This window comes from Photinus pyralis, unplaced genomic scaffold (genome assembly GCF_008802855.1).
Source record: "Photinus pyralis isolate 1611_PpyrPB1 unplaced genomic scaffold, Ppyr1.3 Ppyr1.4_LG2, whole genome shotgun sequence".
NCBI classification, from domain to species: domain Eukaryota; kingdom Metazoa; phylum Arthropoda; class Insecta; order Coleoptera; family Lampyridae; genus Photinus; species Photinus pyralis.
Window position 1 is genome coordinate 43,328,587 of NW_022170403.1, and position 72,089 is coordinate 43,400,675.

Genomic DNA, 72,089 nt, shown 5'->3' on the forward strand with positions numbered 1-72,089 from the left:
CAGACGTAGCGGTAAAGTACAACCCAAAAGAGGGTTGCTTTATCCTATCCGTGCCCGTATCTTGCAATTGTTTACCTTACATCGCCGCCGTATAAATTACTTTGCGGTTTTGATAAAGTGCAATCACAAACACGCTTGCAAATTTTAAGCCGCACTCTAAGGATGTGCATTACTGGAGGACATAATTGCCTTTAGCTGTGTCTGTAATTAATTTTCACTTATAGATTATAAATAAAAGTTTTAATTGCCAGCACATGAACATTTACATAGGTAAAAATTAAAAAAAAGTAGTTCATGGTCGAGAAATTTTGTGTATACATTTTTATTAGTGTCTTTTCCACTTTCCTATATAAGGCTAATTGTCCCTTTAAAAGAAACACCCTGTTTTATTATGTAGTATAATATAAGTAGTATATAAAGAATTAAATTGAACTAAGAAGTTATTCTAATTTCTGAACAAATGAAATTGGGGCGTTGTAAACAGGTACACCATCCTGTTGAAACCAACAATTTCCAACTATTGTTTTTTTGTGTGCCGTTGTATGCCTACTTTTTTACAGACTACATACAAAAATTAGACTGATGATGATTTTTTCGAAACGAAACGTTATATTGAAAATCTCAAAACGCTGTCTTGCAAGGCCCACAAAGTAGTAATGAGAAAGTGATTTTTTGTATCTGTTCCAATAACATAAACCAAATCGGCAAATTTCGGTTTTTCTGGTATATCTTTGGAAATAACCGGAATTTTCTGGGTTTTTTTAAAGTATAGTAACAGCCCTTTAACTGCGCATCTTTTCTCTAATTTGACCATCGTCGTATCTTCTATGGTCGTAAAAAACAGCTTCATTCATCCAACCGTAATACCTAGTTATATCTGTAGAAAATTTGTAAAAAACCAACTAAGAATTGTCTATTGTCTAATTGTGCTATTATCGACGTTTTCATTAGGTGTATAACTTTTCTCGAAAAACAACCTTTTAGAAATGGTACCGCAAGAAGTGCCCGCAGCGCCTTAAGTAATATGACTTGAGGCGGCAGACGGTCGATTTTAGCATACTCGGATAGGGCAAATTAGAACTCCGTTGGTTAAAATTTTGATCATTCTCGATCAGTGGATTTCGAGCTAGCTCCCATACTATTAGGCTCGAAGGGAACGTGGCAACCGTGCTCGCTTTCCCCAATACGTTTCTTGATATTGCCAGGCATACTTTTGTTCATGTTTGCTATGAAGCGGTATATGTGTAACCTTTTCTATGTTTGACAAAATACAAATTCAAAACCAAATTTTTGAAAACGGCTAAGCAGCTACCTGTTACAGTCTGCACAAAAATTCAATTCAAGAAAATAAAATAAGTTACTCGTGCTTTGGCAAGAAAATGTGTTTTCAAAGCACCATCAAGTCGGCAAAAGATTAGTCATCGGCGATAAGGAATGAAAGCAGGTATAACTCATTCTTTCTATGAAATATATGTTGATTCGAGATTTTTCTAGAAATTGCTATATAAGCAAATTGAATTGTGTTTAGTTTAGGTCTTAACATCGACATTGAAGTAATAAATTACTTGTTATAAATGCGTCTGCAAGTAAGTAATAAATATTGAATTGTCTTGTCGGGCGTTCATCACATGAAAATGTTATGAACTAGCAACTGAACTAAAATCACCATTCTTGAAATTCATTAAACTTTGAATAAGGAATAAAAAAAGGTTAGCCGTTACGTGTATAGCTTGTCATATTTTATTAAATCACAATGTAATTGCATATTTTACCTTACATGCTAGATATAATGGAAATGTTTCAATTTTCCTTTAGTAACCTTGCCTGTTCTTTTACTTCTTGTAGATAAATTTAAGATATAATGTCGGCCACTGTATGCATGCGATTATGAAGTTATTAATAAAAATATTTTGTACATAATATACAAATATAAATAGTACGAATAGGGTTACATCACGCACTTAAGTCACGTATTTTTTTGTTGTATCCATAAATATTGTACGTCGTCGTAAAGTGGCGCTCATAACGGCGCTTTATTGCGACTGCTAAAAATTTCAATGTCCTGATGCCTGTTGTTATCCGAAATCTGATTTCAGGTCGTGCGGTGTGGTTTATTGCATCCCATCCAACACCTGGACGGAGTGGAGGCAGGTGTGTATTCAATATTGCACCCCTAAATTTGGTAAGCAAACCCCCCTTATACATCTGTCACAGTTGCATGTAAATCAAAACTGGCCACTTACAAATATGAAGTGTGACAATTAAAAGAGATCTTTCACAATTACCCTAATTTCATCCCTTTCAGTTCCGGCGAAAACCGCACGCTTCATTATTTATTTCATATAGGTACCCGCCTTTCAATTTATAGCTTCGTTTTCCTCTCAGCGAATTCGGAACGGTCTGCCCGATAAAATCGAGCTTAACAATGAAATTTGTAATTTTTTGTATATACCTACGTTGAAAATAGCTCAAATGAAATTAAACTTGTATTTCTGCTAAACATCAAATGCAATTAACTATTAGGGAATTAGTTATAAGTACGTACTTATAATCCATATAATTGGATTATATTTCGGATATAACATTTCATCTCCCCTTAAACATTTACGGTGATGCTACAACGGCTTGTCATAACTATTTATTAATAACAAGAGAGTTGTAATGGAAACTAATATGCGCTCTATATATTAATTAGTTTTCGAGCACTAAATCCCCGTTCGTTCGCACACACAAATCCTCTTTAATAATTGAATGCGACATTTTAAAGAAATGCGTGTTTACTGCTTTTTTCGTACTTTTTATTGGGACGAAAGTAGACCGCGCTAAACACTAAAAGGCTTTCACGACCGAAGTCAGTAATATAAAAATGAACGTTTTCGACTAAACCTGACGTTTCTATTTTATTTTTAAATCGAATTCCAAAATTACCGTGATTTACAATTTAAATTTAACGGCTTAAATAAATGATGTGTGGTCGTTACCACAAAATTTCATGCTATAATTATGGGTTTGTTTGTTTTCAAAAAGGCGTGAATTTATTTTATTAAGGCGAGCTTGTGAAAATTTGTGGTCGTTCAACATGTTAAGGCATCGATTAAAGTAGGTAAACATTAATTCGGCGTTAATCATTATTTTTACGTCCACGTTTCATATAAACCTAATTGAATGTGACGCTTAACGTCACGGGTTCATTAGAGGGATCTCATTTTAAAATCAATTTTAATTATGGAATCAAAATCATGTTTTTTTAATGCTACTGACATTATGGTACTACAATGTCTCTTTTAATTTTACTTTGATATCTGAGTATCCAAATTTTCAGGCGTTCGGATTTTCGAATATACTAAAGTAGATACCGGTTTGTTGAATTAGTGATGCAATTTACTGAATTTTTTATAAAGGGTGTCCCAAAATGCACACAAGGAGTAATTTTAGTAGAAAACGCAAGTTTTTTAATTAATAATGGCGATTTTTTATCGACCCCCCTATAAAGCTTGCATCGCTTTACTCTGCCGCTTAATAACATATCGGGCATTTGCCTCCATGGCTTATCTGGCACATACGAATCCTTTTGATGAAATTTTCCATAACCTTTTGATATAAATGCGACCGAATTTCATTGAATGAGCATCGCGCTCAAATTCTTTTTTCAATGCATGGGTCGTTGTGTACTTATTGACATAAACCTTAAACTTCCAAAACCCCCAAAGCAAAAAGTACAGGGATGTTAAATCACATGACTGTGGCGGCCAATTCTGATAGTCAAAAGGGGAAAATACCAAAAACTGGACTATCATATCGCAATCGCAAAAACTATTAACCGTTATTACTTGACCAGCCGGCCCGTTTTCGAAAATGAATGGAGTGATAATGCCTCCAGCCCATAAACCGCATTAAACAGTGACACGCTGTGGATTCATTTTTCTTTCAACAATGGCTCGTGGATTCTCTGAACGCTGGTAAAATTTTGACGATTTACGAAGTCATCAAGTTGAAAATGCCTTTCATCGCTAAATATGAGCATCTACTTGTTGATGTTCCATAATCCAATTAACGAACTCTTTTGCTGACTATAGGGAAATGTATCAAATGACGGAGATTTTCATTTAGATTTGGAAAGTGCAATAAAACATGGGGTGGTGCGTTTTAAATAAGAAAGTTGCAATCCACTTTCGCTAAAACCAGAAATGAAACGACCATGATAATATTTTAGCATTAGAAATGCTTATGTTTTGTATGGGTATGAATTTACCAGGTTTGCCGAGTAGAAAAGAAGACAAGTGGTGTCGCGTCTAGTGTTGATTGTACCGTACTCGAATGCAATCGGTAGATTCAGGAAAAGTAGCGGATACTGTCGATACGGTACTTACTTAACAGTGCGCAGGGGTTTTGTTAATTCGAATTTAAAATTCTCGCACATCGACCGTCATAGTATCACAAGCATGTTACGCCGCTTATTATTCAGAAAGTTTACGTTTGCGACACGAGCGAGCTTGCGAGCGAGTGGATCAAAATTATTCCGTGTGAATAAGGGTTATTTATGGATTTATAGGTTATACGGTTATCATTTCCAATGTCTCCGATGGTTGCAAGGATTGCGAAATCTGTGAATTTTTTTTTGAAAAACGACCTATGTTGATATGCGAATTTTCAGATTTGAATTATCAACGATTGCTTGAATAGTTTTAGGTAACGGTTTGCGTGAAACAGCCTGTCTACGTTTCCGAAACGTAAAACTCGAAGGGTGTAAAAGATTTATTACAATGCAAAGAGAAGCAAATTTAATCTCGTATTAATGATCTATTCCATGACCGCACATGTTGCAAATGTGGGAGAGTAACGCATATTACATAAAACGGGAATACGTTCGCAATGAAATCTGTTTTAGCAGCACACAATCGTATCTACTAACTGACCACCGTAATATACGATTATCACTTCTGCCCAGTAATAATTAACTTTGACTTCGAGCCGATCTACTTTGGAGTTTACATAATTTGATATCAGATCGATGGATTTCGTAGTGAATTTTCTGCAATTCCAAACAGAGTGATTCTATTTTTCAGTTTGAATGATGTGTTAACTAAATCATCATTTATACCCAATTCCTTTCGTACTTTTGTCATCAATAAAAAGGGTTGCCGGAGTTGTTGACATTTACATGCACATCAATTGACAGATAGAATTGAATAGTATCACATTGCATATACATTCCAAATTGCTAGGTACAGTATATTAAGCTTCGATGGATTTGCTTTAGCTGTGATTAAAGCTTAGTTATTATTTTGCCGAATGAGAATGACTAAATGAGTAGGTATTCGTGTTTGGGAATAAGTCTATAGAGAAACCAATTTACATAGTGAAAATGTCAAACTGAGCTTTCTTCACGTACCAATGTGTGCAGTTGTACTTTTTATCCAATCCGTGTAAAAACGGAACACTTGACAATTTTGATATTGATTTTTTTCTTCTATAATTAAAATATCAATAAATGTAGAGATCTTGATTCGCAATTGTTGCAAGCCTCGATTGCTCAAAAAAAAATAATGCCCTTTTTATCCTTATAGATCCAGGGCGATGGAAAGGTTTCCACTCATGCACCCTTTCTTAAATAATAATGAAAGTTATTTCCTGGGATTCTTCAAATAGGAAATGGTAACGTTTCGACAAATTGAATCTGTCTAATTTCGTTAAATCACCTGCTGAAAAGATAGTCAAATAAATGCCAAAAACGAATGAAAATGTTTATTTCGTTTACGTTTAAATCTATAAAACGTTTGCTTGCGTAGCACAACAGCTGCGCTCTTTAACTTCTCTCTTAATTCCTACATCTAAAAATACACACAATAAAAAACCAGTAGGAATAAACATAAAACAGATTTTATAATGCTTACCTTTTAACATCCCTGTCGATATTTATAGAATCGGCAGAATTGATTTTTATGATTGTTGTATTCCGATGCTCCAACCCTGATTGACGGAGGGCGACAGATTTATCAATTTTCGGTTTAACATAATTTAATCAGACGGAGAGAAAAATTCTGCCATTTTCCGATAAACTTTGGCTGTTGGTCTGTCAGTAAGTTAAGCATGTCGCTGTTCTAATCCTTAGAATTCCTTATTCCATAGCGTGAGATTATCGCTATTTTCTCCACGCTAACAGACAAATAAAAAATTTAAAATTGACAAACCAATCTAGTGTTATTAATCAAAACCAAGCTAACAAGTGCTGTATGACAAAATGAAACCTCAACAGTTCATCCATCAAACAAATTTTAATAGCACACTGTCAAATGAAAAATTTCATGCAATGCAAAAAATTAAGTGTTACGACGGGGGTTGCAATTTAAAAATTTATCGCCCCTGATGTATCACCATTTTCAACCATCTAAACTGTAATTTTGATGACCCGCTCTCAAAATATTCAGTGTTTGTTCTTCACTCGTTTGAAACTTTATAGCTCCATCTCAAAACCATGACAAGAAACACAAACATAAAATAAAATATATACAATTTATTATTGAGAAAATAAATATTAGGGCATATTATTGCTATTTTGTATTTTTCAGCTGACGGCATCGTTCAGCATTTAATTGATTCATGCTGGGTCATTCAACCCATCATTTTTTCATTTGGTTGGAGTCTATACATCTGCCTTTGTAGTATACGATTAGCCTCCGTATCAAACGTTAGCATTGCTATTTCGCAATATTTTACGTGCAGCGCAATTCACTAACCCCTACTAACCCTTTTTTTGCCGTATTATAACCTGTTAGATTTGCAGAACGCGCCCTTCTGAGCTCAAGAGGTTGCGACCCGAAGTTCAAAGGTAAACTTCGTTATTTTCGTCGATTCCCTGATTTAACGTTTGATTACAAATTGGTTTTCGATACAATCGAATTGTAATTATTACATTTGCTTGGTATTCACTTATATACTATATGAAAAGAAGAAAGAAACCATATAGTTCCCCACTCCGATTATGAGGCAATTAATTCTTCTTTATGGAAGAGCAGGGGTAGACTTTCTACTCCTGAATCTCGCCCTAGGCAGTGTCTTTTTCGTGGCTAGCAAAAACAAAACCAATAAAGACCGTTATTATTATGTAGTTTGATATCACTCAATAGGAATTAAATTCTGCCAGAAATAAAACAAAGGAATAAGGGAACGACATCTCCTTATCAGAAGTACGACAAATTTGACTTAATTTCCGAGAGGAGGAAGTTGCAAATTTAGTATTACGAGCTAGCTCGCTGCGTTAATTTTTAAACATAGATGTAAGCAAAAAATTTTACTGTGGCTAGCACAGATACCACGCGCACACCTGCGTATGCGCGATTCTGCCCTTTTTGGTCCAAGAATATGTGTACAAAATTTGGTTCCAATCGGATTAGCCGTTTAGCCGAAAATCAGCCCGACAGGCAGACAGACCGACCGACAAACCGACATATCGATCAACATCATCGAGAGTTTGGTTCGGATTCCTAGTGCTTTAAAACATGTATTTCCGTTAGAAAAGTGGGGGGGGGATCATTTTTTACCCCGAATATAATACCGGAAATGAGAGTACATACAGATCGACAGACAGAGATTTAGTTTGACTCGGCTTCTCGGTACCCAATGCAATACCTCTCTTACAAATATGAAAGAAATACTGGGAGATGACCATAATAACATAAGAAAACTAATGGGATTCATTAAAAATACAGGATTTAAAAAAAATTACAAAAAAGTAAGCGAAATAGCGTAAGACCGAAGCAGTAGAGGCCAAAACCCTGAAAATATAAAAGGATTCAATGGTATGTATACGTGTGTCTCTTTTTATGGCGTTATACCTTTCCAATGTTAATTTTGTATTTAAGTACAATTTAATTTCGAATTAATAAATCTGGCGTTAGACAATTGACCGTACCAATTTTATATTGAAGCATTAATCAAGCAAAATAACACGAAAGTATCGAAGTGTTTTAAATTTATAGTGATATTGTTGTAAACGAATCGCGATTAACTTTCAGAAAAATTTGTGAACACGTACAGTAACTTACTTCGTATGTAACATACGAAGATATTGATATTATTAAAACTCAAATTGGGTTTATGTGCTATTTTGTGTTCAAGACAACCGCATAAATGTAACAGACAAACTATAAAAAATACATAAACCAAACGGATTTCTGCCGCCATCCGATAATTTTGCGACCTTCTTGGAGTTATGGTTTGGCATTGATACTTGCGGAGAAACAATAGTCTGAGGAGCTTGTACTGAAGGAGACTTGAGATTCCTCCGATAATGTGTTGGTCATCAAGACCGTTTTCTTTCCGGTTAGTGGAAACAAAGGATCGTGCATATCAAACCAGAATTTCGCCAAGGTTTAGAAATATTTGTTAGTAAAAATGCGTGGGTGTGTACGTATAAAATAAAAATGGCCAATAACATGTATAAAGAATTTATTTTGTGTTGCCTTCAGGATGGGCGTTATTTTTTTCTTAAAATAAGTTTCAGTAGTAAAAATAAAAGTTTATGTGCCATAAGGTCGACCGAACGATATTTGCATTAGGGATGAATTCTTGAATGGAAAGTACATCAAATTTATTGACATTTTATTGAATATTTCGAGTTTAGGTTGCGTACGTATTTTTCATTTTATCAAATTGCTTTCTTCTTAACGTTATTTGCAATCTGTATTGAAGCAAGCGCGTACTGTATCGTATATAGGTAACCCATTTTTTTGACCGTTCTTTGTTATCCAACCCGCTTCTTTGAAAGTCGAATATCGAAATTTATAAAATATTGGTTTCCTTTTGCTTTGTTGGAAAATAAGCTTAATGCCTGCTCTCGTAATTTCACCCTTCTGCACGTCTATATAATGCGTTGAAAGCGTACTTATTAAAGAATATTTTAACGAAATTTAGTTCATTTTAACTAAGAGGAAATATTGACTTTTTAGTAAACAAAAATAAAGTTGGTTGTTATTATTGTTATGGTAGGATGTTTTCTAAATAAGCTGCCAAAGTTTGTCTCTTTATTACAATGGCTCGATTTCGGTGCTTGTCTCTTGTAAGTAGAAAGAATTTCTGATACCGTGATTCGCATACACGTTAATGAACTTTATTACTGTTTAATATTTCCAGAAACTCCTCAGTAAGCACTTGCTCCAAAATGGTAATGATAATTACGCCTCCAAAAATGGGACCGATTGAACTGAGTTTATTGTTGAAAATATCCACAGTTTTAGTTACAATTTCGCCACTCAAATAGTGCATAAAGTACTATTTCATTGAGCGTTTCAAGACACACGTGCTTCCTTAGTCAAATGAAGTCTTTATTCATTTAGGTCTTTTTTTAGTCTTTTCTCAACATTGACAGTTTCTCGAATTTTTTTGGAGAGAAACTAAATCGCGTAAATCGGTAAGTTTTGAATTCAAGCATAGGCTCTCCAAAATGATGGAGTTCCAGGACATTATTGCCTATTAGTAGCTTAAAAAATTATGTGACAGTGGAAGAGGTCTTAGTCTATGCTCCAATTCAAAACGGGATTTAGTTTGTGTAAAAAAATTAAAACACTGTCAAATTTTGAGAAAAAAAGCCCCTGAATCCAAGGCATTGGAGTACATTGTAAGTTTCTTCCCTAAATTATCGTACACCAAAATTACCTTCGTTAGCCGCCAAATAAGTCAATTAAGGAGTGTCAGAATTTTACCTCTGCTAAGTACGAAAGAGAAGAGCTTTCTTAGATGTCGTACAGAAAACATTGACATTGGTTTTCGAACGAAAAATTTACAATGTATCCTCTACAAAATGTAGGTGAAAACTCTCTTTTAAGGAATTTCCACTCTTGGGTTATGGCTGACGAACGATTGATCCAATCTGGATGACATCAAAACACCTTTTATTTTTTTGAAATTTTAGTCACAGATGCTTCTAGTATAGGCAATCATAAGGAACAGATGAAATCAGATGTGCGCATGCGTAGACTGTGCAAATCCATTTTTAGAGCGAAAACCTTTTTATTTTTTTAGTTAAAACAGATCCCTTTATTTTTCATCCGTTTTTAGTGCTAGATATTAAACAAAAACGATTTTGAATGCAACTATTCGGAGAGGACGACGCTTCTGCTACAAAATCAGGCTTTCAGGAATATTAGAGTGATTTTCTCTCTCAGACTCAAATAATGGAAACAAATAGGTTTCATAAATTGTATTAAAGGATCTCTACAAACAATGTTGGTCCAGCGGTCACTGTTTCATAAAAAAGGGACCAGTAAAAGTAAAACATCTTTGAGAAATCCAAACCCCAACATTTATGGAATCATTTTAGGTACATGGGGGTGCACAGCATACCATGCTTTGGCAATCAACATTCCCTAACAAATGAAAGCAACTAGAAGGTCTTTCATTATCTAACGCATGTTTATAAATTTAGCTTTGTGGAAATTTATCAAAGGTGTGCCATTACCATTTCTTGTGTTTCGATAAGATACGCGTCGCGCCCTTAAACTCGTCGCGCGTGCTTTAAAGACTTGATTATACACTTCTTTCTTAATATACTATTATTTAACGGTGCAAGTGACACTGACGTTTTGACTTATTAATCCGCGCTTTAAGTTTGTCAGTGTTTTTCTAATTTATGCTGTACATTCTTCCTTACTTTTTAGTTTAATTATTTTTATGTGTTCATTGAAACACTTTACTAAATACCTCATTAATTTGTGCCCAAGCTTATACGGAAAATGTAAGAGTTGTATGAAATAATAAATAAGTACATCATGTGGAATTTTAGTTTATGACTGAATATAAAGTTTACAACGCTAGATTAAGTAAATGAGCTACTGTCATCTCGTTAAGTACTCGTAGCCACCATGTGCTATCATAACAAGCAAATTGAATTACAGAATGCCAATTTCATTACACCACCATTCGTAGAACGCAATAAAAATTTTATAGCACTTATCGTAGTGGAATTTTTGCATTGCAGCGTTAGGGGGGTGGCACTCGCTTCATTAAATATGCATTTCCTCAAATAAATTAACCCCCCCAATCTACGTTAATAACTAGTTAAAATTAAACGAATAGGCGTTTATTCGCTTTAAAAAATCTGCATTGCGACGATTCGGAGCTCTTTGTGTTTTGTCATCAGTTTTCATCTTTCCCATTTCCATATTTGCACATGTGAGGTACAGGGTTGAACGTTTATTTGCCATTTTCTTTTGATGTTTACAATAAGCTGAATATGCTAAATATAGTAAATCACTGTAGCTTCATCAGATTAACCTACCATTGTGGTGTGGTCATATATAAATAAAATTTAATATATTTTTGTAATGGAATCCCTTTGTTGGCCTAACTAGTACATTGCGAACTTGCAAAAAGCGGATATATACATCTACCTCAGTATTTGACTGTTCAAAAATTTCAAAGGTATTCAACGCAACCGCGTGTGTAAACTGCAGATGCATCTCGTTTCTCTAGGTTGAATTAATGCCGACGATGAGAGCGAGCCACCCTGTAGTTGAAAATTTACGTGCTGTAAACATAATTTAGGTGTAGCCTTAGAAGTTTCAGGTGGGACATCCTGTACATTGTTTTAATTTATTTGTTAAGAACCTGAGGGAATTTATGTCAAATGGACACAGAATTTGAGGAATTTATTTCATAGTTTTTGTATTAGAATTTGAGTAAGTAGTTTAAGGGTTCTTATTGTATTTAATGAGTGTCAGAAATTTAGGTAACACATAAATAAGGAACTATTTAATTTGAAATTAGTTAGCCGGGCGTGAAAAAATAACACCGGCATGATAATTAGCTCTTCAATTATAATTTTCCCCAGCACAGATACAGAGGGATGATTCATTTCTGACCTCCATTATTTGCTTAACTCCCAGCAGATAGTGGAGGTGGACGAGCTCAAAATCCTCAAATTCCAAACAGATTTTAAAATTTTGACGAACATTCAAAATGAATGTTGGGCAAGAATCGTTGTTAATGAAAGGTCCGAATTAGCACACAACTGGCGTGAAATTACACATACTTTTTATTCTACAATGACAAGAAATAATTCCATGAAAAACCATAAAAAATAAACTAGACTTAAGATTACTTACAATTTCGTCCCTCAAAATTGAATATCATCCAAAAAGGAGGCACAGAACACTAATCAAACTTTAACTGTCTTCTTCGGGTCTGTCGTATTTAAGCAGAACTCCCCCCTAATTTTGAAAAACTTTAACTATCCAATAGAACTGGTCAGCAATAATTCCTGGCCAATAAACGGTCCTTAGAAATCTCAGAGTTCCAGAGTTCTGAATGTTTCTCTTATCTCTATTAAGCGTTTAGCAGGCGCCTTATAATAAAAATTCAAAAATCTTGGAGAACATCTTGTATGTGTTTTTAGGCCTGATTACTAGAGTCAAATATTCAGAAAATTTGGTTCTAGACGGCGCCGGCGTCACCAGAAAGGCAATTTTGTTCCGCAAGTGGTTTATTAGATTGTCTAGCGGAATCTCTTTAATGAGAATGAATATTGAAAGGCTATTTGTGAAAGGTGGCGTACAGTCCTCCGTTGAAATTAAGGAAAATACTAGATTATATTTGACATTAAAGTAAGGCTTTCGAACCAGTGAAAGCTCGGTGTAAAAAACTTTCATTTCTCAGGCACGGTAAGATAAATCATAAAATGTTCCAAATTAAAGATATGATTTCGAGTGATAAAAGTACACATTAAACGTTGCAAGAGAAATTTAGGTTTTCCTCTTTAACTTGGAATACGTAAATTGCTGGCAAGATAATCACAGTCGAGAAGATCTGCAAGATCGACTCCTTTTAACATCCTTAGAGATATAAAAATAAGTTAATATCAGTCACTTTACGATTTTATTTTACTTCCTTTAAAACTGAAAACACCGAAAGGAAATTGGGCAAATTTAAGAAAATGTTATTTATCCAATGTAGGAAAGTTAATAAAACGGTACAGTGTAAGTAAAAAGGCGATTTTAATATAGGGAAGCTTGGCTTTTTAAAAAGAGATTGTGAGCGCACTCTTTCGGGGGGTAAAATTAATTGGAATAAAAGCAGATGCTGTTGTCATAGAAGTTCTGATATATACTTGCATGCAGAAACTTTGCAATGTATTTTATCCATCATTAAGAGGTTCCTCCATGTAGGTTTATCTTTCTTCCGGTTCCTAACCGGTAATGAACGTTCCTGTATCGGATCTTACGAGGAGAACTCTAAATTACAATTCCTGCGGCTACTTCATTTAAACGTGTATTAAGATAAGTAAGCTACGAGCATTCGATCGGTTTGCGAGGATACCTTTTCACTTTTGTAGTGGACACAATACTAACACCCATAGCGTATTGTATTCCCTATTTTAACTTTCGATGCAGATGGATTACATGTAGGGAAAGGTCAAGTTCTTTTCTATGGCTCTTCACTTTTCATTTTCAAGCGCGATCATGCACTTATACAGTGCCTTCACAGTGAAAGGAACAAATTCATCTATAATTCTGGTTCTTATGTTCTGGAAGAAACGCTCGGACACATCGATTAGTATTTTCACTTTTACGTTTTTCCATTAAAAATGCTATACCGGGTGATCGAAAAGAACTGCAGACAATTTAAATTTGGCGCTTTAAATTTTTAGTGTTTTTTACTTAAGGAATTGGCAAACATGTTTAGAAGTTGGTTTATTTATGCATTAATTGCCATCCATTGGCGTAGTTTTTTATGTGAATTTTATTTTCTAATCTTCGTACTGTGATCCAGGCGTTTCAAAGCAAACATCTCTTTTTAAAAAGGTCTTCGCACGTGCATCATTTCGTAAAGGTACGTACATTAAGAGAACATACTTTATCATGTAACCTTACTTTTTAGGCATAAAGGTTTTAAAGGGATGTCTTTTGATGCACAATTGAAAGGCGTACACGACGTACATGTTTAAAAGATGCTCATATTCGACTCAGTTGTGCTTACTGCAATTCAACGATAAATGTGCTACTTACCATGATGTCGAAGGTGTAAAAAAAACGTAGCCCCAAGAAATCGTTTTCGAAAATTCTCTAATGAAGTTGGTGGGTATAACATTGTCAATGATAACATCCCTATTTGTTATTTTTACAGACTTATCGCATAATATGTGGCACAAAATTTAACACATTGATATCGGAATGTTTTCACCCAGTGTTGATGACGTTAATTTATGAGAAAACGTGGATACGTCTTATTGTATATAGGCAAATGAAATGAACCTTACGGTGATGGTTTAATGAGCATGACTACTGCTCGGGCAACGTTGGAATAGATATTTGAATACATGAACCCGAGCATTCAACTGAGCTTGATAAATTAATTTTTTTTTAATTAATTAATTGTGATTATTGTTTAGTGATCCATTAAATTGATCCACCACTGCTTTTAAATAAATGACATTTGGTATGTTACCAACTTTATAAATATTTTGTTTTGTGGGAAATTCAAACTGTCCGCACTACTTTCCGATCACCCGGTATACAGAGTTCTCAAGTAGGAGGTATGACGTCGATACTAATTGGTGGCAGTTTACACTCCACTCTACATTCTTAATACTCTACGTATAATTTACCACTGCCTAAAGTGGACAGTTTTTCAAATATCCCCACTCCTCATACCCGCACGGTGGAAGTCGGAGGCAACACATGAAACGCTTGGCGGGGAATTTTTCTCATACAATCCGCCATCTTCTGAGTAATTGACCTACATTTATATGAGATTCATTTACATTATTCAAACTAGGGAAGTTTCACTTCTGTTGTGTGTAGTTCTTACGCACAGTTTTTTTGTGTGTGTTGAGCAATATCATCAAATTCTTCATTTTGTTGATCATCGTCCAAGTTGTCTTCAAGAATTTGATTTTTGATATTGTCGTCTAATATTTGTAGTCCTCTAAATGAGCATCCAACCAAATGGTTCACTTTTATTGACAAATCCCACAATTCTATTTTTTATACATACTTTATTGCATTACCTGATGGTTACAAATGCATCATTCTTCAACAGTGCTTCCTTGAACATGTCTCGGTCGTCAGTGTTTGGAGCAGAAAAACCGTACCTATGCCTTCATTACTATATAATATCGCCTCCGAATCCTTTGGGCTCCTAATATTATTGTGCCCTCGATTGTGCCTTATGGATAGTTCGCCACTGATCCGCCGTATGGGGTAAATAAAGCTCGCATCCAAGTATTCGGTCCCGGAATACTCTATTTTTGGGAGAACGAGTTCTACTGCACGAATTTAGTATGGTGAATATCCCTTGGTCGAATATACTGAGGACCGCTATATTCTGAAGGCCTGGTAAAATATATCTCGTGTGCAAGATCCGTAATAATATCGACTTCGAATATGTTCCATACTTATAATTTGTGTGAATGTGTGTGACCTGAAAAAAGATTTTCCGGAAAAAGGGTGTTCTTGTAAACTATTGACCGGTAGCAGCAAAAATTGCTTCTGGCCCGCGTCGGACACTATTATTTGTCTGCGAACGAGATGTGAAAATGGAATTCTAAATCCGATTTTGTTACTTTCTAAAACTGTCATTTCAAACTACGTACCTGCCTTTTTCTATAAACCAAACTCTAATTTCTGCCACATTTACGTGCTCACACGGTGCTTCGGTGCATTAAAACTTCGAACAAACGATTCGTTCTGACTGATTGCATATACTCCAGGTTGCAATAAGAACGTTTTAGATCTGTCACGAGAAGTTCTGCTCGGCCAATTTATTTTCAATAAATTACCCAAGAGACGGGATTCATATTTACGATTGTTCTTTCCTGTGTGTTTGAAAAAAAAATGTATATAAATTTCAAGCGGCGGTTTTAAATTTAGACGCACTTAAATTTTCCAGCTTCCTTCATCTCATATCGGACCATCTAACAATTTACCGCTGTTTGCAAGCAAACGCGGAAGCGCTGATTTACCGAAGTCGTGTTACGGCTCGAGTTTTCCAGGCTTTGCTTGCTTATTTCATTTCAGAAGCTGCATATCGAGCCCATCTACTAATTAACGAAGTTGCTAACTCTGATTTAATCAGCAGGTTGCGACACTTGCTCTTTTGTTGAAAGCTGTTCATGCCAGTTTGTCTAAATGCCCCTAATATTAGCGAGTAACAACCCGAAGACTGAGTTTGCACGGAACGTACCACCAAAATGTGTTAAAGTGTCAAATTATTCGTCTTCTAATATTGCATTTATCATTCCCAACTTAAGGATCGTGTTTCAAGTTTATAAGAAGATTAGGTTGAGAGAATTCAGGGAGATTTACAGCTACTTTATAAAGTCCGGGATCATAATGGAACATACGAAGGAAAGGTTTTAGCCACAAGTTAAATTAATCTTTCAGGCAATTGCAATAAGTGCCATCAGAGAATAAATTATGCAAAAATAGGAAATTTAGATCAGATTTCGATATTTCCAGAGCGTGAACAGATGAAATAGTTCACAACAACCCTGTTATTTCCCTACTTTCTGTATCAACATGATTTATGTTATAGTGGGCGTGGATTCATTTACATAATTCTAGGTTTTTTAATGTTAGATTAACCACCTGATTTGAAAACAGTGTATGATTTTCGTTTCATTGCCATTATCCTGAAAAATCCGCCCGTAATAAACCAATTCAATCAGAGTAATGGTTATGCGTTCAACATAATATCATTTACATAACTACGCCAGTTACTTGAAACAGTTAAGTTAAACTACTTCCAATCGGATTGAAGTATGCAAATGCAGTTCTCGAAATGCAACAAAGATATCGGCATCCCGTAAGATGAAGTACAATGGGGAGAACCGGGGCGAGAAACGAATACATTGTTACCACTTCAAGTCACATGGTTATCGCATCCAAACACTCCATACCGATAGAATTCATTCTTTCTTCGCAATTCCGCTATAAATAATTGAGTAGGTATTACAAAAGATATAGCGTTCTTGTCTAGCGTAGGTAATACGTTTACAAAAGGATAGTAGTTTTTTATACATCTTCCAGATTTGCAAATTCGTCGGCATTTACTTGAAAGGGAGCTTCTAAAAACAGAAGATCGAAAAATTTTAGTGGCTCGCATACGATTCCCGAGGGGCTTTGTAAATTCAAGAATAAAATGAAAAAGATCGTGAAATACAGGTGTATAAAGTTAGAGAAGCGTCTTAAAAATAAGCGTAAAATTATGCCAGCTTCCCGAATCTAAAAGAGCAAGTAAAGGAAGCGCCTAACTAAAAAAAACTTCCGTCTGCGTTCTCGAATGCAATTTCAGTTGACTGAATTTTAATGTATTTATACATGTTTCGCTGCAAATATCCGCCTGAGCTGAAATGTTAAAGTTTTTATTCGGGCTTTAAGATCCAAGTGGGAAGCAGTCAAGCTTTTCGAACTCAAAATTAAAAATCAAAGTAACAATGATAATCATTTCTGGAAATTCCGGCCTCCGCGTTTGATAGCTAATGCCCGGTTTCACAATCGATGATTAAGGTTAATCGTTGAACTATAAACAATGTAACTGAAATGGAAACCGGTATAGGCGACAAATGTGTACCGTTGAAGCCATGCGATAAAATATCTACACAAAAAATAATGGAACCACGAGACAATAATCAGAACAACCAAAAAAATACTTTATTTATTTATTTTTGGCCTTTATTTTTGGGCGGGATTTCAATCAAGGATGCTTCACCAACCCAACCCACTATACATTTACAAATATCCATGCCCGAACCCAGATTCGAACTAGGGACCCTGTACCGCAGTCGAGCTTCAACTCAACTGCGCCACACTGGCCCTTTGATATTTACCCACATTTGCCAGCTAGGACAATTATGCCGAAGCCCGATGCCAGCAGCCTCGAAATAGTATTTATAAGACATACGGCATGTCGTTGAAATCCCATTATTCCTATTCGCATTTAAATGATACCCAGTAATAAGTATTAGGGATTTAGGAAAATAAATAATAATAAATAATAATAAATAATAAATAATAAATAATAAATAATAAATAATAAATAATAAATAATAAATAATAAATAATAAATAAATGAATTAAGGATTCAGGAAAATATGGACATTTCTTACAGACCTTTAAAAGGCAATCACAACATTTGAAAGTATTTTTCTTCGAATCATTCCACAAAACGATCAACATTTAAATGCCTCATACATTTAAATGTTACTGTGTATCATGAAAACATTTATTGAAAACACATATTTCTTACGATATACAGTATATGGCATAAAAATTGGCATCTCATGACTATTGGTAGATCGTAAAAGTTTGTACTTGATCGGATACTGTCGCAAGCTTTTCCTTTTACCAGAGATTAACAGTTAATTTAAAGAGTGGAAGCCGATGCAGATCACGAGCATATTTTATTATTATCATTAAGCGGTGTAAGCCACAATCACATTTCACATACCTTCATATATAGACGGAAATGGCAATAAATGTTTTTATCGGCAGCGGACATGAGATGAGAAAGGAACGAAGAATTGAAACTGTGTTAGGTGATTTTCTCAGCGGTATAAACGGTTAACAGAATCAAACAGAGCAACATCACACTAGATAATCTCCTCTCTAATGAATACATAAACAAAATTTTAACAAAATAATATAAAGGCATAGCATTATCTGTACATTATAATCAGATAATGAGTAACAGTAGCTTGGAGCACGTCATACTTTCAATAAAGAGGTATCAAAATCAAGTGCAAACTGTAAATAATAATAAACTGGGACGTGAAATTTAAAGATTGATGGATAATACGAGAAAAAATATAATGGTTACTACCTGTAGTTGCCCATAACTTAGTAAGAAATATTTTCGTTCGTTTCATTTTGTATTTATTTTGGGACTGTGCACCTTTTGTACAATGAAGATGTTGTGTTCTTATTACGTTTCTCAGTTATAAAACTGTTTAAAATGGAATTTCAGATATTGATAATAAAAATGGAAGCCCATTTCATCATTCATCACTTTAAGTTGTCATTTTGTATTGCCTTGGACATATTTTGTGCTTTTGCAGATGGTCAGCTGTTCGACTTTTCAATTATAGAGTTCGCGCTGCCATAGATACCGTACCTACATCTAACATGTTTCAGATATCCAATGTTTCTGTGATACCTGGTGTTGTATAAGCGTGTGTTGAAAAACAAAATCTCGGGCGTGGACATACAGGGTGACAATTTGAAAACTTACCACCCCCCATATCTTAGTAAATAAACGAGATATTTAAAAAAATCAAAATCCGTTTCGGTAATTCGGAGGGGGAATCACAATGACATAGTTGGCGACGCACCCCCTCACACCCCCTGCGCCCTAGCCACCCCAACTTTTAAATCTTAAATAGGGACTCCCCATGTGTGATACGTCATTGGAAAGCTCTGAAAAAATGCTTTCCAACCATACCAAATAGCATTACATTTAGGTTAGTAATTATCGTGCAAATCGAAAAATAAACATGGAAAATCGTATTTAACTTGAACTTCCAAAGCCGACTCGACAGCAACTCATTTTTGATGGCCAGTTCTAATCTATAGTTCTAATCTATTCTCAAACTCTTGCCGAACCTTTTCAAATGTTGGTTTTGCAATATTTTGACATTCTTGAATTATTCTCGAAATTATTCTCTGTCTTGGTTCGCCTATGTTCGCCGGTTGCGTTTTAAATACGACAGATTTCAAATGCATCATATTAGTTTATTTTTTTATTTGCACGATAATTACTAACCTAAATGTAATACTATTTGGTATGGTTGGAAAGCATTTTTTCAGAGCTTTCGAACGACGTATCACACATGGGGGGTCGCTATTTAAGATTTAAAAGTTGGGGTGGCTGGGGCGCAGGGGGTTGGAGGGGGTGCGTCGCCAACTATGTCATTGTGATTCCCCCTCCGAATTACCGAAACGGATTTTGATTTTTTTAAATATCTCGTTTATTTACTAAGATATGAGGGGCGGTAAGTTTTCAAATTGTCACCCTGTATACAATAAGTCCGTTAAAATACATACAATCCATACAATGTAAAAACTTTACTAAAACTGGACAAGGATGTCCCGAATAGGGGCGGAGGGGGGTGTAATGTTTAACGATTATGGCATATCTGTGTTCCAAATTTGAGATTTATATGGGAAAGTGTTATAGTGCAAACGGCCGCCGGCGGTTCTTTTTGATAATTGAAACGACGTAACTTTTCTATTTCTGATAGTTTTTTTCATCATTTTTTAGCAGATTATACAAATTTGAGTTTCTAGGAATTTTTATCAAGAGAATTGTTTGGCGCTTTCGAGGATATTATAGTATAATATGTGGGGTAACTGAGGGACGGAGGGTAAATGCTACTAGCAATCCCTATTCCTGCTTTCAAACATGTCTCTCTCGCTGTCCTAATGAACGTGTATTCCACTTTCTTATCAAAATACAGAATTGTATATAATACTTTTAATTTAAAATTACATAACCATACTAAATTGCATTACGAAAAGCATTTTCACAATCCAACCAAGCAAAGTGTTTATGTTTCCAACTTCATAGGAGAGCTGCTAATTTGGTGCTAATGAATATACAAGTAAAAGTTTCTAATGTGAGCGCAATGAGAATGATATGGGTTCTTGTTAAATAAACTTTATTATAGTAGGTACCTTAGAACTTCAAACTCACTCACAAACACTTTACAAATTGAGCGCCTACCATAAATCCGATACCCACGCAGTTAAAGCTGGAATTGATTGCATGTAATAAAATACGACAAGATTATTACAACCCCCTTGTTAAGCCTAATTTCGCAGTGTACACCGTACGCAATTTATTTGCCTCTTAGCTATTATTATAGCTGAATAAAGTAGTCATGCGCCCTCTTGAACAACATCCTTATTAAGCTATTTTCTTTTACTCGCGCAGTCACACTGTAATCCTATTTCAATGATCCCGTAATTTGTCTAAATCGGGATCACTTTTTTGTTTGCTCTGAATTACATATACGGAGTTTTCTTCGGCAAATTGCCTCTAATTCGTCTTGTAGGAAGGAACGGAATTAGGACTTTTTAGGGGATAAATATGATTAAGATTTATGCGGTTTGGTGTTGCACAATGTACACGCCGACATTACGTTTGCCAAATTAATCTCTTTTCTTGCTTCCTACTTCGTCCTTAATTATTTTTAACGAACGTTTCGGTTAATTTTACGGAATTTGGAGTTCGCATAAACAAAAACATAGATCGCTTACATACAATGGTGACCTACATTACTAATAACAGAAGTTGTCGAAATTGGTACATTGTTTTAACAGAAGATATGATATTTCGAGATAAGACACTTCGTGTATTCAACTGTAAAGTAAAAGGTCCTCTTGCCGATTTCATCCGCTATCATACAGAAAAGAACATTTTTTACACAGATAGATAAATTACTTTTTCTGAAACTAGTTTAGAAACAACAACTTTCGTCTCTAAAAAGGGCGAAGAAAATGTATTTTGGCGAATTTCCCTAAAAACCCGCCATAAACAAGTACTCAATTTTTGGGTTCTATTGGCAACACGAGGAAGAGAGACCGCGATTGGAGCTCTAAGAAACTTTTGGGGGCCCAAAGTCGACTACCCCTCGAAGACACGCGCCTTGCAAGAGAGGTGGTTAATTTCGCCCCTAGGGAAAAAAACAAAATTCCGCCGCGCAAGAGTTGTGCGTGTTTACAAGATCTTTCCAACGCGACAATTGGACTAAAACTGTAGACAAAGATAGGAAAAAATCTCCAGGTTAGTATAACACGCTCGGGGACGATGCCCACATGTGGCCGACCCCACAGCATGTGGTCCTGTTCCTAAAGTTGTTAATTACAGGGCCCCAGTAGGTACGTCTGTATACAATCCTCATATTTCTTCTACGTTCTTCTACGGGCCCGCGTTTTCTGCTAGCCAGCCAGCCAGCCGGCCAAAGTGAGATTAAAAGCTACCGTTTTACAAATAAATTTGCAAAAATGCGCTGAAAATAGCACAAAATTGAGGTGGACAAAGAATTCCAGTTTTACATCAGGTAGCAGGCGTTTGAGTCCTATTTTGATCATTTTAACATTTCAAAATTCGTTATTTCGAATCGGTACTTCATGAACTTCTAAAAATTGTTTTCTTTTTAACTGGTTTATTAAGTAAAAGAAATATTTAAACAATGCACGAGGCTAGATTGAAAAGTGTGTTAAATTACAGCTAGTAGTCTTCTCCTGTAGTCTGTTCCAAATAATTTAGATCATTGTTTTGATGTCATTCATTATGTACCACCAAGGAATGTCTCAATTAGTTTGGTTTTTAGCAAGCATTTTAGTCATAGTGGTTGCAAGTATTGATAAAAATTCATAAAAAGTGAAGCGGAGCTTTTTTATTAGAATCAAAAAACTACGACAATCAAATGAAAAGGTGCCATCTATGGTGATTCATCTTAATTCTTCATTGCCAACTGTTGCAGTGGCTGCAGTATGATTCTTTTTTTGATGATTTTTTTGTATGATTCTGACAAAAAGCTAATTCAACATGTCTCCCGCATTAGCCTAATTTAAAAATTATTTCTTTTAAACCCTGTAATAATCAGCCCTATGTGATGTATCAACGTTGTATAAACGTTAAACAATTACGAGCGATGTGTTGCACAGATGAACATTCTAATTATCGTTTTTCATTTCACTAACTTAGTAACTTTCTTTTTTCATTTCACGTAAGCGCTGTTAGTGCAAACGGATGCCGTGAGTATGTAACGTAGTTCCTTGCTTTGTTTATAATTATTCTTTACCTATACATGGAATGAACTGCATTTACATTGCAACAAATAATCTGCGCTGCGATGTATCAGAAACGCCAAACGTGTGGTGCAGGTTATCCGCCAAGAATTATTTTGCGTTATTTACGAGCAGTATGGACTAATGAACGTTTCTACATAGTCTACAGTTTGAGGTTTTTGATACATCGCAGGGGTGATGAGTGATGGCTAATATAGATAAGTACATGCTTACACATTTTCATAAGAACAAATGTGCTACTTTGCTTCGCGCATGTATATCCACGTAACTAATGCCATCTCTATAAAGGACCATCTTGCACCTTTCCAGTTACATATACGTTTACAAGCTGGTGTTTCGGAGTGCAATAAAGAAAACACCCCATTTACATACGCATTCGAAGTCGATATATGTTTTTGTCTAACGACGCAAAAACAAGCAAGAAACAGCCGGCGGGGCTGATGCATTCTGATGATACAAGCATACATGGTGTATTGCTATACCACACATTGCCCTCTGGTTTGAAATGTGACAAAATTACTACGGATGTTTATTTTTACAACGCATAACTTTTCACATCATTTCTGCTATTGAATATTTCATTTTATTGCTTTGAAATTAGATACAAGGCACTCTCAGGGCTCAGTGACGTATTTCCATTATGAAAAATTCTGCAAGTTGCTAGAGTAAAACGATAACTTGTCACTATAACTTAATGAAACTAGTTATAACTGTCTCCAGTAAAAGCGCCGCGGATGTTCATTATTCACTTACACGTTTCGATTTAAAACGACTCCACTGAACTACTACAAGATGTTCTACACGAATCTTACGCTCTGTTACGCTTTTAACTTTGACTATCACTGCTTGGCATCTGTAATAATGACTACTGGGTTGTACTTTACTTAATTACATGTTCTATTAACAAAGATTTCCTTTCTCGTGGAATCGGGAATCGGTATCCTGGTCTATTGAGACTTTTATGCAGAAGACCTTGTTGACGGTCTGGACTTGACGCGGGACTTGCTATCAAATCAAATCAAATCTTGCGCATGGCCAAGTCTTCTGAAACTTCCATGAACATCCGTATTCGACAAATTTAATTGTTCTGATTTTAATCACTTTAAACACTCATTCGGCGGTCTTAGATCTTCGGTCCTTCGTTACCACTTACCAAAAGTGTTGAGCGGTACGCAATTTCTATCTTAACTCTCCTCGTATGATATTGCGAATATACGAGGGTAGTAACAACAGCATATAAAATCAATTTAAGTACCAAAAGGAGTACTGGTTTATTCAATCAATAAAAGCTCAAAATAAACTTGACTCCAAAATTGGATAGCGTATCCCACAAATACAAAATATTCCCCCAAATATTCAAAGTTATTAATTACCTGACTAAAAACTCTAAATTAAATGAGCAATTAAAATTCCCCAATTAACCAAACTCCCAATGAAGAACGATCAATTAGTAATTAATTTACTGTTCAACAACAAAAGATTCCCAGAAGCAAAATGCAATACGATCAATAATTGCTTCGATACTGAAAGCACAAGTACTCACAATCTTTACCTTGAATAAACTCGGTCTCTGTAGAGAGCTCTCGTGTAGCGAGTCCAACCCTTAACAAACGAAATCCGCGAATTTGTTAAAACTCGATAACTCGTCCTGAACTTGAAACTAATTACCTTTTATGTAGCGAAAACCAACTCTTCTAATAAAATTGATCAAATAAACACGGCAATTATTTAAATAAAATTAACAACGAAAATTCTGAAACAAAACAAAATTGACCTAGAATTCGAACGACATGATCGGAATTGCCTTTAATTTAATCCCAATTTACCACCAAACCTTAACGTTAAAAATAATTGCAATGTACATACAGGGTGTCCCATCGTTATTGCAGTTGCCGAAGTCCAATAAAACGTCCGCACGATGTCCTTTACACAACTATAACACGTATTATAGTGAAACAGATCATGAATTGATGCCACAAAATGAAAATCATAACAATTTTTGTGAGTCGCAGAGTAACTTAATTTGATAAATTAGCCGGTATGCCAAAACCACTACTACGTGAGTATAGCCAGCGCAACCCGCTCACATACGCAGACGGACAAACTACCCTTGAAGTCGGATACGATACACATTTCTTAGCAATGGAGTTTGGTATTTTCCCAAGAAAATTGGTGCATAAATAAGGATTTAGGCCGATTTTAGGCAACAAAGTGATAGCTGTCAGAGTTAATTTTTGATAGTCGCACAAATGGAACGCATAAGCTTTCAGATAGTGAAAACTCGAAGTCGATACGAGGTCTATGGATTAATCTTGAGCTATAGCGCAGAACGCCGGACAGACGGGAGGAAAACTAAATACATATGTGCACACTTTAGTAGGATGCGCTTTTTTTTTTTTAATTAAATCGTGTATTGTCAGATCAACATACAAGACATTTGACAGTAAAGACACAAAATGACGAGAATAATGACAAGACTTATTCTAATGCCTCTGACGGATCATGCGAATTTATAAAAATTGAATGTATAACATTTAAAGGATTGGCTTAATCACTATCGTCTTCGGAAGCTATAAGATCTTGCGGCATTTTTCGTTTTAATCTAATGAATAAGTTTTTTTGGCAAAGATTGAAAAAAACACTGCACCGTCGCACGTACTTGCATTTTAACGAACTTCTTTGCACAATTTAACGTGAAGTCTTGAATAGATGAAATGCCTAATTTCGTAGTGGAGCTGATTGTTGCGTATGTACCAAGGGGCGTTTACCAGCAATTCTAAGGATTTGTTTTGAAAATCGCTGCAATTTCTGAATGTTTGGTTTTTGGAAGTGTTTGAGCCAAATCGGACTAGCGTAGAGTATTAATGGTCGTAATAAGGTCTTGTATAGCAACGTAGTGCATTCGGGTTTGAGTGAGGACTTTCGATTTATTAACGGATAAAGCTGTCTTAGTCGATTGTTGCCTTGGGAGAGTTTTTGGTTTATATGGTAACTCCAGGTGAGACGAGTATCTAAATGAACTCCAAGATATTTGACTGCACTGTCCTTTGGGTTCCATGGTATGATAACTCCGCTTATTTCGATGTTGGGTGGGTCAATAATTCTTCTCAGAGTGAATATCTTACTTTGACATTTTGCTGGGTTGATTCTGATGTTCCAGTTATTGTACCACTTAATAATTTTGTTTACGGCATTCTGTAATTCGTGAACTGCTTCTTCCAATATTGTTCTCTGTGTAATGATGGCAAGTATCGTCGGCAAATATGGCTAGGGATGCTGTTACTGTTGGTATGTCTGCTGTAAAGATATTAAAGAGAAGTGGCCCCCAAGATGCTTCCTTGTGGAACGCCAGCGTGAATTGCTTTGATTTGTGATGTGTAAGAATTTACTTTAACTGCAAATGTTCGATGTTCAAGGAAGGAGAAGATTATTGTTTGCAGGTAGCTAGGAATGCTCAGATCCAGTATCTTTTTCTTCAGACCTTCGATCCAAACCTTATCAAAGGCTTGTGCTACGTCGAGAAGGACCATTGTGGTGTAACACTTATTTTCAAATCCATCAGTTGAGATAATTTCGCTGACGCGTTGGAGCTGGTGACATGTTGAGTGCCCTCGCCTAAAACCAAATTGAGAAGGTGGCAGGGTATGTAGTGTTTCAATGTCTTTCAATAATCGAGTGTAAATAATTTTTTCGAGGACCTTGGAGAGAGTGTTTAGTAGGCTTATAGGTCTGTAGTTATTGATGTCGTGTTTGTTTTTGCCCGGCTTGGCGAACATGAGGATATGTGCGTGCTTCCATTTACAGGATGCGCTTGAAATTGTCTATTTCACAATAGTTTCTCGTTTCGTTGTCCTTTTCGGTTTTTCCTTCCGTTTCGCAGTATCCGATTCACACTACTTGTGGATATGAGACTTCTAATATGCGAGAGATTAAAAATGCAAAAGGATATACCACAAAATGAGGTATGTAGAGACTACAGTATGAAAATCAACAAGGAAAAAACAAAGGCAATGAAATGCGCAGAGAAGATAGGAAAAAGATAAAGATCCGAATAGGAAACGACACTTTGCATGTAATAGTTATTTATGTATTAAGGGCATAATAGTGATGTTTATATTCTCGAGAGCGACGAGTTAAAAAGCTCGAGGGCCCGAGAGCTTTTTAGTCGCCCGAGAGTATAAACATCAGTTTATGCCCGTGGTACATACACAATTTTATGTTTTACAAATAGTTTTCTTCGAAAAAATTCGTTTACAAAATAATTCATTATGTTTGATCGAGTATGCGTTCGAATTTGTTAATGTGATTGAAACCATCCAAACATCAAACGTAATTTTAAATAATTCAATTCATCGTGAATGAGCAAGAAGTTCCAGAAACTATACGAAATAAGGCCAATCTTGTGATTTAGTAGGTATTGATAATTAATAATTGACGTTTCTAATTTTCAATGACCTGCAAATATTTGTTTCTTTTGTCATTAAGTATAAATGAGTTACTATGGTGATACTTTATGTCCGTGTATCACAGATATAAAATGTGCTATGATAGGTTAGTAAGACATAAAGGAATTTTGCTATTTAGGTAGTAAGGTTACACAAGTTAAAAAGTAATCGTAAACGATTTACATAAAGCGCATTTCCACTTGCATTCATTTCCCATTTGTAAGATGCAACTTCTGTTGAAATCGTAGAAATCCGGCCACAAATATGAAAGATAGCATTGCACATGGGCAATCCATTGTTGACGTGCTACTTCAATTTCAGTTTATGAGAAGAATTTCATTTCAATGTATTTCTAAATAAGAAAGTTGGAACTGCGCATGCGCAAACCTCAATTTTAAAACTAATGTTAGATTTTCCTTTGTTCCAAGCGCCTAAGTATCAAATTTCACTTAAATAGTTCCATAGATAAAAAAGTTGGCACGGCGCATGCGCAAAACCAAATTTTGAAATTGGCGTTTGATTTTCCTTTATACCAAGTGCCTATGTATCAAATTTCGTTTAAATTCTTCCATAAATAAAAAAGTTGGCACTGCGCATGCGCAAAACCAAATTTTGAAATTGGCGTTTGATTTTCTTTTATTCGAAGTGCTTCTGTATCAAATTTCGTTTAAATTCTTCCATAAATAAAAAAGTTGGCACTGCGCATGCGCAAAACCAAATTTTGAAATTGGCGTTTGATTTTCTTTTATCCCAAGTGCCTATTGTATCAAATTTCGTTTAAATTCTTCCATAAATAAAAAAGTTGGCACTGCGCATGCGCAAAACCAAATTTTGAAACTGGCGTTAGATTTTCCTTTATTCTAAGCGCCTATGTATCAAATTTCATTTAAATTCTTCCATAAATAAAAGTTGGCACTGCGCATGCGCAAAACCAAATTTTGAAACTGGCGTTAGATTTTCCTTTATTTCAAGTGCCTATGTATCAAATTTCATTCAAATACTTTTATAAGAAAAAAAGTTTGCAATTCGGTTTATAAATGGCATTGCGTATTATATGGCTAAGGCTATGCCCATATTGAATTTCATGCAATTCAGTTCATAACCAACGGAGATGTAAAAGCGATCGGACATTTCTAAACAAAATTATCGTTCACACGGACAGATAGAGGGACAGACAGGCACAGGAACAGACGGACAGACCAACAGACAGACGACAGACAACAATACAAAATTATAACTGATCTCTAGGATGGTTAATAAACGGCAAAAGTGTAAAATTATGGACCATGTAAAAAACGGTTTGTTGGTTTTTTTACAATAACTTTTTTAGCAATAAACGCAGAAAAAATTCCCTCCTTGGTACAAGACTCGACACCATAACGAATCAAATAGCGAAAAAAGTAGAACAATAGCTCTTAAGATAAAGAACTAGTAGCGTCGCAAAAGTAGCGGACGGACGGACGGACGGACAAAGTGGTCACAATAGCGCATTTTTTTTTATTTTTGTGGAAATGCGCTAAAAATGCACCTCGTATCATAGCAAGAAACAGAAAATTGACGATGTGCTCCTACTTATTCTTGAAATTAAAAATACATTGACCAAGTCTTGGTCAAAGCTGCGTGTCAAACACCATACTGCTTCATTTAGAGTTATGAGTTATGTATTAAAGCTAAATTTGGAGTACCAAAGCAACGTTAATTTGAGAAAAAGGAAACCATAGTATATACAGTATTCATTGAAAGAGATTACCGCAAAACGTGAAACGCTAAACTGTTACGTCCGAGGAAATATTACGTTGCTGCTTGGAAATAATCCAAAGGTTCATTTTAATTTAATTTCATTGTATGATGAAACGTTAAGATTGCAAAATATAAAGCTAATAAGAAAAGTATTCTACGCCGACGTAATAAAAAGCTGTGATTTTAAAATTACCTTTGTTCCTTTATGTTAGTGACGCGGTTTTATAGGTCAACTTTATATTAAGAAAATGCAAATTTAATGAAAAAATTTTGAAATACGTCGTAATAAAATTTACTATTAAAGTTGGCAACATTGTCTTGACGCTTGGAAAAGAAACGCGACTGTAAAAATGCCGTTAACTGGGCTACAAATGTTTTAAGAGCAAAATTTGCTTGATATTAGCACAATGGGAAGCATTACAAATAAAGCGGTATTGTTTCCTATACCTTCCAATCTTTGAAAAAAATCTGAAGATAAAGGAAAATTACGTTAAAGTTCTCTAACTGAATATTTTTTCCCTTTCTTTGTAAACTCCTCCATAAAGTAAAACAAAATTGGGTAATAAAAGGATTTCGTACTAAATAAACGGCTACGATAAAAATAACTTTATGAAAAGGAAATTGTTTGCGTAAACAAAACCTGAACTATTGATTTCCATTTTTTAAGCTTTTCCAGTTGTTACGGACGTATCGCCTTTTACTGCTGTCGGCCTCAACTAAAAATTAACGGGAATAGTTAAGGCAGTTTCGATTATTAGATTTGTCTCGTGAACCACCACCGTAAGTTTAATGGTTATTAACCACATAAATTTAATGTTATAATATAGTGGCCTGAATGTTTCAATCATTCTTTTTATTGCTTTCGGTAGATAAAGTGGAATTGCCGCACTCGGTGGTATTTACCAAATTTTTATTGTAAAAGTGTTGCTGTTGTACTTTTTAGTTGATTTTAAATAGATGTTCCTATTTTGATTTTAATGTCGTAGTAATTTGTAGTTCAAGCAAAATGAATAGTGTCGTATTTCAGTACTGGAAGCTAGACAACACATCGCACAAACAACAACGACGCTGACGTGTCGTCCACCAACACCCTCCCTCGTCCCAAAAACGCGCATTTTTCGTACTTATGAAACAAATGACTATTTTTTCTTGGCATGTTTTATTTTTAATTTTGGAAAAGTCAGTTGTTTTAGACGTTTTTCCTGTCATGTGCTTTCCTTTGTAAATTGTGATTTCAAAGTTACCACCTTTTTGTGGTCACACATTTGATGAAAACTGTATACATATTATATGTAAAGGAGGTGTGGTATTTTTAATAGGGAAAGTAGCTAATTAAATGATGGATAAATTATTAGTCAGAGCTCATTATTAAGATGCGACAAATCTACTGTAAACTCAGCTTTCATTAGAAACGTCCCTCTGAAACCTATTCGTACAGTCATAAGGAGTGCATTGGCAGCATTCAATCTGACTGATCGTCTTTTGTGATCGAGGGCCATGTAAACCCGCCATCATCGCCAATTTATTCGGAGCAGGAGCTTTGAACTCCGTGCTAATGCTGAGCTCTCCTTGTTCTACGAACACTCCGATTGGGATCGAATGCGTCGTTGAAAATGGCACTCTGAAGGGTTGAGATGGAGATCATACCTATTTGAGAAAGAGTCACCATGACCTATTCGAGCAAATAGGATCCTTCAGAGGTATAATTATAATCATCGGGCGTTACCCAAGATCGCGTCATAAACATGATACATTTTCGGAGCCTAGGAATATATCCCAAAATCTAACAAGCGTTTTACATAACAGTAGCCCAATGACAACAGCAAGGCCAGTACGATGACCCGCAACAATTCACTCAACACCTGCACAATCAAATTGCAAAAATGTAACGATCAACGTTGAAAAAGGTAAGGCTGGAAGGTCCGTATGGCGCGTATCAAAGCGCTCTAAAATTAAAATTACTTTAATCAATTGGCAGGTTCTCTAAAATTCTGGAAAACGTCTTAAACATCTTGATAAATTAGCGCTCTTCCAATGACACAAAATCACACAATCTAATCAGGCGAGGGTAGCTACTGTTGCAGGAAGTCTAGACGGCCGGTCGGACTCCTGATTGAATCCAGCCAACGCAGATACTAATGATACGGATGATACGGTGAAATGTCTTCTAAATACGGTCTAATCTTTTTAATTCCCCAAACGATAACCAAACATTCTTTTTCGGGCACGTAATAATTCTTCTAAGGAGAAGTTAAGGTTTGCCTGGCATTAACACTCACTCGGTTTTCTTCATCAATCTGTTAGGTGAGTGCTACTCCATTGGAGGCATCTATTTATAAAACGAAGGGTCGATCAAAATCAGAACAAGTCGAAATCGGAGCGTTTGTTAGACAATAGACATGTCTTGAGAGTTTAAAAGGTACGATTTTGATCTTCACCCCAAATCCATTTTTGGTTTTTGCGAAGAAGTTTTGTCAGTGGAGTTACAAAAAATTTGGAACGAAAAAGCGGTACCAAGACGCTACTCCAAGAAAGTTTACGGTTTTAACGTTGTGTGGAGTCGGAAATTGCTGAATTGCGGCTATTTTGTCAGAATCGGTTTGGAGACCACCAACGTGTTCCAAATATTTTAGAGACGAACGGCATAATTGATATTTTCCGGAGTTAATTTTTAAACTGGCGGAAACTTATTTCAATTTTCAATTTCAAACACACCTTATAACCGAAATCGGGACCATGATGAACCAGGTAAAGAATTACGGTTTGCGGAATTATGGATATTCACAGATTGCTTCGTAAAACTCTAGGTTTGTTTAACGACCTACAGGGGCGACGTGCTGACGGATGACTGGTATCAAAACAGGTACGGTAAGCGGTTTCGGGCGTTACGGTTTGCATATTCTTACTGTTTCATTTAAAAGTGGCACGGTATGCGGTTTTGTTAAGTCACACACACACAGCTGTTGATGCGACCTGAAAACGTCTGTACCTAGGGAGTGCCACCATACGATACGATACTACTAGTTCAGGGAACGGCGAACCGACACAGTAAAGCCTGACCTCGAGCCTGACAGGCTTTTAAATTTTAACGTTTTTAACTCCGTTACGGAACGGTAATCGGTAATGCGGATATATACAGGTTAAAGATTAATGGCCGTTTGCAGCGACCAATTTAAGAGGAGCTTAGCTTAAGCGTAACTTAAAATCTATGACAACCATTGTCTCAATAATCGTTGCCATGGATTGTAAGCTACGCTTAAGCTAAGCTCCGCTTGAATTTGTCGGTGCAAACGCCCATAAGTTTGAGATTCATTCTTCCAACCGTTACCTAGTTACATCCGTAGAAAGTTCGTGAAAAACCGACTAGCGTAGCTTAAAATCCATGGCAACGATTATTGAGACAATGGTTGTCATGGATTTTAACCTACGCTTAAGCTAAGCTCCACTTAAATTTGTCGGTGCAAACGGGCATAAGAATTGTTTTGTACAGAAAAATGTTCGCGTTTTTTTAAAATATTTTTTAAGAGCTATTATCAACGCTTTCATTTGGTGTATAACTTATTTTCTCAAAATAATCATTTAAAATTGGTACCGCAAGAAGTACCGTAGCGCCATAAGTCATATGACTTGAGGCGACAGACGATCGATTTTAGCATACTCGAATAGGCCAAAGTGGAACTCCGTTGGTTAGAATTTTGATCGCTCTCGTCCAGTGGATTTCGAGCTAGCTGCCTTACTATTACGACATATACGCGAACTTCCGTTACCCTGCAGTGCAATGTGTGATAAATTAATAGCTTTATACTGGACATCCAATTTTGAAAATAAACCATTTTCGTCAATATGGAAGCGAGGTGAGATGTAATTACGATTTTGTTATTTCATTATAATTGGTTTATTATGTACCATAAGTGGATTCTATCTAATTAAAGGCTAATATTGGTTCAGACGAGTTTACACATTGATTTTTCTATACGCGTTTGTAATAACAGAAGGGTTGGAAGATAACAAAGGAAGATAACTATGTCAGTATTATAATGGAACCGTGGATCGACTTCTATATAATAAAATAATTTCCGAAAGAAATTGTTATGTTGGTATTATTTGTATTATGTTCTCCCATTATAATTTATTTAGAAATATTGGGTTTATCGCTTTATGTTGTGACATGCAAATGGATTAACATAAATCAATATAACACTTTATCTTCTACAATTATGCACACGTCAACGCAGACTTGGAATTCTCTAATTACTGGTTGTGGCATTACATTCTCTAGAACCTACTTGCACATCGAAATGAAATTTCAATAATACCGACGTAAGCATTTCAAATACACGTGCACATAATTTTATTGTAGTCTATTCAAATCACCACAAGAGATTTAGAAAATGATATCAAACAGCAAAGTGTATGAATAAACTGAAGCAATGGAACAATCGGAGTTTAGACTTTCTGTACCATCTATTATATTCTATACCTACCTACCTACAATCCAAAATGTTGCCTACCAACAGTAAATGAATTTTCTGACTCATAAAACAATATAACCTAAAGTCGTTTACAAATTGCTAACCAGAGAAGTTTACTAGTCCTGCAAAAGATTAGTATGACCACGTGTACCCATTTATTATTATTGGTACAAAAAGCGTGTTTTTTTAAAGCTCTAAATTGCTTATTGGTTTGATTTTTATATGAGTTTGCTATAAATTACATGTTAGTTTCCAGTTGATAGTTGCAGGTTCAACGAATGTGTGGCTCATTTATCCATTTCAGTTGCCTCGTCCCATTTTACTAACTTGTACTTTTATTTTATTTTTTATTTTATTTTATTTATTATCCCTCTCTTGGTCTGGGCCCTCAACAGGCTTGCGCCCAATTACAGAGTGACCCGCATAATGCTTTTTAGAGGTGGCTCTGCAGAAGGTCTTAAGTTGTTCTATACTACTCCGGGATTTACCTTACGAATTAGGAAAACTGCAGGAAAACCTAATTCGGAGTAGCCGGCAGAATGCTCGAAACTGGTCTAAGGTAATTTCCATCTCTGCCACAGGTTCGAACACCCGACCTTCGGATTTATAGTCCAATGCTCTACCACTGGACCATATAAAGCCGGTACTTTTCTAAGACAATAATAACCTTTTTGCGCGATCGGTCATTTCTGACTATTTACCATGGGTGTTTCCATGACAGTACGTAGAATTTACCAGTTGCTATGATTACGACGACGTCAAAATTACTTACCGATCTAAAAACAGAACAGCAAAAATACTTACCGACGCCTTTTTAAAAATCAACAGTCTTACATTACATTTAATCTTTAATTATTGTTAGGTACATTAAACGTACAATTAGTGCTGTTGTTTCCTATGGCAAGACGCTCATAAAGTCATAAAGGAAGTGCAAAGCTAGTAAACTACATCAGACACATGCACATTTTTATGAAATTATTAACTTCAATTTTGACAAATAAACTGGTTACCTAGTGATGTACCTACACCATACCACTTCGATCATTTCAATTATTTATTCTGCTCGTTAATTTCTTAGTGCATATTTATAATTGGTTGCATAATTTTAATTTCGATCGCGCAAAAAATGTTATAAGCACGTCGAACGTTAAGGGTTACCGTTCTCAGACAATAATTGGAGTCGTCGCTTCGCTCCTCCTCCAAACAATTGTCTTCGAACGGTAAAAATCCCTTACCGTTCTCCATACTTAATATACTATTCATTGCAATAATTAAATATAAGATGTTTTTTCTTCAAACGTCATATAATATTGACATTACGTAGCCCAGCACTATGAGTTAAAGTTTGACTTTTTAGAACAATCGAATAAGCGGCAGTGAAATATTTTAGTGCCTAGGCATTAAAACGCTTCAGTGCCAGTGTCACATTGATGATTTTCTAAAGTTGTCGAAAGTATTTTTTGTGCAATTTCATTTTTATTTGAAATCGAGTCTTCTATGTAACCTTCAGCCACACAATTGGACTTCCAGCCACCATGTCACTTTACACAAAATAAGCCAGGAGCACATGTTCCGAGTAGGTTTTTGCGTTCTTTTGCTTACACCAATCAATAAATTTCCTACAAGCTTGGTCGTAGATGTCCTTTGACTTTGTAGGAAGTAAATTTTCGACCGCCGCTAAAGCAACTTCCTCCACGTCAGGTGGCGGCAATATGAATCCATGATCGCTAAAGGAATTACAGAAATTACTAAGGTCGTAATTTTCTAAAAATTGAAAGGATACTTACCTACAAAAAACTCGTCCACAATTAAAACGTCAAAACTAATAATGGCTAACTATAGCAATTGTTATAGTCACCACAGCCGACGCGCTCACGGCTATACCTATAACGATCGCGTTAATATTTCTTCCGTTTTGAAAACCATTATTTAGGCGTTATTCTCACGTTTGAAGAAAAAATAGCATATATTATGCGGAGCTAAAGTAACTTTTTATGGCTCGTCAGTATTTTGCTGGCCTCGCTTCGCTCGGCCATCAAACGCTGACTCGCCATAAAAAGTATCACTTTAGCTCCTCATAATATAATATACTATTATTTACCATGTCCTTTATTGGATAAAGTTCAACAAGAGCTACCCCGAGATATTTGAATACAAGAGAAGAAAATTTAAAAAAATACACACAGCAAGCCGGATTAACCCAACAGGACAAGTATGAATTGGAAGAGTTGATCAAAGAATAACTCATAAAAGAGCAACAACGGAACGGGGAACGAGAAAGAAACGCTCATAGAAATGTATTCGTAAAACAAGAGAAAATATAAGGCGAGAGCGGCGCGAATACACGAACCGCCCACAGAATGCAAGACATTACAGTGGACAAATTTAATAGGGGTGATCAGGGAGACGAATACATGCTAGATCACTAATTCAGCACCAAGAAGAAGAGAAAATTAATCACGTGACGTTTACGTCACAGTATTTTCGACAAATTTTGAACGTCCATAATGAGACGGAAGAGACATAATAGCATAACATGTGAAGAAGAAAGAAAATTAAATAGTCCTAGTACTCAATTAAAACAAGTCGGTGAGAACATTTTTTGTGAAGAACAAGAAGTAGGTAACGAGTTTGATTAAAAAGAAGAACAGCAGAAGGAAGTTCTTAAATTCCATCCAATTGTTGTAGTAAGGGTGTGTGGGTGGGTGTGAGCTGTCCAAGATAAAGTTAATATCCCTGCATTTCTAAAGGCATCACAGCAGGTTGCGATAATAATTTTAAGTTCATTATCTGTATTTTAGGAATTGGTCACAGGTAAGGCGGTAAGTTCACTTGAAATCTTAGTGAGAAGGAAGTTATGAAGTTCATTCTTGTCCTACTGAAATAGCAGCAGTTTTGAGTCCAGAAGCGCGGCTCTCGAACTTGCGTCAGGTTGCGGAAGATTTATATTTTACCTAAAAAGAGGTTGTCAGTCCTCCAATCATTTTCCGAGAGGTAAATTTGATACTTCAGCACACGACCAGTTTTAGAAGGCATTTCCAGGTTCTTTAGAGACGTCTGAAGGTTGTTTATTGGTTCTGTTTTTATATGAATTTAATACATATTGACAATGGAATAAGGTTCATTATAGATCATAGACATGCATGTTATTAAAGAGTCTGGAGTTTGCAAGTCTTCAATAAGTGCCTACAAATGTAACCGTTATTCACATTAAATAATCCAATATTTTATTATACTTTTCTTATAGCTGTTTGGCTGAGTAATTAGTCCGCAAGGTAACTTTTTAAATTATTATTTTAGTTATTTCCATGTTAACTGAGGGCTGGAGTAGAGCCACACCATTTTGATGTTTCCTATGTACATGCCATTTATTATTTTACGAGTTGTGTTATTTCAATTGATTGTACAGGTATTTTAATGTGTTTTTGTACTGAATTGATTTATCGGGTTTTCCACTGCATTTATGATGTCTTGTGTATTTTGTTTTTATGAACTTGTTTAATTGCATTTGATTTGATTATCTGATTTTTATCATACAATTTGAGATGTTTTATTTATGTGTATATTCTCTTGCATTTTATTGCTGCAGGTGATTTATTTCATGTATTTGTGTGTCCTATGCCGGGGTTTTTGTCCCGTAGAAGGTTTCCCTGGTATAGCCTTGTTGGGTGCGTAATTGTTGTGAATTGGACATATATCAGAGTTGTAAAAAAAAAACAAAAGAGTGGAAATACGCATTTTTTACTAGTTATGTCAATTTAATTGTATCGTGACAAGAAATAAAAAACCCATAAGAAAACGGGTAGTTTTCATCAAGCTTTGTTAACATTTTATGGCGACCGTGACAGGATACCGGGTTTGAGTGTTTTGGTTACGATATTTGTGTTAAATTGACATTTTAGTGGTGCGTTCGATTTCCGCGAAAAATGGAGCAACAAAGGCGATACCGCGACGTATGTCGTGATAGCTTTATGCGGGCCACCGACAAGCTACGGGTTTTATTAACTAAAACTCCTATAGATAGTGTTGCGTTGAAGGTGGCGGTTGAAATGCTGCGGCTTAAGCATTCAACTTTACAAAAAGCCGACGATGAAATAACAACGCTGTTGATGGGTGAGGCGGCCGACAGAGACGTCCTGGGAGCCGAACAAGCTACTTGCGCAGAATTCATGGAACAGTTCCTTGAGTTACAGCAGCAGGTGAGCGACCTAACCTCCAAGCCATCGACAGCAGCCGTTCCTTCCAGTGGCATCGGTAACAATGGGGTAAATCTTTACAACATACAAGGTAGGAGATTTATTACCGAAAGATTTTAAAAAATTTGATGGGAACGTGCGTGAATGGCTCGCGTTTTGGGCACAATTTGTGAAAATTCATCATCATACAGAACTCGATGAAATCGATAAAATTAGTTACTTAATACAAGCCACAGTTGCTGGCAGCCGTGCACGGCAGGTCGTAGAAAGCTACCCTGTGATGGCCGGTAACTATTCAAAAATTATAGACTCGTTAAAATCGCGGTACGGTCGAGAGGACTTGTTAATCGAAGTTTATGTACGCGAATTGTTGAAGTTGATTATTCAGAACGCGACTTCGACGCGAGAAATTGACTTAGTATCTCTCTACGATAAATTGGAAACTCAGTTGAGAGCGCTGGAGACGCTAGGCGTAACCACCGAGAAGTGCGCAGCAATGTTATTCCCACTTATTGAGTCGTGCTTGCCAGAGGAACTTCTTAGAGTGTGGCAAAAGGGCCGCGAACGCGTCTATAGCAAATTTATCAGATGCAATTCAGCGTGAAGAGATAAAACCTGCTAGGCGTTTAGCCAATTTAATGGCCTTCCTAAAAAGAGAAGTAGAGGGCGAGGAGCGCATTGCACTCGCTGCTGAGGGTTTTGGTATCTCTTCGGGAGGGAAAGCTAGCGTACGTAAACAATCCGGGAATGACTCGTACTGTAGATTAAGTCCTACGTTTAAGAAAAAGGTGATATCGCAAAACGCTGAACCGATAGCGACAGCCGCGGGGTTAGTAGTCCAAGATGGTTTGAGCTGTGTTTTTTGCGATAAAAATCACGAAAGTACAATGTGTGTTAAAGCTCAAAATTTTTCGCTAGAACAGCGCAAAGATATAGTAAAAAAGAAAGGGGCATGTTTTCGATGCCTGCGGGGTGGTCATAGCGTCAAGAGATGCCGCGCCACCGTAAAATGCATTATTTGTAAAAAGGAGCACGTACCCTTAATGTGTTCTACATTAACGGATCCGCAAGTAGGATCGAAACCAGAAGCAAATAATGCGCATGACAAATCGAAAGCGGCTAATCTATCTGAGAAAGCCAAATCTGAGGATCTCGCGAATTTCACGTCAAGCCACGTTTTTCTGCAAACTTTTAGAGTCAATATTCGACATAACGGTGGCGAACGTGACCTGCGAGTACTAATCGACTATATACTAAAAAGCACCAGCGACGCGTTAGGTCTCGAAGTAAAAAGACGCGCGGCGATAGCGCATGGGTTGTTTGGTGGAACAACAGTAGAACATAATCATTCTTGTTACGACGTTACGTTGGTAAAGGGAGATTACTCCCGTACAGTAGAGGTATTGGATCAACCGACTATTTGTCATCCTATTCCGCCGGTATTTTATGGACCGTGGATTAAGGAGTTGAAACGTATTGGGATTTCCTTGTCTGATGTAAAAGATTCCTCGCCGATAGAAATACTTCTAGGCGCAGACGTGGCAGGTCATATTTACACAGGAAAGAGGGAAGTTTTAGAATGTGGAATGGTAGCGGTTGAAACTGTATTCGGATGGACGCTCATGGGAAAAATAGACAGCCAGCGATTTAAATCAAACATGGAAATATCTTGTCTAGTTTCTGACTAAACAGTGACTTCGCTGTGGGAACTCGACGTACTTGGGATACGAGATCCTGTCGAGAAAAAACGAAGCGAGAAAGAGTTTCGAGAAGTAAAGAAGTGCTTTGAGAAAACTCTACAGGTTGACGGAGAAGGGCGTTATGAAGTGCGACTTCAGTGGGCAGCGGATCACTCTCCTTTATCCAGCAATTACGAGATTGCAAAAAGGCGATTGAGTTTGACATTAAGAAACTTGGAAAACACCCAACTACACCAAGCCTACGATCAGGTTTTTTGTGAATGGCAATCGGAAGGAGTAATCGAGACAGTTGTTGGGGAGGTGGATCATCACGAGGGCATTATCTGCCACACAGGCCCGTCGTGAAGGAAAATTCGACAACAAAAATTCGTCCGGTGTTCGATGCATCAGCGTATTCGAAAATTTCACCGTCGTTAAATAGTTGCTTAAGCAAGGGTGTCCATTTGATAGAATTGATCCCATCGATAATTTTGCGATTTCGTGAACTCAAAATCGGAGTGATTTCTGATATCCGAAAGGCGTTCTTACAAATTGGAGTTCATGAACCGGACAGAGAATTTCTAAAATTTTTATGGGTTGATAAACAGGGCAATGAAAAGGTTGATCGACATAGAAGAGTAGTTTTCGGTGTGAGCAGCAGCCCGTTTTTGTTAGCAGCTACAATCGAACATCACCTAGAAAAATGTCTCGAAAAATGCGACACACCGAATCCCTCTTATTCAAAAGACACGATCACGCGGTTAAATCAGAGTTTCTAATTGCGTGACCAGCGTAAAGGACATGGCGACTCTCGATAAGTTCATAAAAGAGGCCACCGAAGTAATGGCGGAAGCGAAGTTTGATCTTCGAGGGTGGGAGCACACGAGTTTGAACGAACCTAATACTCCCAGCGTTTCCGTGTTGGGTTTGAAATGGCATCGAGAGAAAGACGTATTGACAGTTAACGGTTTTTCGATCAAAGAATTGATCCAATCGGAAAAGTTCCGTGTGACGAAACGACTCATGTTATCCATCGCTCAGAAACTCTACGATCCTATAGGGTTTACCAGTCCCGTGACTCTAAGACCAAAAATCCTGTTACAACAATTATGGGAAAAACAACTGCAATGGGATGAGGAAGTCGACGAGGTGACGAGAAAAGCGTTTATGGAATGGGCGGAAGAATTACAATACTTGGAAAGAATTGAAATACCACGGTGGATTGGGTTCGAGTCGAATACATCGCAACCATGGAGTCTGCATGTATTTACAGACGCGAGTAAAAAGGCCTATGCCGCAGTGATATTTCTGCGCATAGAGCAAGGAGGAGAGGTAAAAATACATCTCCTAGCCACAAAATCGAGAGTCCCGCCTATCAAACCAACTACCATTCCTAGACTGGAACTCTTGGGCGCCACGATCGGTGTTCGTTTGTGTGACACAGTTAAAAAAGACCTAAAAGGCGACGGAAAGTGTTTTTATTGGACCGACTCCACTACCGTTCTTTCGTGGATACGACGAAAAGAAGAATGGACGGTTTTTGTGAGAAATAGGGTCAATGAAATTCGTCAGAATTCGGCGATCGATTCATGGAGGCATGTGCCAGGGCACTTAAATCCGGCTGATCTGCCTTCCCGAGGATGCACACCGCAACAATTGTGCGAAAAACGTTGGTGGGAGGGGCCATCATGGCTGAGGGCTGAGCCGGCGGAATGGCCTTCGGAACCAGTCGCATATGACGAGAATGAAATCACTGCAGAGAGGACGAAATCAACAGTATCGAGCTTGCTGGTTACTGAGAACTTAGCTAGTTCAGATTTTACGTTATTTGAGGATTTCGAGAGAATAGTACGTCAAGTTGGGTGGATGCTGCGTTTCAAAAATAATGTTAGAAAAAAATTGAAGGAAAAGGCGGCAGATCGACAAGTCGCTAAAATCAAAGAACCATTACCATTGACGGTAAGGATGGAAGCTCTTTCGGTGGAGGAACTACAAACGGCCGAAAACCTCATTTTGAAAATAAGCCAGAAGGAATCGTTTGGAGATCGAAATGACGCTTTAATGCCCGGTTTCTCCAACAAAATATAAGCTGTACCTTAGGCAAGGCGGTCTTAATTGTAAGGTGTCCTTAAAATTAAATTACGTTGCACCAAAATTTTAAGTTCGCATCTTAGCTAAGCATCAGAATTTGTCTGAAACGATCTGGCAACACAGAATTTTATCAAATGAATGCCAATTTTACTAATGAATCGCGTTACCGAAGGTAGGTACCTAATAATTGCAAACTGTCAAACTTGATAGTTACTCCACAGAATAAGGCCTTATTCTATAAGTTACTCGTCATTGCCCCACCGAACCGTGCACCGAACTTGTTAGACATCGGCCAACATGCATTCTAATAAAAAAAGAGTGAATTACACTCAAGAAGAAAAAAAACTATTAATTCATTTGGTTGATTCAAATAAAAATATCATCGAAAATAAAGATACAAACGCCGTTTCAAACCATCAAAAAGATGACGTTTGGAAAATTATTGAGCAAAATTTTAATAAAAAGTGTTTCAACGTCTTTCGTGACGCCAATTCTTTACGGAAGCAGTGGAGCAATATGAAGCAGGACTCAAGAAAAAAGGCGGCACTAGAAAGGCAGGAGCTTTACAAAACTGGTGGAGGAGTTGCTCCTGCACTTTCTTCGAAAAATTGTGAAGCAAATGAACAATTGGTTTTGGATATAATAAATAAGAAGACAGTCCTTGGTCTAAGAAATGAATTTGATTCTGATGTAATGAAAGGTAAAATTTACACTCGAATTTCCATTAATTATATTTTTAGTGAGGCACACATAGATACAAGTATTTTTATATTTTGTAGAACCTATATTAGATCATCCAGCAGAGGATATTCTTGGAATGCCGATTTTGATATCTTCCAAGCCCAATCAAGAAGAAATTAACATAGAAATACCGTGTACATCCAGTACACCTTCTATTACACCTTTAGAACAAACACATGATGAAACTGAACTGTGCAATCAAAACGTTCTGCTTACTTACGAAGAGCCCACGCCCACACTTTTACGAGGCACTCGTTGGTCTGCTCGAAGGAGACCTAAAATTAACGCAGACCTGGGACCTACAGAAAGAGCTAAAATTGAAGTACTACAAATTCAAAAAGAAATTCTTTTGCAAGAAAAGGAGCACAAGAAAATGTTACATGCCATGGAAGTTGAGCACAAGAAAAAAATTTACTTAATGGAAGAGGAAATTGGGAAGTGCTCTTGTTCCAAGTAAATGTTGCCATAAAATAAATCTAGTATTTTTTCGAAGAATGAATTCATTTAAATAAGTATAAGTACGTATTTTCAATTTTAATAAAAAATGTTTATTGTAGTAGGTATGTTAATATGTAATATAATTTATCTTTAAACTTGCAAAATACGAAAATTACAATCTAGAAAAATATATATCTACTAAATGTCTTCTATAATCATAGCCTAAATCATTTTCTTCGGCGGCTAAAGGAATATCTCCATCTCGAATTGCTTGCTGAAGCTCGTGTTCCATAATTAAATTTTCAATAGGTGGTTCTGGTTCTCCCCTCAAACGAGCCAAATTGTGCAAAACTGCTGTAGCCACAATAACACAAAGTACATTTTCTAGCTTCATTCTACATCCATACGCTATTATAGGAAATCTTCTTTTCCAAACACCAAATAGATTTTCTACCTTGACTCTACTTTGAACGTGACTTCTGTTGTAGTTTCTTTCACCATCGTTCTGAACATTCAGAAAAGGTGTAAATAGATATGAAAGATTCATATAACCGCTATCTCCTAAAAAGTAAGTAGCGATTGTAAATTAATATTGAAAAAAGTGCTATTTACCCAACAAGATACTATTTCCAAAGTCTCCATTATTGAATCTATGCATTAATCGTGAATTTCTAAAAATGGTGGTATCGTGCGTCGAACCTGGCCAACGTGCGACGATATCTTGGAATAACAGGTCAGCACTTGTAACGGCTTGCACATTTACAGAGAAATATCCCTTTCTGTTTCGATATATTTCAGCATCAGCTCCACCTTTAAATTAAATTCTTATTTGTAGAAATGAGCGAATGTAAAGTATAATACTAAAAATAATGTGAAAAAAATAGTGTAGTAAGTACCTTGTGATTGAATTTTTATATGACATCCATCTATTGCCCCAATGACTCTAGGGAAACCAGCAATGTCGTAAAATTTATTCTGAGCACTTGCAATTTCAACTTCATTTCGAGGCATGTATATAAATTCCCTTGCAATTGATGCTATGAGCCTTGAAACTTTTGAAACAATTTTACATACTGTTGACTTGTCTGCATGCACAAAGTCTCCAACAGCAACAAAATGCCCTGCACTGGCATAAGCTCTTAACGTTAGCAAAAGTTGATTCATGGGACTGATGGAATTATTCCTGAATTTCAAAAAACATTATTGTACACCTTGAATTCGCACTATACAATAGTCACAAAAAGCATTATATGTAGGTAAGTATACAAACGTGAAACAAACCTATGAATGATGTGTACTTACCTGTTATGGAAGTTCTCTAGTCTATGTTCTATTTTCTCCAATAAATATAAAGCAGTCCCTTTTTCGAGTCGAAATCGTCGAAAAAATTCAACATTAGAATAAATATTAAATAAATTTCTCCTAATGTGAATTTGCCGTGGTATTCGAATATTTTCTACTATGTCTACCATATCAACCACATCGACATCATCGACATCGATCAATTCCATTTTGAAAAGTGACGTTTGAAAGACAAAATGCCACTCATTTTCAACTTCACTAACAATAATGCCGACTTAAGTCGCAGATTTTCACGACTTAAATGTAAGGCTGCCTTTGTGAATATAAGATGCAGATTTGCGTTGGTGCAACGTTTTAAGATAGACTTAAGATTTAAGGCGATCTTAAGATTCAAGTAGAGCTTAAGATACATTGGAGAAACTGGGCATAAATGGTTTAACCGTAACATGTGACGAATTCGGTTTGCTATGTGTTAGAACTCAAGTCTCGAATAGACCAGACGCTGAAAACTTTCCATTTCCCATTTTGCTGTCAGGAAAGCATGTTTTTGTTCAACGTCTGATAACGCTCCAACATGCAAAATCTTGTCATGCGAGAGCACAAAACCTGCTGAGTATCCTTAGGGAGAAATACTGGATTTTGGGAGGCAGTAGAAGAGTGCGCACGGTAATATCGTCTTGCGTTGTGTGCAAACGGCAGGACGCGAAACCCTTTGTGGTGGAGTCTCCGGCGTTGCCGATCGGCACTTCTCATCACAAAGACAGCGAAGAAGTGAGCGTCGAAAGCGACAATGCGGGAGTGACGAGCACTGAAAGTGCTCAAAGCAGAGTACCCGAGTTACGTACCAAGTGCGGCCGACAAGTGCGGAAGCCGGCGAAGTACAGACAATGAATGCAAAATTTTCTTTAGATTGTAGTTTTGTTCAGTTTCAGTTAGCATGCGTAATTGTAATTATAGTACTACGTATATTTGTCAGATTGAACTTAGTTTGTGTGCGACGCTCATTGATGTCATGACGTCACAGGTGGGAGAATGTTGTGAATTGGACATATATCAGAGTTGTAAAAAAAAACAAAAGAGTGGAAATACGCATTTTTTACTAGTTATGTCAATTTAATTGTATCGTGACAAGAAATAAAAAACCCATAAGAAAACGGGTAGTTTTCATCAAGCTTTGTTAACAGTAATATATTTATTTGTTCTTGTCATTTCTTACGCACAAAAGTTCTGCCTTTTATTTAATTCCCTTCCCGATTATGTCTCACGTCTTAACACATACAAGCATCGATTACACAACGTAAGAGTTCATTCGTGCCACCAATATTGAGCCGACTGCCATCCAAATTCAAAAGTGCCGCGAAACCTTCATCGTTTCGACTTGAAAGGTAGGTGGCACTGCTTGTAGTTTTTTCCCAGAGTTGCCAACGGTAAGTACAAGGTAAGTCAACGTTCAGTGCCGGCTTGATACACCCCTGGGACCATTACAACATAAAGGTTTTCGGCATGCAAAGAAGGGCCATTCGTGTTGTAGCAAGACTACCATACAGAGCTGACTGCAAGTCTGCATTCAAAGGACTCAGGTGACGTTCTATTCGCTTTATGTAAAGCAAACTTACACTGTTTTAATACATGTAAAGATGTCCACTCACACAGCACTAGAAACAGCGAAAACTTACGCACTCCCTTCCTGAGACTAGTCACCTCACAATACGCCTGGATGCTGACCAAATATCCTGCAGGATTACAGCAGGGCTTTAGATACAGTATGACATAAATCATTAGGCGACACCCTACGATCTATGCATTTAAGCATCGAAGCTCTTAACTTCATTCAGCCATACTTGAACAATAAGTATCAGCGTGTCACCTTCAAAGGGGAAACCTCAAACCCCCTACGAGTTGTATAAGGTAAGGTAAGGCGTTCCCCAGGATTCCATTCTCAGTCCTCTCTTGTTCAGCATTTATGCAGGTAGATTACGCTAAATTCAATGAATGTAAACGTTTATTAAGGATTTCGTAACGCGCGCCGTACGTCATATCATAGATCTTTCATTATTGAATATAACCGCAACCGGTACCAAGTGTCGTTCTCCCCTAAAAGCTTCCTGAACAGCATTTTCAAGAAACACTAAAGCATCCATGCGTGCAGTACTATTCTATGAGTTTGGTATAAATTCACTTAGTAACTTTGAATTGTAATAATCTATAAAAATTGAAAACTTTCTTTCGAATGGCATCTGTATATTATAAATTTTGCGGAGTATATTCGCAACAATATCCCACAATAAACATTGCTGGTCGCAGAAGTGATGCCCTATATTATATGTATACATTTCCCTATAGCCTTTTTCTATGATTGGAATATTCTCTCTTATACTTTAGTGACACCGTTGTCTTGTCTATATACAGAATTGATTAAATTTCTTTTGGTAAAGCATCACCTTTGTATTATATTTTGTATTAGAATTTTCTTTGTGTAATTTGATACGTAATGATGGTGTTTGCCGGATAATTTACCCTGCAGACACAAAGCCGGATAATCTCATATTTCTGTAGAACTTCGAATACATTTCGAAATTATTTGCATAATCTGACGTTGAAATTGTAGTAATCAACAAAGCAAAATAGCGCCCTTTTATTTTCTTTCATTTCAAACTACAGAAAACTAGGTACCTCACTTGTTACTGGATGAATTATTTTTAGCAAAAAGTATTATCCTCGGTAACTTGCACTAGAACTTCTGAAGTTCCGTCGTGCCGCTCAAACTACTTTCCTTATTAATTTTTAAGCTGTAAATTTAAAGTTAGATAGAGGAGTTGGCGTCTTCAATAAACCGCACGTATTTTCATATCAATGGTTTTAATAATACAGTATAAATAATCCTTCTTTTTTTAATATCCGATCATGGCGTTCGTTCACCACAAATGTTTTTAAGCTTATCGCGTTTAAGGAAAGCGCTATAATCTGAAAGAATCTATCGTTTCCGGTCGATGTCTCTTCCATTCGTAGCAACCCCTAACTCTTTCCGTTTCCGTCGAGGAAGTTGCACAACTGTCACCCACAATCTTCCTTTATCGCACAAGAAATCCGCTAGCAATGGCATCTGTTGGATCATCTTTAATTAAAGCAGCCGTTTGGGATACTAACTCTTTCATATCAAGATTTTTTGCGTGTAAATTTTTCAAGCGTAAAATGAAGTTTTCTGTTATAAGCAGGTTTCGCAAATTATCGATTTTTCACAATAAGAAAAGTTTATGGAACTTTCGTGCTTTATGTTAGTTTTAAACATTAGATATAGCCGTTAAGCATTTTACTGTGCAGATAAGCATTTTTAGAACATATTTCCAACAAACGAATGCATCCCCATTTACTCAAACTTCTCATTTGAGTTTCATTTTATAATAAAAATTTTGTTTCTCTGCTATCTAACCAACTCCTACCAACTTCCATGCTAAATTTAACTGACAATTAATTACGAAAGCTAATCAATTTAAAATGGAAACGTTTCGGCCGGGATATAAAAATTAAATCCCAATTTGCCACAATTTATAGTAAGAAAAGACAGGGCGATGTAGGTACTAGAAGAACACAGTGCTATAGTGAAATTTTAGAAATGATTTTCAACAACACTCATTCTCTTTTCATGCAGGAAATATTTGCAGTAAAACTCACTTGTACTAATTTTTTGATCCCTTATCGCTGTGGCATAATAGACCGAGGCTGAACCGGGGCATCGAATAAAAAATGTTTATTCAATGACCGGGGCAAGTGTCACATCGTTACAAATGCGGAAATGCCTTTCTTTTCTGAATTTGTGGCTGCAATTAAACCATTAGATGCTGTTAATGTTTATGTCTTTGTTATAATCTTCATTTTCCTTCAATATTGATTTCAGAAAATCAACTATTTAACAATGGAAACTACCTATTAATAAATCAATTGAAAGGAAAGTATGTTGTCGCATTGTGGGGACAAATAATCACGCCAATATCAGGATTTATTAAATAACTGCAAACTACAATAAACGCAGCACACCTTCACGATTCATGGCGTCACGATCACGACTCCTACTCTACGCCTGCGCCGTCAGTCTCCACTAGCGCCAACAAGTACATTACTTTATGATCGATTTAAGATAAATACATAATTATAAATCAAAAATAACAACAAGCGTTCAATAATAATATCCTAGTCATAGTCTAAGATCCCACATAAGGCCAACCTTTGCCTATCTCTTTACCGAGTGAAAAATTTTTTTAGCAAACTTAATATGTAAACAAACACATTGGAAATGGGTTGCCTAAATAAATTAAGTCAAGACTACCATTAATTAAAATTAATGTAATTCATATTGCTGTCTGCTTCGCATGCGCACTCTCTTACATCGATGTGTACACCACAATCAGCTGTTACGCTGCGTCCGTCTCTTTCACACGGAGGAGTACGCAGTTCTAAGCAGCGCGCGAGAGAGAAACACGTGTATTGTTCCGTGTGAAAGAGAAAGACGCAGCGTAATAACTGTGTTTAGTAGTTATCACCAAAAAAATCACATAGCTTCCGGTTTCCCCATTTCGCCAGGTTCCACTTTTCAATTGATACTGGCAAAAAGGTGTCGGTATCAGTCAACCTACGAATACCCCGTTTTATATTAATAGTTAAGAAAATTTGTTCCGTGGCCAACTCTAATATATGACATACCCTTATCCTTGATTGTTGCTTTTTACTATTCTTAGTAATTAAAGAATCCTTTTTTACTGTAGCCTCAGCTTATCATGATGTTTTATTTTTTTATGTCATACTTGATTATTATTCAGTTATAATAATCCTAAATCAAGATACATTAAATGACAAATAATGCACTCCACCATGACAACCCCAATTATGCCTAGCAACGGGCGTTATTTCTGTAAATCCTATAAATATGGAATAATGAATCTGTACGAATTTTTTATTTTCAACAACTAAATAAAACGAACTGTGTTGATGTCGCATTATCCTACTGTTATTTTGAAGTAAAAAGAACAATTCTGGGACTGTCCAGAGAACACCGCACCAGCTTGGCCCAGACCCATACATTTTCTTTCCTCTTTGTAGATCAGATACTGCGGATCAGGTGCTTCTGTAAGGAAGGCGACTATCTGTTCGCAAGTAAGGATTTTTGATTTTTTTGGACGATAGCTTTCCTGAACTTGTTTTAAATACCCTTTTAGATGCACAAATTTTTCGAAACTCTTAATCTTCTTCTTTACCATTAACTCTTTACGTATAGCATTGACAATTTCGTCCAAAGTGAATTGGGAGAAAATGACTCTGAGTGTAAATCACCTTTCCGTTTAATGACTAATAAAATTACTTAAACCATAGACTTAAACATACCGACTCTTGGAAGTAACCCAATATAACGGTTTCGTTTATGGTCTCCACAGAATTACTCACCATCCATTTTGCAAAAATAGCGTACTCTTTTTCATAAGAGGATTTCGATTTTTGTGGCACTATGGCTGCATTCGCTTTTGCGGCTCGCGCAAGAACGTGTGCCGGTAAATGAGACGCTTCGTCTGTCATTTTTCAGACAGTTTTTAGAATGTTTGACTCACAGAAGAAGGTCTTATTCTGTGGTTTGACTTTGACAAATATAATATCTATCTCCATAGTTACGACCTCGGTTACGACCATGGATAACTTAATTTTGATGATTCTCATAATCTTCTCTTTTAATCATCTGGCACCGCTAATTCTTGGAAAATCATCAAGTATGACATAAAACGTTGAAGGCACCACGGGCGTTATGAACACAACGCCCACGGTCAACGTATAACCCTCGGGACGGAGGCCCTCGGGTTCTACACTGTTGACCTGGGGCGTTATTTAGTTCATAACGCCCTTGATACCTTAATAACTATAACGACGACAGTGTATAGAGAGACGATTGCAAAATAATACATAACGTACTGTAACGAATATTTCAGAAATCCTGATAGATATCGAGGCGCCATGAAAGAGTATTCATCGGCGATAAAGAGCAAAGACAGATCTTTTCGGGAAGTGATGTGTTTCTTCGTGAACATTCTAGAAAACTCGACATCGTTCGAAAGTGTTCGAGAGCTTTCGAAAAATAGGGGCGTTTCCTGTATAAGTAAATCGAATTGTAATAAGTAATATTTTATCTGTTGTGATTCAATTCCTTACAAATTATCGAGGATTCAATTAAATACCCTAATATTGTAAATAAACAAACCACGTAATTAAATTTACGTTACAGTACTTTGTGTTTTCTTTTTGCAAATAGAAATTTACACTGCGGAACGAGAAAATAGAAGTTTGGCTGTTCGAAGTCGCAAACATTTTTTTACGATTTTTCCAAGTCAATAACCTGATGATACAATATATCCTCATTTGGTATGGTCAGAAATATTCGCAAAAGTTTCAAAAAGTTTGTCTCGCACCTTCACTTGATATTCCGTAAAGTAATTGTCATGTTGAACACGTCTACCCTTCACGCATATCTTACAGAATCTTTGATACCCCACACAAGACGTTTTAAATTATGAATTCGCCAAGGAAACACTTTTATATCACCATGCATACACAAAGGACGTAAAGATCGAAAGGATCAATGAATAATAGATTAGACGGTTCTGTGCCAAATAATGCGCAGTAAAAGTTGATGCCTCGAAGTAAATATGGTATTAATTCTGTTAATTACCGAGTAAATCTAGTACCCATGCACATCAGTTTAAAGAGAAATTAAGCACAGATCCCGCAATGTTTAAAGCACGGTGTCAGAGTCGGCACTTTGAATTGTATTAATGTATGCAAATGATTTACATAAAGAGACTGATGTAAACAGCAGCGTTAGTGAGCCACGAAATGAAACAAGATGCTATTTCCTTTGGGAATGTGGAGACATTGACGTGAAGGAATATTGCATTAAGGGGTTGGTTCTGTTTAGAGCTATATTTTAAACACCGCCATAAAGGATTTTATTCTTCCTACAATGTACAACTTCATTTCGAAATATTGTTTTAGTAAATTAATACGATTATGTAGTTTACCGTATCATAGTGGTCATAATAGTTGTTAAAACCAGTGAATTGTATATACTAACTAAATTGTGAGGTCAATAAATAATTTAGTTGTTCCTCTACCAAACAGGTAGAGACACTATCATTAATCGTGTAACGTTCCACGTTAAAATAGGGGCCACAGGGGTACGTTCAGCAGGGATGATTTCCAACTATTAATTAAAGATTTATTTTTAAAGGGAATTTTACGAATTTTTACGAAAGTTAAAATTCCCTTTATGTAATGGTTATGTCGGTAATCGATTTCTACGCAATCAAGCAGGATCCAGGATCGGTGATAAAAGCGAGCTGAAGTAACGAACGGTACACAAACGATCTACTGCGCGATGATAATCTTTATGAAGTATCATTAGCAATTGCATCCATATTGCTTATATTAAGCATTTCAAAAGTTGAAGCTGAAGAAAGAATAATCGAGTTGTGCGCATGTGCATAATTAGCTTTCTTATTTATGAAACGATTTTGCTTCAGTCTTAGCAACAGCTGTTTTTGGTATTTGTAATGGAATTTAAAATAAATAAAATATAGGCACCACGGTTAGCTCAGTAATTTTCAATAACGCTTACTTTGAAGAAAGTTGGTTCTTTATCACCACTTGTCATCAAAATTACAACCTGATGCGCTGGTTTGACCACTACTCAAATAAATTGATTTGTTCGAATATAGGTATTGTTTAAGGAGTCTCGTTCCAACTCCAGTTTTTCTTACATTTATTGAGATTTAATATACTGATGTATTTCATGTAACTAATATAAAATATGTATATCGTGATGAAGTTTCCAATCGAATTAATTGCCTAGATTTGTCAATATTCGTAATTAATCAACACCTGGTACAAAGTTCTATTTAAAATAAATTTGCACGCCTCTGGATGCTAAATAAAATTTAACCCACAAAAAAGAATGGTATTGCTGTACTTAAAATTCAACATCACAATTAATGAGAAAAAAATGTGCCTATATATTCGGTTTGGGTTCACTTATCATTCGTAAAAGATACACAAATTTTTACACGGGATGATTTCTCGTGCGTCGACTTCTTCAGGAATATTAAAATGAATTTAAACATAAATATTTTATACAAAATCCCCAAATAAATCGACTACTACCATAATGCAACAAATTCAAAATAACTTACATCTATCAATGTGTCAAAATTTTCTCCACTCTACACTTAATTTTCTCCTTTGGAAGGGTAGCAGCAATTTGAAAAATTTGATGGGGGGGCGCCTTGTACAATAGAATCGGACCTTCTGTATCGCCAGGCCTACTGCTAAGTTTTATGCTTTTGTAAATCGCAAAGAAAGTGAAGGATTATTATTTATTGAAAAGACCCAACAAATTTTAGAACCGACAGATCTTCAATAACCCCAAACCTTGGATACGGTAACACGAGCGAGACTGATGGAAGCACTGAGGGCACATTTGTAGCTGCAATAATAAAGCGACCTATCTGTTTATATGCAGAATGACAGAAAGTTTCTTTGTGGTGGCTATAATAACCGTAATGAATTTTTGTGGTAATTATAACCTTCCTGCACTGTAATAGTGACGAAAGGCCGCTTCTCGTCATGTAAGCAGTAAAAAATTAAAGATGGTCGGATTTCAGCTATATCGATAATCTGCAACTGACTAATGTGAAGGTAATGACGTACCTAAGCAACGAAAATAAGTCTAATTTTACAAAAAGTGAAAAAGTTTTGTCTTTAAATTCAGCAATAAGTATTAAAAATAATAATGGAGGGGATTAAATTATAATTAGCTCATTTGAAAGCTGTGGAACCATCCCTTTGTGTAGCAGCAAAGTATGTATAGAACTTGGTGAACTTTATATCAAAATGAAGTTTCTTTATAAGGCATGAATTAGTTTTTTGCTAATTTATGACATCATAATGACTTCCCTCGTAAAACGTCGTTAATCAAACAGTTCATTCTTGAAGCACTAAAGTTTCTATTGGTACGCGTTTTAAGGGTATTTCTTCCTTAAATTGTGGCTTAAATAAGTAAGGACGATCTGAGATAATGCGGTAACGCCCGCTTGCAAGTTTCACCTCCGTTACTTTAAGATTTATACACTTTGCAACTTTTGACAAGGAATTAATCATTATCATTATAAGTATGCGAAGCAAGGCATCTTCGGTACGCTTGTATAGTCCTATTACACTGAATAAATTAAAAGTTATTTATCCGCCGTCGCTTTTCAGCTGTGAATTAAATCATAATCCTAGACATATAAATTAATTTTGGAATTGGTAAAGCTTTTTATTGAAAAAGTTTTGGGGTGAACTTATTTAACTTTAATAACGAGAAAAATAAATGAAACGCTTTCCTTTTGTCAAACCCCTTGGAAAATCGTTTAAAAAATTTATAATTAAAACTAAACGTCGTCTTTGGCCGAAACATGTCAGAAATAATTCAATATATCTCTAAATAAAAAGGGACAGATGTCTTATATAGAAAACTATGACGAAATTTATCAAGTGGAAAGTCAACTTTCGACGGATTTCCTGAACGAAACTGTTTCCGCCTAGACTCCCAGCCAAAAATTTAGTTTTCTTGTCCATTTTTAACAGCTTTGTCATTTGTTCTGTAATTGAATGCCTTCCGTTACGTTTACGTTCCTTTTAAAATAAATTTCGTTGTATTGCAGTGCAATAAATTGACGCTGTCTGTGGATGGACGTACGAGTATACAGCAAACGAGTTACTTTTTTACGGTTCCTCTAGCTAATCCTTAGAAAATCGGTGTCCTGCAAACAACAATCTTTTCGTGCAAGTAACCCAACAAGTCTTTAAAATTCAATTTTATGAAAATCTGAAAAATCAGGCTGCTTCGTCCATTTTTGATTCGACGAGGACACAACCTAACTGCATTTCACGAGGTTATAAAAGTAGTAAGTTTGGCAACGCCATCTTGATTTTTATTAATGTCCTTGTTAATTGTAACAGCGATCAGGCAGTTTAAAAATGTGATTTTTGTATTGATGACAGCCATTCATTTAAGTACCGGGTCGTTCAAATCCGTGTCTCACCATTGGGATCCCCGTAAAAATAAATATGGCGCCCATAAAGCCATAAGAAATGAGAAAGTAGTACCCAGTCTCTTCCACCCAAAAACCTAAACGGATCCAACTTAAATTTTAAATCAAAAAGTGGCACGTGATGAAACATTTAAGAGAGGGTACCCTTACGTTAGTTGTAAACAACGCTATGACCTGAAGTGTCGTAGAGAAGGATCACAAAATAAAACATTATAATATAGTAGTATAATAGTATAATTTGTAATTTGAATAAATCTTTTCATCAGTTATCTTCAGTGTAAGATACTTTGTAGCAATTGATTGATAATAAAGCATGATAAGTATAAATCACATACACAAAACATGATAGCAAATATACGTTAAAACTTAAAAGCAAGTTGCAAAGCAAAGAACAGATTGGGGTATAAGCAGGTAACAAAAAAGGGTAGCCCTGCAACAGGTGACTTAGGTTTGGTGCAATAAAACACTTGGAAACATATGAAAAATTATAAAATCTTGTAGGTCAATCAAATTCAACGTTAATAGCAAAATATGTGGATATTGGTGAATCCTAAGAGGTTTGTGTGTTGAATTCCACCCCTGGAATAGATAATTCACCTCTCGTCAAGGACATAAGAGTCTGCAGTTGAGATTCGAGATCAGTCCCGGCATTAGGTGTCGTAACTAATTTGGTACAGTTATTTGCTACCTCCGTGACTATCTCATTCAAGGCGTAAAGTGTTAGTTTACCTACAAGTCCATACACGCATCAAACAATCCAAATACTTTCACATATGTTCTTAAAAAGCATGATCAAAATTATAAATTTGTCTTGAGGCCAAGACTATGTAATCAAAACACAAACATAAATTTACCAAACATTACACCAAAAAATGAACGGAATTTCAAACAATAAAGGATAACGACATCAAAAACGTGATTCTGCATTGAGGTTAAGTCAAGTCAACATACATACATTATAAAGTAATGCAAAGGTTACTACCTTTACCTATTAAAGAATAAGTAGAAATAGATTTTATTTTTCACGGTGTTAACAAAATAGGGGGTGAGGTGGGAAGAACCGGTTGCCCGAGGAGGGTACTCACAAAGAAAAATTAGAACATCTTGAAAGCAATATATCCATTGGTGATATGATATTAAAACATTAAAAACGAATATCTCGAAAACGGCTTGTCGGAGGAAAGTAGGTACTCACAAAATGAATGGTCTGATCTGGACGACACATATCTACAGGTGATCGCAAAACTTTCAGTGCAAATCTCTGCAGAATGGAGTGTCGGAGGAGGGTACTCTCAAAGGGCGGAAGTTTAGAAAAATGGTAAACCCGAATATCACACCGAATACCTACAGAGATCATTAAGATGTGTCACACGAGGTTATGATATTTAGATTTTAAAGTCAGTGTGAAGGGGGATGAAGTAAGCACAGAAAAGTACATAATCATCAATGTGAAATAGGTCATAGGTTTAGTAAAACCAGCATGATGTTTTTGCAATCGGTTCCTTAGAACCGTTACCTATACGTAACGAAATGAAATCAATTGCGGTATTTAGCAACTCGGTAGGTATAGATCACTAAAATGCAAAGTTAAGGTTCTGCATACGCCAGTTATGACAAGTGAGTCCGCTCAGATGTCGCTACTTTTAAAATATAGATACGAATAATTATAGCTCCACCCATTTGTCCCACTCTCAAAGGCAGATATTTTACTGCACAGATATTTCAACGTTACAATTCTCTGCTAATCTTATCTCCTCGTATTCTATTCGAAATAAAATTTCCTCGGTTAGCTTTTAGTTTGGCCACACTTATATTTTATACTTATGTAAATTCTTACGTTACTTGAACGAAATTAATTATTGGATGTGTATTGCGTAACGCACAAATATTAAAGAAGCGAAAAAAGCATATTGTGTATTTAGTGGCATTGCTATAAAGATAACATTTGCTATCCATATGAAAATAAACCAATTTTTCGCTATAAATGATATCTGCTAATTACGGCAATTTTACATAATGTCTTAGATTCCGTCATCGTGTTAGATTAACTATCGTCGCGATCGTTTATAATTTATAATTTTATATTGCTGCCTGTCTGTTCGTCTGTCTGTGTGCGCGATAACTTTGTTTAGAAACGTCCACCCGCTTTGAAAATTGGTTATGTTCCTGAGGATAAAAGAAAGGTTGTGACCGTTTTTCAGGCACGTAGGAGACCAGATCAAAAAGTCGTAGCTCCAAAACTGCACATACCTCCAACAAAAAGGTTTTTTTAAATAATACTTGTTAGAACATATGAAGCTCCTTATCTTACCTTTTTACGGTTAAATTTCTCATCAAACCCAAATTATTGGAAATGACTACCTAATTGCACAAGAAGTAACCGATAAAAAACAATAAATGATTGCACATTCAGTAACTAAAGAAGGTATTCGTTGCGTGGTGCAAGTTTCTTGATAGGCTAATGAATTTTATGTAATAACAATGCGCAGGTACAACTCCACTTTATTATCAGAATCGTCTACAATAAAAGACGCATTTCCACGTTAGCAGTCTTTTTTGCGAAAAAAATAGCACAGGTAACCCAATTGATTTTTTAGTTTCGGGAAAATCCGCCCACATTTTGAAACAAAATGCACCCAGAACAACAAAGGACAGGAATGTCCTACTACAAAAAAATCCAATCTAAATTGCAAATAATGAAAACAAGTGTAAATTGTGCACAACTCTTGTGCAGATAAAGCACATTTTTTTAACCGAAATAGCTTTTGTTTTGACATCACCAATGGATATATTTCTTGCAGACATCTCAATCGCCTTTTGTGAGTACCCTCTTCCGACAATCCGATATCACGGTAAGAAGTCGAGGAGGGCTATGGTTGGTAGAAATTAATTCCTTTCGTTGAGACCTTTCATTAGAGTACCAAGAAGGATAAAACTATCCAGTAAGAAAGGCACATTACATGGACGTTTCGTAACGTCACAACAGAGTGAAACAGCGAAATTTGATGGTCGTCTGACACACCTTCAAGGTATAGGCTACCTACTGCAAAAAATTCCAGGACTCTAGGACCATTCCCCTAGAAGTAGTTCAAAACGGTAGAAGTGGATCCGGACGGACGGACGGACGAAACGCAAACAATAGCACATTTTGCTAATTCTCAAAAAGTGCACTATGTATATACACATTATAGCAACACGTACGCAAAAATGTGTCAAATGGTTACAAATTATAAAAAGTAAAAACACATTAAAATCTATAAACATGGACATGCAAATATATAAAATTTTTGGACATAAATAAATAAGGAACAATATATAGATCTTTTAAAATTTCAGAAAAATTCGTCCACAAATAAGAAAGTTAGCATTGCACATGCACAATTTATTCTTTGACACGTCACGTCTATTCAATTTCATTTTCTAAACATTTGGTAGCCTTAGAATATGGAATTTATTTTATGTACCTACCTACAATAAATGGTAAAAGTGTAAAATTATGGTACCTACATGAAAAAAATTGATTTTTTATTATGACTTTTTAGTAATAAACGTAGAAACATTCCTTCCTTCCGTGCAAGTCTCGACATCATAACGACCCAAATATCGAACAAGTTAAAAAGTAATCATAAACGATTTACATAAAGCGCATTTCCAATTTGTAAGATGCAACTTCTGTTAAAATCGTAAAAATCCGGCAACAATAATATGAAAGATAGCGTTGCACATGGGCAATCCATTTTTGACGTGCCACTTCAATTTCTGTTTATAAGAAGAATTTCATTTCAATGCTTTTCTAAATAAAAAAGTTAGAACTGCGCATGCGCAAACCTAAATTTTGAAACTAATGTTAGATTTTCCTTCGTTCCAAGGGCCTATGTATCAAATTTCATTTAAATACTTCCATAAATAAAAAAGTTGACACTGCGCATGCGAAAAACCAAATTTTGAAACTGGCGTTTGATTTTCTTTTATTCCAAGTGCCTATATATCAATTTTCGTTTAAATTATTCCATAAATAAAAAAATTGGCACTGCGCATGCGCAAAACCAAATTTTGAAATTGGCGTTAGATTTTCATTTATTCCAAGTACCTACCTATGTATCACATTTCATTCAAATACTTTTATAAATAAAAAAGTTTGCCATTCGGTCTATAAATGGTCGAGATGCGAAAATGCCACTGTGAATTTTGAATCGATTCGACTTAACTTTTGGCATTGCGTATTATATGGCTAAAGCTATGCCCATATTGAATTTCATGCAATTCAGGTAATAACTAATGGAGATGTAAAAGCGATCGGACATTTCTAAACAAAGTTATCGTTCACACGGACAGATAGAGGGACAGACAAAGGAACAGACGGACAGACCAACAGACAGACGACAGACAGCAATACAAAATTTTAACGATATCAAGGATCGTTAATGAACGGCAAAAGTGTAAAATTATGGAACATGTAAAAAACGGTTTGTTGGTTTTTTTACAATAACTTTTTTAGCGCTAAAAAGTAGAACTTAAGATAATCATATAGTAGCGATACAGCCGTAAGGGCAGACAGACAGACGGGCGGGCGGACAGACAAACGGATAGACTGGCGAACAAAGTGGCCAGACATTTTTGTATTTTTACGAAAATGCGCTAAAAAAAGGTGGCCCGTAGTTTTATAACAACGTGCCTAATCAACAATTGTAAATTGTTAGATTACATTACATGCCAACAGTGTTGAATTACTACATAATATATAAAAGTCCTCATATTATGAGGAAAAGATTTGTTCTATAAGTCTATTTATTTGTGTTGGATGAAAGTACCCATAGGTGCAGATTTTAATCTGTGCCATAGGTATAGTCATACATTTAATCACACCGCATTATCTATATTGATAATGTGAGGTAGGTAAATATAAATAAAAAAAATATCTTTAGAAATTGAGATTGTGTTTACCTATTTACAATTTAAGAGTAACTACCTATTTGATGCTGTTATACGAATATATAATTTTAATGTAAATATAAAATGGTGTTGGTATATATCGCTAAAATTCCCCGATTGGCTGTATTGAATACTTTTATCAACACTAGAGGTGGGATTTCTTGAAGGGCGTGTTGATTTTATTAATTTGCTCAGATCTGCTTTGTTTATAAAAATTTAATAAAAGGAAAAATTGTCCAACATTCTCTCTACAATTGCCTATATGCCTTACCGTGTCGAGTTTCGCTTTTCACTTTGCTACTGTGTATGGTAATAAATTCTGCAATTACACGAAAGTTTGCAAAGCAATTTTTAGGAACGCAGATAAAATTTTATAAAATTGGAGACACAGAGGCATGTGGTTAGTTAAGTAAAGTCTATTCCAAAATTTTGACCCCAATATCTTTACTGGATCCAAAGTTATGCGCTAAGAACGATTTGATTACTTTAGCATACAATAATTTTTTAAGGCCGAATGAAACTACGTCGATTTTTTTACTTATTTTTTCCAGTATCACTTATTGTCTCGACATCGTATGCGACTTGTTTTTTTCGAAAATTTGAATGATAATTTTCACTGCAGCAGAGCCTTAAAAATCGGAAACTTCATTTCAAGATTAACATATTGATATGTAGAGAAGGGAAAAGTGTCATTCATCATTACGTTACGGACATACAGAAGAATTTGTTTAAAAACCCCATTGGGGAAGATATCATCTCTAACACATTTAAAAATAATATGTTCTCGTCCATTTGCGAAATTCAGCTTTAAAAAACTTACGTCAAACGACGAACCTACTTATCTCAAATCATTAGCTTGGAGGAGTATCGAGGGTTTTAGATCACTTTAGCGATTAGTAGGCCATGATTGATTACACGCGGGCGTTTTTTGTAAAGGATTATCCCAGTTGATTGACGTGTGTGTTAGTGGGGACTTATAACTGAATTCCTTTAGTGCATGTTTACTTCTGCGAGCGTTTTTAAAGTAGCTGATCACCCTATAAAAACGAAAGAATAGTTTTGATTGGAACATGTCTTAAAATTAATAGTAATGTTATACCAAACGAACAGTTCTTTGTTAATTCATCGGGTTTTAAATTGGGTAGCTGTAATAAAAACGAGTTCAAATTACACGCTCCACCTCCAGATTCATTAGATTAGCTAATATTTTCTACCCTCTGCTAAGTCTGATGAAAAATCTGGCGACGAAGTTACCTATATCTTTCCAGAATGATACCCTTCCATGTTTGATCCAAAAATACGACAAATTGTATCGATTTAGAGCAAATCACAGTAAATTATTCATCATTAAGTTTATCCCATCCATACGTACATTTTGGAAATGAGCTCTAGTTTACAATTCATTTTCAGTACCTACTTGATAAACATTTAGGTAACAATAAACGCGCTATGAAAAATATTTCTCAGCAATCAAAAAACGTACCATAGCAGACAACTTCCATTTATATCAAAAAAGGAATAGTAGGTATAAGTTTTCCATAAATTAAAGAATTAAAAAAGTTCATATTTTTTAATATTTTTTATTATGCATTTACTGGCAAATGGAATTCAAAAAACTACCAAAATTAATAAATCCAATACAAAATTAATATATTCAAAAGTCAAAAAGACGGTATCGCCTAAGAATCTAATTATCGACTTTCTTCCTACGGCCTCTTACAAACAAAATATAAAATTTACATGAAAAAAATATATATACACAACAAACACTCTAGCCAACCCGAGCCAACCAAAGAAAGATGAATATAAAACTAAATAACAAACCCTCCTGCTATGTCGTACTGATTCCTAAACTGTAGTACCTAGTCGACTTCGGGTGCCCAAAAGTTACCTTCCGTTGCGATTTTATCACGCGGTTTAAAGTATCTTAAAGCTCGAATCGCGGTCTTTCTTTCTTGTGTCGCCAATAGGAAGGTCGTGCTATGATAAGTGTTTCAAAAATTGAGTACTTATACTATTTTGTGGAGGGTTTTTAGCGAAATCCCTCACAATGGCGCATTTATATGACTGTGAAGGCGTCAGAACTGGGTACCAACAAAGGGAATGTGGTAATCCTCAGAAGACTGATGGTGTCGTTAAAGCTTGTTAATAGGATCACACAAAAATGCGCTAAAGCCCGTTCGATCTCACACGAGAACTTTGATGATTTTTTCAATTTTTAACACTGTTCCGTTCATCTTACATGGCCACAAATTTAGTTTTAATTATATAGGTATTTCTGTGTTTTCAAACCTATAGTCGACTTTAGCAAACTATTAGTATTTAACTACCATCCTTGTCTTTAATTAAAACCCCGAGTTGTGCCCTAAATCGTTCGGCGCTCTCGCTCATACTGGGCCCTCGCGCCTTCGGTACTGCTCAGCGCGCCCTTGCGCGTTCGGAGCGCGTTACCATGGCACCTTCGGCACCTACCTAGTTACACCATTGGCTACGATTGGTTACCTACTCAGAAGCATGAGACTAAGTTCTAGTTTTAGTAGCTATCATGCCTCAGACGTATCTCCCTTAGCTTCTTTTTCACAGAGAATAAAGTAGGTACCTACCAAACCGTAATTTATTGCCGATAACGTAGGTTAAGTATTAATTAATTTTGTGGTCATTGTATAATGTACATACCTACGTAAAGCTGCGTGTTTATACAACTCTAGCTTGTGTTTCGGAATTAATATAAGGTGGAAAGTCTTCTGTTTAGAGAATGAGCATCAGACCGAAACCTTATCTTGTCAGCTAATACATGGTGTACCGGAACAGGTAGGTAGGTAATGATAGAACCACAGATTTAAACACTCACTAATCTGTGATAGAACTACACAATGTCATATCCTTCTGTTAATTATCGGCCAACAACAGACAATGCAGCAGTATTAAATAGACATTTACATAAAAGTCCGGAAAATGATACATATTACTGGCGAGGAAATGTTGAAGTGCGTGGCCCCGAGTACTTTAATTTCCGAGTCAGGTAATGTGATTTTACTAACGAGTTTTGTATTAAAATTTTACCCGAAATTGTATTTTAATATAAAATTTCAATTTTTATATAGAACTTTTGGTCAGAAAAAACTCGTGGTTGATCCATACTCTAAATGGGGCGATGAACCATACAGGAAATAGCAACTCAATTCCTCAAAACCTTCCCCATGGATATTTAATTATTTTATTATTATATTATTTAATTAAATTAAATCATGGGGAAGGTTTTGAGGAATTGAGTTGTTTATTATTTCCTGTATAGAACTTTTGATTAATGTCAATATGTCAATGATGACAGGAGTAATTATAGACATTTAAAAATGTGACGTTGCGACCGGTAAAGTGACAGGTGCGGCCAGTAAAGTGACAAGCGGCAGGAAACGTCGTCTGCTGTGCCTCTGTCATGGAAACTCAAATTTCCTGACAGAAAGTAGGCATGAAAATGAAGGTTTCAGGACGAGTTTGGGTAAAGTGTATTATGGCTTGGATTGGATATCATAAGGTTAAGATATTTTAACCGCTTATAGTGATCGGTTATAATTCCTTATACCTCAAGAGTGGATTGTGGGAGAAGGATACTTACAAAGACAAAATAAATGTTTTAAAGAAAATGCGCTTTATCTGCACAAGAGTATTGCACAATTTATCCTTGTTTAGAATTTCATCGCTATTCTCCTGCCAGGGCGAAAATTTTGCCTGCCAGGGCGGCGCCCTGATTCGCTCCCCTCTGGCTACGGCCCTGGGTGCTACGTATCATCATTCTGGGTCTTCGCTCAAGTCCCGCAGATGTATATAATATTGAGAATATCTCAATATTATTGAAAGGTAAATGAGTGCAAAACGGTCTCACTTGACAAATAGTTTACTTGGAATCCCTGTGCGCCTGTTACAATAACTGCAATGTGTGAATTGAATGTTAATAGTACCTAAGTATCGCTTGTGACAAGTATTTCAGAGTCTGCAATATTACATCAGTGGGCAAAACGTTGATGAGCTAACAAAAAAAGAACATCTGTATAATATAGGTACCTTCTTCTTGTCCAAAATAAGATCTGTCAATTGCCCTTTGCCTCTGATATACCTATATGAGGTAGGTACCCAAAATAGTACATTATATATCAAGGTAGAGAAGTCCAGTATTATTGCCTGAGCACCAAGATTACATCTCGAGGCGCTTGCGCCGAGGGGTGTAAGGTGCGAAGGCAATAATAGACTTCTCTACCGTGGTATATATACTATTTTTTTCACTACTAGCACTTGAAGTCCTCTAAATTAACATATTATATGGTAAGAAAGTGAACGGTTGGACAGAATTTTTTGTTTATTAATTTAACATGTCAATCAAGTGTGTAGAAGTTCAAGTCAAACAGGCCGTATTTTGTTCTGTCATTGAGATATTTTCAAAGAGTAATTTCGTTCGAATTTTTTCAAAATGGTGGCAATTATTCATTTTAGAAAACTTGTCTAAACGTTTATTGAGCGAAATTTCGGATTGTGTTTTCTAAAAGTGACAGCGTGACAGTTCTCATTATTGACTACTAGTTAATAATGTCCACATTATTAACCACTTTGAACAAATGCCGAGAAAGCCTACTTTACAAGTGGAAAAAAGGTTAATAATCATGTCATCAGACGCTAGTAGTGAAAAAAATATATTATTACAATCGTCACACCATTTGTATCAGTATAGTGACATGGCGCATATAAAAACAAGTCTTAAAGAAGTTGCCATTTTAACAATATTGCCTTTATAAAACCGCAAAAACATATCACAATGTATATCTGTTGTAATTTTTCTTGGCTGCATAAAAGATGTACGAGTATGACTCTTATTTTGTTTCCAGTCTCCAATAAAAACAGTAGGTATATAAGACGGCAGAGGAGGCCAGTGTTCTGCCAATCTGTCTCTACTTCAAACCATTAGCCTAGTTGTCAAGTAATGACAAGATGTGTATTGTGTATATTTATGAGTACCGACATTCCAGTAGGTATATTAAATTAAAACGGAAAATATTAATTTCTCGATTGTCCTTATCTGGGCAAGCAATAGTATAATTGTAAAACATTACTTCATCCTGCATTGGTTTGGGGCAATTGTTTCTTGCTGCTATATTGTAACGCGGTAGCTATGTATAAGCAAAGAATAAGTGACATCAGCTTTCAATCCTAGTAATGTTTCACAATTACATTAAGGGATCTTACTGTTAATAACAATGTTCAAATTCAAAACTGAAACTTATTTAAAATATTAATATAGGCAACAGAAATTCTTTGGAACCCTAGGTTATATTATAGCCGATACTTGGTGACACAAAGGAGCACCAATTGGGATTGACAGTAGCTCCACATACTATCTCATGAACTGCTACCTCATCATTTGAATAAAAAGGAATTCACCAAATGTTACTTGGGACAAACATTGATAATAAAAAAAAGTAATAAAATTAACCGTCCCGTAAATAAATGCACTTCCAAATGTATGATTTTTGCTCATATTGTTTTGTGTTAAAACACTGGTACAGTTTGGAGACCCCCTCAATTCACTATTTTGCACCCGAGTATCAAAAATGTAGGTGGGAAGAGGCCTTATGCCCACTGACACTCCAGTCAACGATTGTAGTTGTTTTCCTTATGACAACGCTTAAAGCATAAACCAAGATTAATCTTATCCGAGGTTGTGCGAGAAGGTTAGCACTGATACTAAAATATACAGAATGACAATAAGCAAATATGATAAGAAGCTAAACATAGACAGCTTAAAATGAAAAAAATAAGTTTTCAACACATATATTTAGTTTTGATTATAATTCTAATAAAACTACACATTAAATAAAAATTTTGCCACGTCTATAGTTTTCAAAAATGTCAAATACTCACTCAATACAAAAATAGCTTAGATCATTTTTATATTGTTAGTTAATGTGGGATAATTGTGGTAACTGCTGTGTAATATTTAAGAGAAGACGAAAGACTACAATATAAATTCAACAAAAACATCTCAAAATAATATCTACCACAAGTTAACATCTAAATGCAGCACATTAAATCTAACAATTGGCTGCCATATTAAACTGCCACTAAAACTACATCTAGACTAGCAAACTCTTATACATTTTTAATCTTTAAAAGCTACTCTACTAAGAGCACTTTTATGGACAGAAAATTTAAGAATTCAATTTACATCACTTCAGTATTAATTTCTACAAACAACAAAACAAATATGCCAAATATTTAAATTCACAAACACAGATGGTAACGAAATTTTGATTCAAAATAATTCGATTCTATTGGTGGCATATTGACGGTACACATAACTTGCTACGCAACTGTAGCAATTTTACAATATCACAGCAAATAAACTAAAGACGTTGAACAGAACAGCGAAAGTATTCATGGAACTATTAACTAATAGGAAATCTTACGCATTTTACTTCAGTGCAATATTTGTAGAAAAATTGCTGATGTAGCATTCCAGCAAGATCATATCACATTCAAACAATAACATAAATAGGTGCTGGATTAACTATTTACACTACATTAAACAAATCTAACTAGTCATACAAATGATATAAAAATAATAATGACTACAAAAAAACTTCTGTCTTTTCTTCTCTATTTCTACATTTGTAACAACATTTAAAAATATATTTTTGTATTTATCCGAAATAATATTTACCATGACATATTATAAGAAGTACAAGAACATTAGGCGATATTTAAAATAATGATGTGCAATATAACTTAAGAAAAACAAAACAAAAAAATAACTCTTGAAAAATAAAAATGTATCCAAAATAAATGTGTCAGAAGTACACGTAAGTAATATTGCACATCGCTATTATAAAATAGAATTTAGCCATTAACTTAAAACTCGTATAACAATTAAAGTGTATGATAATTTCTTTCAGTGCGCGCTTTGTAGAACTTGAACGCAACAAATCCTATAGCCATTAGGCCAGTAGCAAGAACAATACCCCCAATGAAACTTGGGCCATCGAACTGTCGAGTATGGTGAGGTACACCAGTGGTAGTTGTCACAGGATCAGTAGTAGTAGGCGAATTTGGAATCGGAGTCGTACTTACAGTTGTACTAATAGTACTGCTACTAATAGTGCTGCTGCTAACAGTGCTGCTGTTTGGGGTTGTCGATGGTACAGTAATTGGTGCGACGGAAGTGCTAATGGTTGATGACGTAGGTTCTAAAAATTAAAAAATAAGAGTTAGACATTTTAAACAATATATAATAACAATAGTAATAATGAAAATGAATCATAGACATTATTAGAAATGGCATTCATACAGAATGTCAATTTTAATAAATTACGTCATTTTAAATCTGTAAATAAACATTCTGTTCAGTAAACTATGATACCATACCACAAGGACATCAATTTGACAATCTCAAATGCAATTATCTGGAATTTTTGTTCACATCATATAGAAAACAATCGTACGATTTTCTCAAACATTCCAAGTGATGAACACAATTTTGAATTTAATTTTCAAAAATAACATAATTTGTGAAAACATCCATATACTCGTAATTGTGCAATTTCTTTTGGTGACAGGCTTCTCTGGATTATGCCCATTTGGCCTACATAAATGTATAAATAAATTTTGACAAGGCATTATAGGTAGACGTTTCACGCACTGGTACTGGGGCCGATCAGAGCAACTCAATAGACCACATAGAAAGGTATTATACTACAGTAAAATCGCATATTATGCCATACAAGCAAGGGAAGCCGGTATACAGGGTGTTTTAAATTGAGTAGGATAACATGGCTATCTTTGTTATTATTATATATACTTACAGATTGGGATAAATTGCCAAAATTTTGTAGTTTTTGATGCGGACGGATATTCCCTTCTGATATTCCCATGCCATATTTTGCAAAAAATAATTCGTTTCATAAATAATTGGAAAAAAATGAAAATCGACATTTTTAAAAAGTTCACATATTTTAGTAACTAAGGGAGCTATCGAAAAGTTTTAAATAAAAGGTGCCAGATTCGATGGGATAAATTCAATGGACGTAGAAAAATGTTTTCAAAATGGCGATTTTCTAGATATTGACATCACTTCCTTATTTTAAATGGATGCCATATTAGATTATTACGTCATTCGATAGACAAAAAATTACAAAATCAATGATACTAAACACTTAGTATTTCATTTGGGTATCAACCTTGCATTTTTGCCTCAAAGTTTACATCAATGTACTTCTTATGGCAATAATTCCATGGCTGATTGTGATCGAAACCAAATTCGTTCGTTTATTGTCTCGCATAGTCACCATCGACACAGCCATGAAGTTATGGCCATAAGAAATACATTGTAAACTTTGCGGCAAAAATGCAAGGTTGATTCCCATTGTTTTGTATCACTGGTTTTGTAATTTTTTTCTCTAAGTGACGTGAAAATCCAATATGACGTCCATTTAAAATAAGGAAATTGATGTCAATATCTCAAAAATCGCCGTTTTGAAAAATTTTTTTCTACACCTATTGAAATTATCCAATGGAATTTGTAACTTTTATTTGAAAATTTTTTCGATAGCGCTCTTTCCTACAAAAATATTTGGACTTTTTAAAAATGGCGATTTTAACTTTTTGCCAATTATCTACGAAACGATTTATTTCTTTAAAATATTGCATCTGAATATCCATTAGCAATATTAGCATCAAATACTACACAACTTTACCAATTTAACCTAATCTGTAAGACACCCTGTATACCTATATGTCGTACGCCTAGTCACTTAGAGAAATTGTGACACAGTGTATTGTCTAGGGCCAAGCGATCTTCCCTTCCCCTTCGATATCGATAAATGGTATCCCTTATCGATCTGAAGGGGAAGGCAACTACCCCACATATCAAATTGTCTGCCCTTCACAAAATGACTAGGCTTTTCGTGAAATGATGGATTTCACTAAAATACTACGACATATATATTCATTGTTGCGTTCTCAGGCGCTTAAATCACGTTCTTTCGGAGTGTAATCTTATAATCATGATTGCTAAAATCGTGGACAAACTGAACATAAAAGTTTTATGATCACGAATTCCTAACCTATAAATGCAAGGATATTTTTGCTCAAATGTTAGGTTAGTCCATATTTGTAACTGAAGAGGAGCATAATCGCGCGAGTACTTCCACTTGAATTTAAATTATTTTCATAATCCAAACAAAAAATACGTAATTCGAATGAAAATGTTTACTACGTAAACTTAACCATACTTTGATTTAAATTCGCGCGTTCTTTCGTAAAAGGTGATCCTACGAATCACGATTTTGAAATCATGATTGCGAAGTAGCCGAAAGAAAGCGCTTCTCATTAACATTTTATAGAAATTCCCAAAAAACCGACATGAAAAATTATTGTGACTAAAATACGGTTTTTTGACTGTTATTACTTAACCATTGAGTTTAAATAGTTATTTATATAACAAGAGCGCGAAGTTCAATTTCGCGCATTGAGACTGTCAAATGCGCGAAATAACTTCGCGCTAGCGTTATATACAATATTTTTTCTACAACTGAACCGATTGTTAATTAAATTTGCTGTTTAAGTTCAACTTTGTCACGTGCGCGAAATACTTTTTTTCACTGTTGACGATTTCGCGCACGTTGTCAAGGACAACCTTACTTATTAATTAACCGTTTAAAAATGTAGTACTTCGCGCTTCGAAATTCGTCAGAAAATGACAGGTTTTTTTGACAGTTGTAGAAAAAAATAATTTTTTGATGGTAGTACAATTATCTATATATTTTATTATTACCATTTATTTGTGTAAATGATGATAGCTCCATAAAATGGCGGCGTACTTACAATCTGTATTCAAAATATAAATAAATTCAGTTATACTTACAATATTGTTTCTGAAAACAGTGGACTAATACATTTTTTCAATCACACTAACAGAGAAAAATTTCTAATGAATATGTATGGTTATATGAAAAGTATGTACAATGTACATGTCTCAAGGAGATACTTCAGATATAATATCATTTGACTTGGCGTCCCTTCCCCCAACCAGTCTTGCGGCTATCCAACATTCTTATCATGTATACTTGCAAACAATGAAGGTGGACAAAGATAATAAATAATCATCTGTGTGTTCCCGTAACCTGTTCCAACCAACCAGCATCACCTGAAGTATATTGATAAATAGAATCTTAATTGTAAAAAATTATGCTCTACCAAGCATTGCGAGTGCGTAAAATCAAGACTAAGTTGATATCGAGGAAAATAATGTTGCCATTGTCTAAACAATCATATTTTTTGAGAACATTTTATGTATGATGGATGTGTCAAGGACCATCACCAACTTTCTTTCATTTCAATTTTGTTTGTTTCCTCTTCAATTTTGATTTACCTTAGTAATATATTAAATATTTGCCTTTAATACTTAGTATACTATAGAGAGTATAGATATTTTCAAAAACCCGAAGTTTTTCTCAAATAATTACAAAATCTTCGTCGTTATAAGTGACGCCGTTATCCGAACTCCACTATATAAATAAAAAATACCTTCACCACATGGTCAAAAATTTCCTAACCAGAAGTATGTCGAACACTAATGCTAAATCATCAAAATCAAATTTTGGGAGTTAAGATTTGGTACCATGAAGCGTATCTACTATGGCAGTATATTGTACACACAAGTACACGCCAGTAGCCAAAAATTAAGTGTTTGTTTTGGTGGTATGTAATTCAAGACGAACCAGGACCGACAAAGATTTGGAACAATACACTAAAATCTATATGGTGAATGAAGAAAATAAAAATAATTGCTGTTTTTAAATAAATGAAATAAAATTAATTTAATAATCACATTAACTAATGTTAGTGTAGGTATCATGAATTACCTTCATTGCTAAAAACATCGTAAGTGTGGAAATTCAATATTACGTCCATTTAATAATTAAAAGTTGATATTCATTTAACGCTGTAAGCGCGTCGCGTGATTGTGTTTTAATTTTAATTAATTAATTAATAATTAATTGCGTCCATTATAGTTATTAAAGATACAAGTTCGATATGAACATCATAATGAAACGCATGTAACGTTTACACCACGAGGCGCTAAGCTGAGTGGTTTTAGTTACACAAGTTTCATTAATAACATATATAACGAACGAGTATTATTCAAAATTTAATGTACGACGGTCCAAATAGGTCTTACTCGCATTTTTAGTGATCTAAACGTTTTAGTAGATTAAAATTCAAGTGACAGTCATTTTAGAGGGTTATAAATTGAGAACGCCCCCCGCCCCCTCCCCTTTTAAGATATTCATGTGCACTTAAGCTCATATAAAAGCGGTTATGTATTGCAATTCCTAGATAATATTTTTAAGTGCACCGCACAGTATTGTGTTTTCAGCTTTTTCTTACGAACCGGCTAAATCGACATCCAGCTCACACTATAGCAATATTCATGGACAATTAAACCTCATGCTGACATGCACACATAATGTTTCCTATTTGACAGGACAGATGAAATCGAACATACAAAGATCAACATTCAAACAAAAGCTGTAATGACGAGACGAGAAGATATTTTGTAAAATACTAGGTTTGAAAATTTGAAATGGTCTCCATATTAAAACTTTCCAGAGTGGTTTCCATGCAAAAAACTGTCTAAGTAAGTGGACTCTAGGTTAGGTATAGAAACTTATATCTAATTTAAAAAATGTGTTTTCCTTATCTAATGCTATTTTTTTCTTTCCAACATTCTTTATCGAATACAATGGCAACTAAATCATAATTTTAATATCGATATTCGATATCACCTAGCTGGAATCGCCCAGCACTACTATTAAGCTCTAGCTCATGTTATATATTATAAATTATTAGTGATAAATAATATATAATTACCTACTGTTATAAATTAATCCATTTAAGACAGTTATAACTAAATTTGTAAATAAATAAATTACGTAATTAAATTTACCTTACATTATTTTTAGAGACTTGTCTCTATCTGAAAACTACAAAATGTATTGGTTTGTTAAAAAACCTACAAACTGATAACTTATAAATCGTAAGATTGTTTGTAATTGAACAACCCATCTCAAATAGAATATTTGCGAGCTTGTCATCAGGGACGCCCACCTAGATTTTTATGTTCAAATGAAATTTCATCCTGCTAATCAAAAAGGTCATGTTAATGTACCGTCTGATTTTTAAATAATGATAATTCTTCATTGTGTTTATTAGGTGTATCGAACCCATACCATTGAATTATAGTTATAAATTCAACGCCCATACGAGTACGGTTTCATAGTCCCCTACTCCAACCGGGGTGGGCCACGCGCATCTTAGTTATAATATCGCTAACTTACTTAGTTGAAGAGTTAAAAAGATGATTAAATTATCAAAATAATGTATTCTGTTCTACTGAATCAAGATCTGTAATTAATGTGGAACACCCTGTATATTATTACATCATAATTATGTTCGAACATTCTTCATTTTGGAAACTCCATGGCGGCACATTAATAAGTGTACAGGATTGTTCAGTCAGTAGACGAGGGCAAATTTCTCTTGTTTTGAAAACTTTTGAAAATAACAGATAGGTATCACTGGAAAACTGAAAATGTCAACTTTTGTTTCATTTTCCCTACTTCCTCATTTTCAACGGTTGGAAATGAATGGTTCCTGTTAGCGTCTTCTCTAGGCACTTTACTTTCGAAAAATATGAATCTGTTATCATGATTTTCATAGCACGCTAGATGTAGAAACTGCAGGTTACTACTTGCTTATTTCTTATAGAGCCATATTGATTTCTGCCATATAGGATAGAGGACAAAAAAGAAATTCATTTGAATGCATCGCCTGCATGGCAATGTTGATTGAGCGAGATCCATTTACCCGTGGATGTTGGCGCCAATCTAGCGTGTTATGGAAATTCTGACAATCGATTCAGAATCTCCAAAAAAAAGTGCTTATGGAAGGTCCTAACTGGAACCGTCTATTTCTGACCGTTCAAGCTGGGGAAAATGAAAACGCATTTCTCAGTTATTTTCAAAAATTTCAAATGTGTTTTTTTAGTCACAAAAAGGGGGAATTTTGTCCCCATTTAA

At 35.6% G+C, this 72,089-nt stretch overlaps 4 protein-coding genes across 5 annotated transcripts; 3 read left to right on the forward strand and 1 right to left on the reverse strand.

Moving 5' to 3' along the window:
• The first annotated feature begins 37,388 nt into the window (after positions 1–37,388).
• LOC116164034 lies at positions 37,389–39,346 on the forward strand. The gene is made up of 3 exons (XM_031478161.1): positions 37,389–37,749; positions 37,967–38,144; positions 38,215–39,346. Exons 1-3 carry the CDS (start codon positions 37,389–37,391, stop codon positions 39,344–39,346), a joined length of 1,671 nt encoding a protein of 556 aa, XP_031334021.1.
• A 792-nt stretch (positions 39,347–40,138) lies between these two features.
• Positions 40,139–41,425, forward strand: LOC116164035. Its single transcript, XM_031478162.1, has one exon. It carries the CDS (start codon positions 40,139–40,141, stop codon positions 41,423–41,425), a length of 1,287 nt encoding a protein of 428 aa, XP_031334022.1.
• A 46-nt stretch (positions 41,426–41,471) lies between these two features.
• On the forward strand, positions 41,472–42,656 carry LOC116165151. The gene is made up of 2 exons (XM_031479462.1): positions 41,472–42,128; positions 42,208–42,656. The coding sequence occupies exons 1-2, from the start codon at positions 41,726–41,728 to the stop codon at positions 42,624–42,626; spliced, it is 822 nt and encodes a 273-aa protein (XP_031335322.1). The 5' UTR covers positions 41,472–41,725; the 3' UTR covers positions 42,627–42,656.
• A 114-nt stretch (positions 42,657–42,770) lies between these two features.
• LOC116165150 (putative nuclease HARBI1) lies at positions 42,771–43,800 on the reverse strand. Of its 2 annotated transcripts, XM_031479460.1 has the most exons (4): positions 43,682–43,740; positions 43,504–43,631; positions 43,220–43,417; positions 42,771–43,168 (listed from the first exon to the last, which is right to left on the reverse strand). In XM_031479460.1, exons 1-4 carry the CDS (start codon positions 43,738–43,740, stop codon positions 42,780–42,782), a joined length of 774 nt encoding a protein of 257 aa, XP_031335320.1. In that variant the 3' UTR covers positions 42,771–42,779. The 2 variants fall into 2 exon arrangements, with proteins under 2 accessions (XP_031335320.1, XP_031335319.1); XM_031479459.1 differs by having other exon boundaries at positions 43,504–43,800.
• Positions 43,801–72,089: the final 28,289 nt, after the last annotated feature.

Coding starts and splice junctions, on each gene's coding strand:
- LOC116164034 (XM_031478161.1), top strand. CDS start 37,389: ATGGAGCAACAAAGGCGATACCGCGACGTATGTCGTGATAGCTTTATG. Junction 37,750..37,966: donor AAATCTTTACAACATACAAG/GTAGGAGATTTA, acceptor CAAAAATTATAG/ACTCGTTAAAATCGCGGTAC. Junction 38,145..38,214: donor CTAGGCGTAACCACCGAGAA/GTGCGCAGCAAT, acceptor GTGTGGCAAAAG/GGCCGCGAACGCGTCTATAG.
- LOC116164035 (XM_031478162.1), top strand. CDS start 40,139: ATGGCGACTCTCGATAAGTTCATAAAAGAGGCCACCGAAGTAATGGCG.
- LOC116165151 (XM_031479462.1), top strand. CDS start 41,726: ATGCATTCTAATAAAAAAAGAGTGAATTACACTCAAGAAGAAAAAAAA. Junction 42,129..42,207: donor TGATTCTGATGTAATGAAAG/GTAAAATTTACA, acceptor TATATTTTGTAG/AACCTATATTAGATCATCCA.
- LOC116165150 (XM_031479459.1), bottom strand. CDS start 43,771: ATGAATCAACTTTTGCTAACGTTAAGAGCTTATGCCAGTGCAGGGCAT. Junction 43,418..43,503: donor TATAAAAATTCAATCACAAG/GTACTTACTACA, acceptor TTTAATTTAAAG/GTGGAGCTGATGCTGAAATA. Junction 43,169..43,219: donor TGGAAATAGTATCTTGTTGG/GTAAATAGCACT, acceptor CTTACTTTTTAG/GAGATAGCGGTTATATGAAT.